Source organism: Vigna angularis, chromosome 8 (assembly GCF_016808095.1).
Source record: "Vigna angularis cultivar LongXiaoDou No.4 chromosome 8, ASM1680809v1, whole genome shotgun sequence".
Lineage (NCBI taxonomy): Eukaryota > Viridiplantae > Streptophyta > Magnoliopsida > Fabales > Fabaceae > Vigna > Vigna angularis.
In genome coordinates this window covers 12657625-12729713 of record NC_068977.1, presented here as the reverse complement: position 1 = coordinate 12729713, position 72089 = coordinate 12657625, and the positions used below count along the sequence as shown (strand labels likewise).

Below are 72089 nucleotides of genomic sequence, written 5' to 3'. Positions count from 1 at the left end.
TAGTAATTTTGTAAAGATGATTTAGTTTAAAATCACATCTTAAAATAATATTAAAATATATCTTAATAATGTTGGTTGGATTTATTATGTCATATTTTATCGGATCACTTTAAATAATTCTACATAAATAAATGTATGTTAAATATTTTACATTAGATAATTTGTGGTGTCATTTATGTAATGGGTAGGTGTGGCATAGAGAAGTTGAAGGCAATGTGTAAGTGTAAGTATAATTTACTTTGGGTAGTGTAATTAGAGGCATGTATTTTGGCTAAAGAATGGGCAGGGGAATGGGTAACATGGGTCAATTTAGGAAGGTTTCTTCATAATTTAGGAAGGCTAGTCATGCCGGGCATTTACGCAGATGCTATATATGCATTAAAGGCACTTTAAAGAAAGAATTTTTAAAGTCGATGGAAATTCAATTCTATTAAATGGGTTGCTACCCTTATATTTACATGCACACGATTTTGTTTTAAATTTAAGCTTAATTATTGGATGGTCTCTACTTTGGTCCCAAATGTGTTAATTTTGTTTTCGTTTTTTCATCTCCAAATTTATTAATGTGTAGTAATCAATCTTTTTTTGTTAACGTGGTTTAAATCATCAATGCTAACTTATTAGACATCTTTCGTGATAATATATACAAACGTCACACATAAGGATTTTTTGATGTGAAAATTTGAATAAGAAAAGTAAAAAACAAAGCGTTGAGAGGTCAACAAAACAGTCAGAGAGTTCAACTAAACGCATAGAAAACTCAAATAGTTAGAGCTCGACTAAGTGTATGAAGAACTAAAATAACTTAGTTAGACATACAGAAAACTCAATAAAGTGTATAGAGAAGTTAGATAGCTCAACAAGACATTCCTAGAGCTCAATAAGATGTATCAAGAAGTCAAATAGTTCGGTGAAAAGTCTAATTAATTTAGTAAAATACATGAAGAAATCTAGATGAAAAATCTAGATAGCTTGATCTGACTTGTTGAGCTCTCTCCGTATGTATGGTCGACGCATAATGAATTTAGAAACGGAATTAAAAATCTTTTAGAAATGGAAACCAAATTGACAGTGTCTCCAAAGTGAAAATTATCCATGTAATTAAGCCTAAATTTAATTAACTTACTTATATATTAGATTTTTGTTTTAATATTCAGATAAACTAAATTGCAATAAACACATTTTTCATTTTGTTAGCACTTTTTGGAAAAAAAAATTACTTTACCACCTGAGTGGTGGAGCTTATCTAGATCTTAAAGTTAAACTTGGAAGCCACTGTTGTGAGTGACAGAAACGCATGTTATGATAGATGCAGGAAATTTCCCACAAAAATACTCTATTAAAAATATACTTCCCGAGAAAGAAAAAATAGGTGTTTGATCTACAAGACATATTACATAATATATACCAAATTCTTCACTAGTTATGCCTTAAAATAAAAAAAGTTTTGAATATATATATTTGAACATATAAAAATGAGTAATTATAAAAGAGAAGAATATAAAAAATGTAAGTGAAAAGATGGTTACCATGATAGAGGAGAAACGAGGGTTGATGGGAAGGAAGAGATTGTGAAGAAGTGGGAGAGTTTGAGAGTCATCGATAATGGGAAGCTCAGTTTCCATGACAGCAAGAATGTAAATACTGAGTGAAGAGCTTGTCAAGTATTGCCCTGTTGGACTCACTGGCTCCATAATCTCTCCCTCGCTAATTGCTTCCATTCCTTCACCTTAAACCAACCAAGGAAAACTTTTGTTGTTGAGATTCATGGGAAGAGGCAACATATTTAAAACAAGAGAGAAATGTGTGAGGGAAATTAATAAAATATCTGACCAGTTTGTTTGGTCCTCTTTAATGGTCGCACAACTATCACTCCCACCCCTCGACGGTTCCATAATGTTTACGAAAATTATAGAATTTGTGGTAGCTTTAAGCATTCAATTCTTACTCTGTGAGACCATTCATTTTGGACACAGCAAAAATGAGGAAAGGGTGGCGTAACATATAGGAATAGAATAAAACTCGAAATTTTTTTTTTATATAAACTTCTATTGGACATTACCTTGAAATTTTAGTTAAAACTGACATAAAAATATATTAGTCATTTATTATTATATAAAAATTAATATTAAAGAAATACGAAAACAAATATGGAAACTAAACCAAACTCATACATAAAAAAAAAATCAACAACTCTAAATATAAAACGTTGAAACACATTATTAAAAAAATAAAAAACTCTCCATATACTACATTATCATTTATATTAAATTTTATTTTTTAATTCAAGAAAAGTCAAATTATCCGCATAATAATCATCTTCTCTGAAATTATGAAAATTAGGAGTGGGTAAAGGAATTGCACTAAATTAAATTGTTAAAAACTATTGTGAAAAAAAAAATTAATTCATCTAAATTGAAAATTAGTTTAGATCAACTAAATTAAATTATTTTTTATTTTATTAAATTACGTTGCACTGTAATATAAATTGAAGTACTATGTACTTTAAATTATTTATGAACTACACTATTGTCGAAATAAACTACACTATTTCTGTATCGAATTACAACTATAATATTTTTGAACTAGCCTGGTTGTGAACTGTTTTTGAATTCTCTTGATTTTTTATAAAAAAATTTGCAAAAGAGAAAAATTAACAATGGTCAAAGTTGGTTGACTTTACTGAGTTCGGTTGAATTTCCACCAGAGTCAGTTGGGTCAAATTCACACAAATTTTAATTGTGCTGTCTCAGTCAAATTCTGTCAAATTTCGATCATGGTCAACTTGACTGAATTTGACCAAATTTCGGCTGAGACTAACTCAGCCAAATTTGGTTTGAGTCGACTCAATCAAATTCTTGCCAAATTGCAGTTTGTGTCTACTCAGCTGAATTCAACCCAATTTAAGTTGGGACCAACTCGACCAAATTCGGCTAAATTTCAGTTTTGGTCAAATTTGGTCGAATTCAACCAAATTTTAGTCGTGATTGACTTAGTCAAATTTGGCCAAATTCCAATCGTGGTCGACTCGGCCATATTTAGCCAAATATCAATCGGGGCAAACTCGGTCAAAGTTGGCCAAATTTCACTCGAGGTCGACTCGGCCGAATTCGGTTGAGGTTACCTTCGTTGAATTTGATCGCGACGACTTAATGGAATTTGACAAATTTCTGGTGGTGGTCGACTTAGTCGAATTTGGCCAAATTTCAGTCAAGATCGACTCGACCAAATTCGATCAAATTTCAGCCAAGACCGATTAGGTCTGATGGCAATCTCCTTAGCTAAGTTGGGCCAAAGCTAAAAGAGAAAGCCATGTGTTGGGGTTCAAGGATGATGGATGTGGAAGCTTTGATAAACATAGGAGCTATGCTCACAGTTTTGTGTGGTTTATTGATGATGGAGGCAGTGTTTATTGGTGCTCTAAGAGAGGTTGGGTCAACTCTTGGAGGAAGGTGGCTAGAGGAGGCCACTTGGGTTACTCTAGCCTAGGTTGAACTTAAAAGAGCAGTATGGCACAAAAATGGCAGCATAACTTTATTCTAAATCAAAGGTATTACATGAAGGAGAAACACCTTTACTTATAGGCTAAGGTGTCTCAAAATTGACAGAAACTTAAACCTATGGAGAGCAAGGAGAAAATCCTCTCCATTAAGAGAATGGCAAGTGGCAAAAGTCTTCTCTAGTGAGAGGGGGACATGTGGCCACTACCTATGGAGAATCACCTTCATTCCTAGAGTGATATGTGGCTACTAACTAGGAGGAAAAACTATCCAAAGGTAGGGTGAGACATGGCATGGATGGCCTACCCCTCCTAGTCCACCAAGTTAGATGAAACATTGACCCCTTGGTCAACAAGCCCAAAATCATGTCCCACTTTGTTCAACATTGGGCCTCAGCCCTTTATTGACTTGAGTGATCAAAATCCTATTGTACTTGGCCCAAAACACAAGGCCCAAAATAAATCCTACACTACTAGTGGTATGCCATCATCTCATCCTTCTTGAAAAGGATTTGCCATCAAATCTTCAAGTTTGGTCAACTTGTGTATCATTCCTTTAGGATCAAAGATCTATATGCAGTTTGTTGAGATTGTTGATAGGGGAGCACTAATTTAGTTGAACCTACAATCTCAGAGCTTCTGGTTTTTGATGATGACAACACATAATTAATAACACATGTGTTTATGTGTTACATGTTCATTACTTTCATGATTATGATTATATGAGAACATGTTTGTGTTGTGTTGATCATTACAATTCACTATGTTATATATGTGACATTTAATCTGTGATTGCATGAAAATTGTTTTGGAAAAGAACAACCACATGCACTTTATTTGAACTTAAATTGTGTAACAAAACAACAGTTTTAAGTCGACTTCATTATGAAGCAAGTCAATTAAAACTCGTGGCTTTGCACAAACTTTTTCAAAGTATGCTGTGAGAATTTTTGAAGAGAAAGTTTTTCAAAACTATGTTTTTAACTGTTACAAAGTTGACTATGTGCGCAAGCCATTCGACTAAATTTGTTATGTTTTGAAATTCTGTTAATGCTTGTCTTAAAGTGTCTAACGACTATATTTTTAAATATGTTTGACCAAGCATTAATTGTGAAACAACTGCATTAATTGCGTAATCAATTAATTGCTATGAGTGCTACTAATTGTTATAACCGTCATGACTGTATTCGACTTCATTAGTGGAAAAATCGACTAAAGAGCGTCAGATTTGTAAAAAACTATATATTGACGCAAATTTGAATTCTGTAAGAAGTTTTGAGAATCTAACGAATTGTGTGATAATTTTCATATTAATGTTGTCTTACAGATTTGGAAAAGCTCCAAGAACTCTTAAAGAAGACCGTGGTGTTCATCTTTGGAGATAGCTTGAAGAGAAAGGATTGTGTACTTTTACTGTCTGATCAAATCTGCACTGAAGGTGTCTGTTTTTGTGATCAGGAATTCAATTGTGAAGATTGGTGTTGTTGCCCTGTTGTAACTACAGGAAGAGGACATGTTGCGTTCTAGACTTTGAGGGGATTCTCAAAGGGTTGAAGACGGCAGGAGCTTACTGTTGGTCTTTGTGTGTTGTATGTCTATATTTTGACTAGAGGGTTAGAGAGGTGTTTTATATTTTTGATGTTGAGGTCTCTATAAAAGCCTTGTTGTAAAAACCTTGATCATTATAGTGCATTTGCTTCCTGGTGAGGAAGGACATTGAATGTAGGCTTGGCCGAACCAGTATAAAAAGCAATGTTTTATTTTTCTATCCCTACCCTTTTACTTAATCGACTTTGTACTGCGTTTAATCAACTTTATTTTCGCTGCACTTAAAAATCTTTTTCTGTGTTTCAAGAAAGTTTTTAAAGTCATCTACTTTGCGAAAAAGATTTAAAGAAAACATTGTTTGTGTATTTCACCAATTCACCCCCTTTTGGTGTTGAAAATTAAGTCATTCTATTTTAACAATTGGCACCAGAGCTGGTTTTCATAAAATATTTGAAAAACTAGTCGATTACGTTTTCTCTTAAATCGACTGATCCTAGAAAATGGCTTCTATTTTTCAAACAGGAAGGGCTAATGAATCTGCTTTTGAATTGGTGCGTGTTACTTGCAATGCAAAATCAAAATCAATCACTAATGGTTTTTATGAATCATTTGAAACAGGTTCTTTGCAAAATGGAAAAAATTGCGTTGATGGTTTGGAATTCAAATTGGAAAGAGTAGATCTTCAAGCTGAAACATTTATGATATTCATCAAGAAGGATCACAAGAATCAGAATGATGATAGAGAAGGTGTCTGAAAATAATCTCATCATGATGGCAAAATCAGAAACAGCAAAAGACTGGTTGAAGCAAGGAATAAAAAGCTTCATGTGGTATTTGGACAGCGGATGCTCTAGACACATGAAGGAGATTCAACAAAATTCACAAGCATTTCTTACAAGACGTCTGGCCATGTTACATACGGGGACAACAACAAAGGAAGAATCATCGGCATTGGTAAAATCAAAACTCCCTCTTCTTATGAGATTAAAGATGTGCTTCTTGTTGAAGGACTAAAACACAATCTGCTTAGTATTAGTCAGTTGTGTGATAGAGGACTTAAAATTACGTTTGAACCTAAGTATTATTTGATCAGCAATGGTTCAACTGATGAGCTGCTACTTGTGGGAAAAAGATTCAATAATATCTACATGATCGATTTCAAAGAATCTTCATTCAAATCAGTTGTATGCCTGATGACACAAGAAGATGATGCATTAGAGTCTGTAAAGAAGAGTGATGTTGAGTCAAAACATGTTGAAAAAGAATGCCAGAACTGTCCTGTATTGGTTGGAAAGATTCATTACTTGACCTACGTTAGCAAAATTCACACAGGGCAGAGACAATTTAGATGTTGTACTAAAAGCCTTTGGAAGAGTTGTATTCAGACAAGGCATTGGCTACAAAGCTCAGAGTAACAAAACAGATACAAAGAAATTTGCAAATATCAGTAAACTTGTTACACATGCATGTTTTTACTATAATAACATAGGGCACACTGTTAGAAATTGTTACTACAGAAAGGTTGGAGTTCCAAAAGGGAAATATAAGTGGATTCCCAAGGAACATCTATCTACAACTAACCAGACCGAACCCAAGTTCAAATGGGTACCAACATCGAAAATTTTAAGTTGTTTTGCAGGAAAGTAGATGCTGTGAAAATGCAGAACTCAAGGATGAATTAACTGGATGATATCAAAGTTCTTGAGTATTTACAAGTGGTAAAAATTATTTTATCACTGCATCATGCATAACATTTGTTTGAATGATTGCTTATTGAATGTATGATTGATGATTGATTGAATGCGATTCCTTTTTGTGAAAATTCAATATCACGATTTTTAATCGAATTGATTAAGTGTATAGTCAACTATACTTTGTGATATAAGTGTTTCTCTGTTTTTTTTTTTAAAATGCTAAGTGGAACCATCTCATCGACTGTTACATTTATAAAATCGACTAATAATACTGTTATGAACTTCATCTGCCTTTTAATTTGAAATTTGTTAATGAATATTTTTGGTGTGAAAGTGAATGTTTTTGCTTTCCCTCCAAAATGAAAATTTATTGTTTTTAAGAACCTTAATACCTACTTGAAGAAGAATAAGAAAATTTAAAATTTGCTTGTTTTTAATTGTGTTGATTGACTGATGTTTTTAGTCTTTCGTGTGAATTTATAGTTGGCTTCTTATGCCATATTGTGTTTTGGTTATCTGATTGTAATTACATATCAATATTAATGAAATCAGATATTTTGTTTGTCATAAATCAGTACTATAATCGTGACTTAATCTGATTATAATCAATTATGTTATGTATGAAGTTGAATGTATTACTAATTATTGTTGCATTCATACATTTACACATGCATATTCATTTCTTACCTATAACAATTCATGTATTACAATGATTCTAAAATGCTTGATCTGGAAAGCATCTTGAAAGGTTTTTGCAGGAACATTGCTTCTGGATAAACAATACTCGAGATTCAACTCTAATAAAAAGCAATGAAGTTGATTATGAATTTGGGACAATCGACTGTGGTTAATAGGGGTTAAAAAAATCCATGAGTTGGAATATTGTTATCTCTTTATTGATTACATATTGTTGATTGTTTTATATTTGTTATATCTCTGTGTTATAACTGATTGAAATGTTTGAGAGATTATACTGAGATTGTTGTATTGATAATGCATTGATATGCTTACATGTTTCCCAACTGATACAAATATGTCAAATGTCAATAAATGCTCTGTTATATTCTATGAATACTGCATTGTGTATCTGGGTTTTGAATATGAAACATGTATAATGACAGGGGGAGCATTACATATTTTTTAGATATTTCACATGCCTATACTTAAGGGGAAGAGTACATTCTTTCTTATGTGATTATCTGTGACAGGGGGAGCATCTGTGTTTGTTTTATCATTTACTGATGCATCTCTGAAATAATTGATTATCTAAATATCAATACCTGTTTGCATACCTTTTTGCTAATGCCCAAAGGGGGAGAATTATACTGATATATGGATTGATAATTGTTTGATAATTTTTATTGTTGTGTACAACATGGTTGTTTATTAATCATGGTTGTGCATCATAAAAAAAAGGGGAGATTGTTGAGATTGTCGATAGGATAGCATTGGTTTAGCTGAACCTACAATCTCAGAGCTTCTGGTTTTTTATGATGATAACACATAATTAATAACACATGTTTTTATGTGTTACATGTTCATTACTTTCATGATTATGATTATATGAGAACATGTTTGTGCTGTGTTGATCATTGCAATTCACTATGTTATATATGTGAGATTTAATCTGTGATTGCATGAAAATTGTTTTGGAAAAGAACAACCACATGCACTTTAGTTGAACTTAAATTGTGTAGCAAAACAGCAGTTTTAAGTCGACTTCATTATGAAGTAAGTCGATTAAAACTCGTGGCAGGTGGTCTTTGTGTGTTGTATGCCTATAATTTGATTAGAGGGTTAGAGAGGTGTTTTATATTTTTGACGTGGAGGTCTCTATAAAAGCCTTGTTGTAAAAACCTTGATCATTATAGTGCATTTTCTTCCTCGTGAGGAAGGACACTAGATGTAGGCTTAGCCGAACCAGTATAAAAAGCAGTGTTTAATTTTTCTATCTCTACACTTTTACTTAATCGACTTTGTACTGCGTGTTTTATATTTTATATTTTATATTTTCTCTTCTCTCAATCTCTTGTTCTCTTCTCTCAATCTCTTCTTTTTCTCTTATTTCTTTATCATCCCTCTCTATTCTTTTTTTCTCCTCATACTCTCTTGTTTTCTCTCCACTTCCTCTCTTTGTTCTTCCTTCCTTATATTGTCTTCACTTCTTTTCTCTTTTATCCTCTTATCTTTTTGTTTTAAAATTGTAAGTTCCTCCTCTAAAATGGCAAGTTGGACCTCTCTTTTAAGTTTCTTTTTTTCTTTTTGTATAGCCTTTTTGTTTCTTTTTTTCCTTACTCCTCTTTCTCCCTTTCTTCTATTAATCTTCTCTTGGATTTTCTTTTCTTTTTCATTAAGAATTCTAAGTTATTCTAAGGAAGCAAGATATTTTTCCCTTTCAACTCTTTCTTTTTTCTTTTTGGAGGGTTTCTTACTTTTGGGAGATTTTAGTTCTTTGGCCATATGTTTTAAACTTGGTTGGGCCTCTTCTCTAGAATCACTACCAATTTGGTAAGAATGAGTCATAGACATTCTTAAAGTTAAAAAAAAAAGATGTTATGCACATATGTTAAAGATAAAATCGTCTATACAAACGAAGGATCTCATGTTTTGAAGTTTAATCAAATAACATTGAAACGAGTTAATAACCAGAAAACAACCTTAGGGTAAAAAACACAAGACTTAGAGCCTAAACCCTAAATAAACAAAAACTAGAACTTGAACTCCGAACATAGAAAAACACTTAGGTCCTAAGAATTAGAAAAAACATCCAGACAGGTATTTGGCTTCTCTCGAAAACAAAAACTGGTCGAGACAATGTCTTTGACAAAAATATTAAATGACTTAATTATTAAAAACATAAGAAAGCTTAAACAAGTTAAATGTTATATTTCTAAAAAAAAGACAAAAGTCAAAGAAGCGTTTACTTGACCAGATGATACCATGAGCTTAACAAATACCTCATCCTATGATGAAGTACTTAAATACGCTTCGTATCTTCATTTTAAAAGAAATTAATTGTAAAATGCTATCTAACGGTAGGAAATCAAAAAGCACATTGTTGTTCTGAGCAAACATTAAATGACATTAAATGCTCACATTTCAAAAAAAACAAAAGTGATAAGAAAAGTCATATTTGTTCCATGCATAGTTTACTCTAATTTTGCATATAAGCTATTTTACATGCATCCACACTGCTACAGATCAAATATCAAAATGTGGACGTTAGAGACAAAGAAGATAATCACGTATTAAATGACTTAATTATTAAAAACATAAGAAAGCTTAAACAAGTTAAATGTTATATTTCTAAAAAAAAAAAGACAAAAGTTAAAGAAGCGTTTACTTGACCAGATGATACCATGAGCTCAACAAATACCTCATCCTATGATGAAGTACTTAAATACGCTTCGTATCTTCATTTTAAAAGAAATTAATTGTAAAATGCTACCTAACGGTAGGAAATCAAAAAGCACATTGTTGTTCTGAGCAAACATTAAATGCTCACATTTCAAAAACAACAAAAGCGATAAGAAAAGTCATATTTGTTCCATGCATAGTTTACTCTAATTTTGCAGATAAGCTATTTTACATGCATCCACACTACTACAGATCAAATATCAAAATGTGGACGTTAGAGACAAAGAAGATAATCACGAAATGTTCCTTTCTTGAAGTAAAGTCTAAAAAGATCATACAACCTACTTCAAGTAAAGGACTGAAAAAGCATGTCTGCTCTGACAAAGTTGACTTACACAACGACTATTCTGAAAAGAAGAAAGAGAAAACACAAGTATCAAGGCTACAAACTTCAAACTCAGTCTAACGGACAACAAATCATGAAGCCTATAAGTAGAAGATCTCTCAAGAAGAAAATCAAGAGGATAGGATAGAGGATAGACAAAGTGAAAAAGAAAAGCTTACAACAACATATCCATCCTAAAGAGAAGAGAGAAAAAGAGCTCAAAGAAAAGAATACATCTTACTTGAAGAAAAGAAAAAAAAAAAAGAGGAGAAATAAATACTCTTGAGCTTAAGCGTCAAATTTCTTACAACTGTAAGAGAGAAGAGAGAAACACTTGCGAGTATTTAGACTACATTGTATTGTAATCAAATTCTCTCATAGAGAGATTTAGTCTGAACTACTTGTAAGCAATCATTGATTGCAATTCTAAAGAGAATTTAAATACTTACAATTGAACTCTTTTGAGTTGAGGAATCTAGGCGCAGTTGTCTAGTATCAAGAGTAGTTTGAATACTCAAAAAAAATCTCGGCAAGAAGCTGAGTACCAAGAATGGTGAGAATATTCAAAGGAAATCTCGACAGGGTATTGAGTTCCAAGGGTGGTGCTAATACTTAGAAGAATTCTCGGCGAGGTAGCTGATTACTAAGAGTATTGCTAATACTCATTTGTAATCGTGTGAAGATTATAGTGAAACCCTCTACGAAGGAGACTAGACATAACTCCGTTGGAGAGAACCAATATAAAATATCTTGTATTATTTTCTCTTCTCTTTACTAAATGATTCTCTTGAAAAACCTGCAGTTGATAATTATATTTAAAAATACAAGAACTTCCAAGCTAAATGATCCCTTCTTTTTAAAGGAATTTCTTACAAAACACTGCATTAGAAACATTTCGATTAGCACACAACCTTATCAAAGTATATCAAGATATTTAAAGTCGAGCGTCTAAGCTTTTAAAAGAATATTACATATGCTTAATAACATGTTATATCATAAGGGTTGCGAAAAACGTTTTCCAAAAACATTATTCAACCTCCTTCTAGTATTTTTCAGGTACTTCAACAAACACATTATTTAGTATTTCAAAAGAAATTCCTTAAGAGACTTAAGGAAGCAAAAGATACCAAAGTTCACTTCCAAGAAAGAGAGGTGAATCACAAAGGATTTCTTAAGAATCAAGTCTTTCCTAGTCAAAGCTTACCTTAGGTACTCTTACTCCAAACTTCTCAAAGGGAATTAAAATTGAAATAAAAGTAAACACACACTAAGCTAACATAGTTAAAGAAAGCACGATTTAATGACTAAGTTAGAAGAACTTTGGTTCCTCCAACCTAATCAACTAAAAATTGCAAATCACTAACGTTTAGATATCCTTGTTAGGAAATGGGATTGAGCACCAAAGACTCCTCCAAGACACATAACAAGGCTGAAACTTACAATGCAAAAAGGAACCAAATATAAAGCAAAGAAATATAAACAAATAGTTCTTCCTCCTAAGTGTTTCACTCTTTTCTTCTTGACTACCACTCTAGACTTCAAGCTCCCCTTCGGTCTCCACCGCCTAGGGTGCTACCTCAAAGATATTGGCTAACCACAAAAAAAAGAGTCTACACCACAAATAATGCACAAAACCGAGAAGATGGAGTCCAAAGAAAAAGCAAGAAAATGTCTAAAAGTAATAAAAGCTTTGCTAAAGGAATTTATGTGTTACAAAACCAAGAAAACCAAGAAGACAAGCAAGAAATTAAATGGTAAGAAAATAAGGTTAAGCACTTAAAAGAAGTCCTAAAGAAAGGTAATAAATTAGATGCACAAAAACAAAAACTACTATAATATAAAGGCGGTGCTTCTTGTCTTTGGAAATCTTTGAGAAAATGGGACACTAAGGCCACTCTTTTATCATCATTGGCCAAGACTTAAGTTGCTGGAAAGTGTAATAAAATGCAAAAAATAAAGAGAATGGTTGACTCTATCAAATTTCGATCATTGCCTAACCTTGTTTGTCTAGACCTTCAACCCGACTCAATCTGTCACATCCTTCATCCAGGCTAACTCATCACAACCTTTTAACTTTGTTGAATATGGTAAAAACTATGTACAAGATTAATCTCCCTTTTTTTTTAATATACACAAATATTTATAATATAAGAAATATAGGTTAAACCCCAAATACAAATAAAAAATAATAACAAACTAACTAAAAATAAAAGATAAAGATAAAATAAATATAATGTAATATATCTAATAATCTCCTCAATCTAATGCATATAAATCGTATATATCAAGCTTATTACTAATGTAATCCCTAAACACTTGGTGAAAATATATGTTTTTGCACTTAAGTGATCCCAAATTGTTAATGATTTGCAAAGACAACATAGAAAACGAAATACCAACCCAGAAGACTCCCCTTAGGCAACCAATCTAGGAGGTTGTTCCTTATAAATCCCTTCTTGTAAATCGTCATTAAAGAATGCATTATTGATATCTAGGGATAAAAAGATCATTGTTGAGGAGTCACCACGATTATAAATGAACTAATAAAAAGTCATCTTTGCCATGAGAGAAAATACATATATGGATAGTTCAAATGCAATGATGACAAAAAGTTGATCAAAAGAGACAACAACGGAAGAAGTCATGGATGAACAAGAGAGATAATCCTTAATAATCCAAGATTCTATAATCAAGGCACCTGAAAGAGGAAAAAACAACAACATTAATGCTTTGAATAGCTGCTTGAGAGGAGATGGGACGTGCGACCATGCATGACAAACTTGAAAGAGGAAAAAGAGCAATCTTGACACTCTGAATCATTGTTTAAGAGGAGACAAGACGTGTTACCATGCATGACAAAAAAAAGGAACAAATATACAACTTAAAAGAGAGCTAAGAACGTGTAAGAGCTCCGACTAAGGTGTCATTGATGACATGGTAGTCACCTAGCTGAGACAAACAAAATCATCTAATCGTCGATCAAAACTGGAACTCCAATAATGGCAACACTAGACGACGACAGTAAACGATAATGTCGTCAACAACAGTAGATGGCAATGTTGCCAACAACAATAAGTGTAGAGACAAAGCAACAATTATTTTTCCTCAATTTTTTTAACTCTAGATACCATATTAAATATAATGAAAGTTATGTATAAAATTAATCTTCCGTGTGTTGAATATACATGTCCTTAAATTATAATAAAAGAAATATGAACTAAACCCAAATTACAAATAAAAGTAGTAACAAACTAACAAAATATAAAAAATAGAGATAAAATAAATATAATATATCTAACAAACTCAAACCAACTGATATAGACTTTTTCAAGTCAATCTATCTCAATCTTCAATCTAAATCAATCCATCTCGATTTTCAACCTATTTGACTATGCATCTCATCAAGAAGTAATTTTAAATTAATAAGAAACTAACTCAATTCATCTCGATTTTCAACTACTTATGCATTTCATCAATGAAGTAATTTTAAATTAATAAAAAACTAACCGAACTAATTTTAGAAATTTAACTTTTTAAAACTGAATTATAAAAATAAGAAATAAGAAATTTTCAAATTCTTATTTTATTAAACAAGAGAAATTCAAATGAAAAATAAGAACCTATTAGCTAATCCTGGCTCATTGAACATGTTTGTAATCACCATCACAAAGAAAAGGCCCTGCAAAACATGCTTGGAGCTTGAAATATTAAATCTTAAAAGGTGGTCAGCATGCCACTTCTTGCGCCAGTGGAATTTTACAGGCAATGGGTTGTGCAAGCAGTGTAATTAGATTAACATAAAGATTACCATAGCGCAAGCATTAAGGTACAGGTCTATCTAGGTAGTTGCTACCATCTCTGACTAGTCTGTGATATTTGTCACCATACATACAGTGATGAAACATGCCACTACAATGATAAGCTTCCGAATTGCTTGTTCCATTGATCATACGTCCCAAGTTCATTTGGGGAAACAGAAGGCCTCACCTCTCTGAGGGAGCTCTCGAAGTCCTACACAATTTGAGTTTCCTGTAAATCGTTTTAAAATTAAGCTGAGAATTTTACAGGTTTAGGCACATGGTGCATTCTGCATACCTGAAGAGTTACTCCTCGCATATCCTCCTTTTTCAACTTTGTAATTTCTATGCCTTTTTTTAAAGCCTCTCTTAGGGGTCCCATAGAAGCATCCTTCACTAAGTTTTTCATGTCTGATCCTGAATAACCTAGAAAAGTTACCGAGTGAAAGCAAAGGAAATCAATCACTCGAAACCAAAGGATTTTGATTTCTTTTTAAAATAATTAAACCAACAATCAAACTGCTGTATATAGAAGATATTGCAAATAACTCGTGTAAACTCACACCTTCCGTTAAGATGCATATGATATCCATTTCCTCGTTTGAAAGATTGAATAGTCCATCTTTCTGTAGAAGGTTACGTACAATCCAAGCTCTTGCTTCTTTACGTCCAATACCAAAATGTTAGTCACCTGGGTGATGGAAGAGTTTATCTAAAAATATGCAGAATCATGATTAGCACCTGAGGATGGTAGGGGAATATAAAGCCTTTTAGTAAGTCTCCTTCGTGCTGCTTCATCAAGCTCCTGGGGACGATTCGTTGCCCCTGTATGAATTTTACCCAAAGTCCATAAGAAATAGTATGGCAGTTCATGTGAGAAAAACTTACTGCCATCAAATTGAAACGCTAGGAAAGAGAACCTTGTTACCTAAAAACCCAAGTTACTTACATCACAATTACCACAATTCCAAACACATAAAGAGAGAAATATTAAAGTAAATTAATCTAAAATCCCATAAAATTTGCTGAAATCACACTTATACCTCGTTTTTTCTCAATACAATTACATCTTTTAAAAAGGGTTATATATAATATAAAAAAGGGACTAATATGTAATTTGCTCAAAAGAGACGTCAAATATTTTTAAGAGTTGGGTAAACAAAAATATCGCTTAAAATTGAATCTGTTGTATTACTAAACTAATCTAAACTATTATACCTTCAAAATTACTTTTTAGTAATTTTGATAACCATTTTAAAACTAGTACTTTTTTTTAAAAAATTGATTGCAAATCTGTATGACAAGATGAAAAGTAACCTTTTATATTTTATATTTTCTTTTTCAACTATAAATAAATGTATAACATTTCTAAAAGCAATATGCACAAATGCTAGTGTAATCTGACTAAATATTCTTATAATTAGGTAACTTGACAACTTTATATTGATTTATAAGGTTTTACTGAAATAAACTTAATCCTCATATTTCAAGAAAAAAAAATTTAAGTTTGACATTTTCCTTCCTTTTCAACAAATACAAGGAAACAAAAAAGGGCTTGAGAAAGCATGAGAAATTACATCATAGGCTTATGTTTTCTGATTCATTGTCGCTGATAGCGGATATATAGTGTTAATGCTCAAATGCATCAAATGTATTAAGTCTACTAAAACACTTCAAATGCCAAAGATGAAATCATAAATATTGTGGAATTAAGGCCGTATCACGAAAGAAACAGGTTATAAGCTAAAATTTGATCGTATTTCAAAGCCAAATAAAAAAGGAATTTGAACCCAGTGAGTCAGCAATAACCTATAAGCAGAATTTGCTCGCTACCACTGTCAAAGCCTTCCATTTCAATGAGAAACTGTGTCTTTAGACGTCTACTGGATTCATGCTCACCGTCTGATTTACGCTGTAACAAGTTATTTGCATTAAATGAAGAGAGAAATTTTTCATGGCGTAGTTACAGTAAATTGGTTAATTTGCATGTTAGTAATTCCTCATAGACGATACTGCTATGGCTGATAATGTCAGAGAAACTACTACGGCAATAAATCCACGTCGCTTTTATTGGCTATAATATAACAAAGCATACCTGAGACAGGAGAGAATCTATTTCATCAACAAAAATTACAGCAGGCTGACGGCAACTGGCAACTCCAAAAAGGGCTCTCACTAGCTTTTCACCTTCACCAATCTAAAGTAATCATAAGGAGGAACCATTTGAGGGTATTAAGAAACATTTCAACAGTTTTTGAAATTATTGTTACACGACCTAACTAAAAGCACAGATGTCTAAGTTTTGCATGAGTCAACATGTGTCAAACCAACACAAGAAAACTGACTTGACCCTATCCATATTGTATGGATGAAGTAGGGTCAGGGAATGAGTAACTCAATCAAGTCGACCTGAGAACAGATCCTACTTTATCAGTTACAATATTAAAACGATTTTATAACTTTATTATGGTATATTAGAACCGAAACAGAGAAACTAAGTAGTCGATTCCTTTTTACTCATCACACTTGGTGCATGGATTGTGCACATTTTATTTCTTTCTTTTTCTCAATTTTTTGCATAGCTTTCCCCTATCTTCTAGTTTTTTCACTTCCTTTTAGCATGGTGAAGTTGTATTTTTCTAAAGTCCACTTTTTAAAATGACATCAAAGTATATTTATCAAAAGGGTGTTGATATATTGTCACATGCTATTAAAGTGTGTTGAATATATCGGCACATGCTATTAAGTCACTATGGAACCTGATAGGATATGGAAGGTTTATGGTAGAAGGAAAAATAAAAGGAAGCGGTGGAAAAGGTTATCTGAGAATATAAGAATAAAGAAAGCAGTGAATAAAGGAAGGGATGGAAAAATAAGTGGAGGCAGTGCTGTCAGTTGGGAGTTGGTCCATATACTTAGACGAATCAATTCCTTGGAAGGGAGGATGATAACTTATAGATTGAGCTTTAGCTCTTTGTGAAGGGGAAACCCTTGGAGGAGAGAGTGCTCTCTTATTTTGTATTATTTTCAGTCTTTTCTATAAAAAAAATATTACTCTTCTGTCTCTTTTCCATTTTGGGTTCCTAACAAATTGGTCCAACCTGCCAGCTCAAGAAGGAGGGAAAGCATGGAAGGAAGCGACAATACTTTGGAGAGGGGGACTAGTGAACTGGATAAGAGGATGGAAGCATCAAGAGGACTTAGGCAAGAGATGAGAAAAGGTTTCCAAGAATTGAAAGAAATGTTACGGGAATACCAGAATCAAGAAAGGGACTCAAAAGGAAGGGAGAAATTTGTTGACAGAGCAAGAAAGGGAGAGAGGAATTTCTTCATGACATCATGAAAGGAAAGTGATAGGAGGCTGAGAGTCTATGAGAGGAGAAGGAAGAGTTAGTAGAGTTAGTTACTCTAACTGTCTTAACAGTTAGGAAAGACGCGGGATAGACTTGTATATATAGGAAGTAGTTATATGTTGAGCGGACTTTTGATTGCTTGCATTCTTTGAACAGGAAACGTTATTCCTGTGGGGGAGGTTAGGCTCCCATACCTACTCTGTATATGACTTTCTTACTGTGAATACTAAGTGTGGAGGTTAATTCATCGTTAGGTGGAGTGTTAGTAAGATTCTTCCCTAGGTTTCCTAATTGGAACCCTAACAATTTGGTCCGACCTGCCGGATTCGAGAAATGGAGAGTGCAACGGAGGCGAGATTGGAAGCGATTGAGATAACGGTGGGAGGGATGAAGGCGGAATCGGTGGCGATACGGAGGGACTTACAACAAATCATGAAGATGTTGGGGAAGCAAGTCGTTCAGGCTGAAGGGAGTTCTGATGATAGTTCCGTAAATGACAATCGACAAAGAGTCGAGGGGGAGATCGGAGACGGAGGAACCGGCGACAGGAGGGATGAACAGAAACCGTGGAGAAGAAGGGTGGAATTGCCCTCTTTTGATGGAGCGGAACCACTGAGTTGGCTCAATAGAGCCGAGAGATTTTTCAATATACAGAAGGTGTCCAGCGACGAGGAGAAAGTCGAAATTGCGTACGTCAGCATGGAGGGGAGTGCGGCGTATTGGTTCACCTTTTGGAGGGAAAAGGCGAGAAATCGATCGTGGGAAGGACTAAAGGCAGCCATGATCAACCGTTTTGGAGGAGTATTTAGGGGAACGGTGTTCGAGAGGTTGGCGACTTTACGCCAGACGGGTACGATGGAGGAGTTCGTTCGTGATTTTGAGGTGTTGATGGGGCAGACGAGGGGCATACCTGATGAGCAGGTACTGGGTTATTTTCTGGCGGGATTGCGTGACGATGTAAAGGTCCAGGTGCGAATTCAAAACCCATCGGAATTGATGGAGGCGATGCGGATTGCTCGGGATGTCGAGGGGGCTATCATGCAAGAACAGGGAGGATACGGGAATGGGGTCAAAGTTAACCTGCTGGGAACACGATCAACGGGGACTGTGCTGCGATCGGAACCCAATCGAAACGCGACTCCACAAACGGCGAGAACAGAGAGTACAGGATCGGGGAGAAGAGATGGGGTGACGACGCATGCAAATGCGAGAGTGGGTGCAACAGCCGGGAACGAAAACAGAGGGAGGATGGTGAGAAATCTACCATATCCAGAATTTCTCAAAAGAAAGGAGGAAGGTCGGTGCTTCCGTTGCGGAGGACCGTTTGCACCAGGCCATAGGTGTACTGAGAAGAGCCTGCGCGTGTTGCTATTAGCCGAGGATGAGGAGGAAGATGAATGCGAAGAAGTGGGAAGCATAGAAGAGAAACCCATGGAGTTATCCGCCTGTTCCGTTGAGGGATTAACAACACCCAAGACCCTGAAGTTGAGAGGACGAATTGGAGAGAGGGAAGTGGTGGTACTCGTAGATAGTGGCGCAAGCCACAATTACATCAGCCGGAAGTTGGTGGAGGAGTTAGAACTGCCTACGATTGACACACGGCCATATTCGGTTAGTTTAGGGGATGGACACAGGAGGATGACGCGTGGTCGCTGCGAGAAAATAAGAGTGGAATTGGGAGACGCCACAGTCGAGGAGGAGTTCTTTGTCTTTGAACTAGGAGAAGTGGACGTCATTTTGGGTGTCGCATGGCTGGGAAATTTGGGAGAAGTGAGAGTTAATTGGGGGGAGATGACGATGATCTACAACGTGGACGGCAGGAAGATTAAGATACGGGGTGACCCAACATTGGCGCGACAGCTGGTAGAGCCCAGAACGTTGTCCAAGATAGTGGATGCTGTGTCATGGGCATTAGTGTGGAGTCTGAATGGGGTGGAGCAGGAGAGAGATGACGGGTGGAGCGATGATTTGACGGGAGATCAGAAAGCAGAGTTGGAAGCGCTGTTACAAGCGCACTATAGCGTTTTCCAAGAAACAAAAGGGTTACCCCCATCACGTGACAAAGAGCACAACATTACACTTAAGGAGGGAGTGGATCCTATAAATGTCCGCCCCTATAGGTATCCACACTTCATGAAAAGTGAGATCGAAAAGCAAGTGACAGACATGACAAAAGCGGGGCTCATCCGACCCAGTTCTAGCCCATTCTCCAGCCCCGTAATATTGGTGAAGAAGAAGGACGGTAGTTGGCGTTTCTGTGTAGACTACCGAGCCTTAAACAGGGCCACCGTCCCTGATAAATTTCCCATTCCAGTCATAGAAGAGCTGTTGGACGAGCTGAAGGGGGCGAAGTACTTCTCCAAAATTGATCTTAAAGCGGGGTACCATCAGATTAGAATGAATGAAGACGATGTACCCAAGACTGCCTTCCGCACTCACCAGGGGCATTTTGAATTCTTAGTGATGCCCTTCGGACTAATGAATGCGCCGGCCACCTTTCAAGGAGCGATGAACAAGCTGTTCCAGAACTATCTCAGGAAATTCGTGTTAGTTTTTTTTTTATGATATACTGGTGTACAGCCCCACATGGAGAGACCATTTAGAACAGCTGGGGTTGGTACTGAGAATATTGGAACAGCAACGGTGGGTAGCAAACACAGTAAGAAGTGTGAATTCGGGAAGCAGCGAATTCGCTATTTGGGCCACCAAATTTCTGCAATGGGGGTCGAAATGGATGTGGATAAGGTGAAAGCAGTGTTAGAGTGGGGCGAGCCGAGGAGTTTGAAGGAGTTGCGTGGGTTCCTAGGTCTGACAGGGTACTATCGGCGTTTTGTGTCGGGATATGGAAGGATAGCGAAACCACTGACCGATTTATTGAAGAAGGGTCAGTTTGCTTGGTCAGAAGCAGCAAGCACAGCCATGGCCAAGTTAAAAGCAGCTTTGACCACTGCTCCCGTGTTGGCATTGCCCGATTTCCAGCAAGCTTTCCATATAGAATGTGACGCCTCAGGTGGGGGCGTAGGAGCGGTGCTAACCCAGGAGGGCAGACCCATTGCTTTCTATAGCAAAGCCTTATCTGCAGGATCACTGAGCAAATCCATTTATGAAAAAGAATTGATGGCTTTAGTCATGGCCATTCAGCATTGGCGTCCCTACTTAGTTGGGAGATGGTTTATTGTTCATACGGATCAGCGAAGTCTGAAATACTTCCTAGAGCAGCGTATAGTCACCCAAAACCAACAGAATTGGTTGGCTAAATTGATGGGGTATGATTTCGAAATAATCTACAAGAAGGGAAGTACCAACAGAGCAGCGGATGCTCTATCGAGGAGAGAAGAGGGTAATACGGAGGTAGGGGAGTTGCACTTGCTATCCAGGCCATTCTGGCCAGATTTTAATGAAGTTTTGAAGGAAGTGGAGGAGGATGAAGTATTACAGAGGCTGATTGATGAGATTAAGAAGAACCCCGAGAGTCATCTGGCTTATACAATGGAGAATGATAGGTTGCACTACAAGGGTCGAATGGTAATATCGGCGAGTTCAGCATGGGTCCCTAAGCTGCTAGCTGAATTCCATGTAACTAAAACAGGGGGCCACTCTGGAATTTACCGCACGTATAGAAGAATCGCCCAGTCTCTATATTGGGTGGGTATGAAGAAGATGGTTACTGAGTACGTTGCTAGGTGTGAGGTGTGTCAGCAGCATAAATACTTGGCTGCTTCTCCTCAAGGGCTGCTACAACCCTTACCAATTCCACAGGGGTAGTATGGGAAGAGGTGAGCATGGATTTCATAGTAAAACTGCCAAAATCACACGGCCATGATGCGGTTCTTGTGGTCGTAGACAGATTGAGCAAATATGGCCATTTCATTGCTTTGAGACACCCTTACTCGGCCAAGACAGTAGCGGAAATATTTGCAAGGGAAGTCGTAAGATTGCATGGGATTCCTGTGTCGATTGTGAGTGATAGAGACCCCATCTTCTTAAGCATATTTTGGAAGGAGTTGTTTAAGTTGCAAGGAACGCAGCTCAAAATGAGCACTGCATACCACCCCAAAACGGATGGGCAGACGGAGGTGGTGAATAGGATTGTTGAGGGATATCTGCGTTGTTTCTGTTCGGAACAGCCAAAGGGGTGGTATGAAATGTTGTCTTGGGCAGAATACTGGTATAACACCAGTTACCAGGCATCAGCACGCTGCACCCCGTTTGAAACGGTGTATGGTAGGCCCCCTCCATCATTTAGCAGATTTATTCCGGGAGAAACAGCTGTGGAAGCGGTGGCACAAGACTTGATGACACGTGACGAGGCACTTACACAATTAAAATTCCATTTGAGCAGGGCCCAAGATCGAATGGCGCACCAGGCCAACAAGAAGAGGAAGGAGATTAGCTTCAGGGAAGGTGATATGGTCTATTTAAAAATTAGACCTCATCGTCAGACCTCCATGACGACTAGAATACATCCCAAGCTTTCGGCCAGATATTTTGGACCGTATCAAGTGTTGCAGAGGGTGGGAAAAGTGGCCTATAAACTCAAACTACCAAATTCAGCTCGTATACATCCAGTATTTCATGTGTCTCAACTAAAACAAGCAGTGGGTGACAGATGGGCAGAGAAGGAATTACCTGTAGAACTCCAGGCAGAGGGGCCAACCTTTTGGCCAATCCGGATTATAGAAGAAAGGCAACTACAGCAAGGAGGAGATGTAGTACATCAGGTCCTGGTCGAATGGCAGGAAGGTGGCAGAGAGGGCGCTACATGGGAAGACAGATTGGTCATCCAAGACCAATATCCGGAGCTCAATCTTGGGGCCAAGATTGTTGAAGAGGGAGGGGGTAATGATAGGAGGCTGAGAGTCTATGAGAGGAGAAGGAAGAGTTAGTAGAGTTAGTTACTCTAACTGTCTTAACAGTTAGGAAAGACGCGGGATAGACTTGTATATATAGGAAGTAGTTATATGTTGAGGGGACTTTTGATTGCTTGCATTCTTTGAACAGGAAACGTTATTCCTGTGGGGGAGGTTAGGCTCCCATACCTACTCTGTATATGACTTTCTTACTGTGAATACTAAGTGTGGAGGTTAATTCATCGTTAGGTGGAGTGTTAGTAAGATTCTTCCCTAGGTTTCCTAATTGGAACCCTAACAGAAAGAAAGAGGTAAAAAAGGTTGTTGGGAAAGATAGTCTGCAAGACATCAAGAAATCAAAGAAACCCTCAGATGGAGGAGATAATTTAATCAATTGGGAGAAGAAAAGAGAAGGATACCAGTGGAGACCAAGACCATGAGGGGAATGTTATCACCATTATTTCGGGGAGTAGAGTGTCACAAGCTGTTAATTTGAGTGTTGATTGTTTTGTAGGATTTGGAAGGCAAGACAGGAGACTAGAGAATATATGTAAAGAGGAAGGCAAAGACAAAAACTGTGATGGAGACATTGTTGTATTTGTTGCTGAGAAAGTTACAGAAGTTGTTGCTATAAGGGTGGATAATGTGACAAATGTTGGTGGGGAAAATGCATCAGGTGAAGATTGTGAAGGGAATGTTGTGACCCTTGCTTCTCTGAGTGAAGTTTAAAAAGTTGTAGTTTTTAGTAGAGATAGTGTGGCAGGTTGTGGTGCGTATGTCAAACGAAAATGTGGTGGGAACATTGTGTGATAGGATCTAAGGTAAGAGGATAGAAGGCAGGAAAATGAGAGAGCGGTTAAGAAAGGCGGGATGGGAGATCTTGTATAAATATAGTTCTATTCATTGTTAGAAGGCAACTAGCCATTTCTTACATTTTTGTAAACAGGTCTTGGACCTTGTTGAGGGGGATTAGGCTCCCGAGTTGTCATTGTTTTTGTTTTACAGTTACAATGAATACATACAATTACAAGAGATTATACACCTTTCCTTTATTTTCTCTTGTTTATTTGCGTTGGCGTGAGTGGGTGTTGCGAGAATAGTTAGGTCTCTTACTCAGAAACCTAACAAATTGGTCCAACTTGCCGGATCTTCATCGGAGGAGCGAACAGAGCGCGTGTGAAGAAGAAGAATGGAGGGAAGAAATGAGGGACGCCTGAACATGGTAGAAAGCCGGCTAGACGCGGTGGAGGTTGCAATAGAGGATTGAAGGTCGAAACTGCAATATTGAGACAAGATTCGGCGGCCATCCGCCAAGATCTTCAAGAAGTTATGCGATTATTGGGGGACGGCACCGCAATCAAGGGGAACAGTCCGACGACAGTCCCACGCCTGTGAACGCCAATAAGAGCACGAGACACGAGGACAAAATTGGGGGCAGAGAAGGTGAGTGGTTCAATTGAAGGAAGAGGGTGGAGTTGCTTGTGTTCGAAGGATTAGATCCATTGAACTGGATCAATTGGGCGAAGCGATTCTTCGAATTATATGGAGTAGCGGAAGAGGACAAGGTACGATTGGCGTATGTGAGCATGGAGGGGAGCGTTGGCTACTGGGTCAGAGCTTGGAAGGAGAAAGCCAAGAATCGTTCATGGGATGGTTTGAAGGAAGCCCTGGTGATAAGGTTTGGAACCATTGTTGAGCAGTTGACGGCATTGAGACAGACGGCGACAGTGGACGAGTATGTACAATACTTCAAGATATTGGCAGGTCAAACGAAGAGAGTGTCGGACGAGCAGCTGTTAGGATATTTTCTTGTGGGATTGAAAGAGGATATCCGGAATCAAGTCCGACAGCATGACCCACAAGAATGGATGGTGGCGATGCGGATCGCAGGGGATGTTGAGGAGTTCCAGAGAGTCGTCGAACAATCCGAGGACAAGTGCTATAGCCCATGCCGATCAGGAGTGGCCGAGTGGTCCGAGGCCAATCACCTAGGCCAATCGGGAGCCGCCAAGAGTGAAGAATTCCAGGGAAGCGAAAAGGAGAGGATGGCCGGAAACGAAGAGGAGAGGACTGCTGGACCCGAACGAGAGAGAACTGCCGAATCTAAACGAGAGATGACGACCGGAACCGAACGGTCTTACTGTTACAATTATATGTCGAACGGTCTTATAGTCAAAACGGTCTCCTAGTCATTGGTCAAGCAGTCCAAGGCCATAGAAAACCAGTCATCTAGGGGACGAACAAGCAGTGAGGTGACAAGGTCCGAGGCTAATCGCTATAACCCAGGCTGATCGATTGTTGCCGAGCGGTCTGAGGCCTTGCGCAACAGCCCAGGCCGATCGGGCGTTGCCGAGTGGTCTGAGGCTAATTACCCAGGCCGGTCGGGAGCCGCCAAGAGTGTGGGGTCAATATGGAAGATGCACGGTCTGATATGGGACCGAACGGCATTGGCCATTAAAGGATGAACGGTACCAAAACAAAGAGGAGAAGTAACTCTAGACTGGGAAGATCTGGCAGCAACTCTGTTTAAGGTTGTTAACGCGAGCCGAACGGTTGAATGTAGGGGGGAGGAGCCGAACGGCATAAAGATAGGGAGAAGAGATCCGAACGGCATAATGAAAGGGAGAAGAGAGCCGAACGGTATAAAGATAAGGAGAAGAGAGTCGAACGGTAGAGGAAGTTATTTTACAGGAAAAGATAAGAAGTTCCTCGCCTTCAAGGAAATAATACAGAGACAAAAATGGACCCCTAATTTTTATCTCTCAATTCGACCACCACCCAAGCCTCTAGACCGGAAGTTGCAAGTAGTAGCTAGCGGGTGTTCTTCCTGTGATAAGACCATATCAAAATGTCATGGGCTCAAACTTCATTGTTCCAACCTTGAGGACAAGGTTGTTTTGCAGCAGGGTGTAATGATAGGATCTAAGGTAAGAGGATAGAAGGCGGGAAAATGAGAGAGCGGTTAGGAAAGGCGAGATGGGAGATCTTTATATAAATATAGTTCTATTCATTGTTAGAAGGCAGCTAGCCATTTCTTACGTTTTTGTAAACAGGTCTTGGACCTTGTTGAGGGGGATTAGGCTCCTGAGTTGTTATTGTTTTCGTTTTACAGTTGCAGTGAATACATACAATTACAGAGATTATACACCTTTCCTTTATTTTCTCTTGTTTATTTGTGTTGGCGTGAGTGGGTGTTGCAAGAATAGTTAGGTCTCTTACTCAGAAACCTAACATTGTGACTATTACTTTTGGGAATAGAGGAGAAGATACCGCTATTTTGAGTGGGGGAAAATTCATCCAAGAGTTCAAGATATTGGTGTCACAAACAAATAAAACACTAGAAGACCAATGACAGGTATATTTCCTTGCAGGGCTGCAATCTAACGTTCAAAATCAGTTGCCACAACAGGATCCACAGGACTTGATTAGAGATATGCAAATTGCTTTAGAGGTGGGAGAAGGGTCAGCAATGAAGAATCACACCCTCTATAGTGAAGAAAAAACCAAAACAAAAGTGAGATATGTAACAGAAAAATATATTATGATGGAGGAAGGGGACGCAACAATAAAGAGAGTTGAAGGTGGAGATGCAACCAGGCAACAATTTCTCCCAAAATCAAGGTTATGTAATAAGAATAAGAATTCATGGTTGAACTTAGATGTGATAATGATTGGAACATCAAGAACATTGGAATTTTGGTATTGGCAGGGAGTAGCCAGTGGGTTTCCTTTTGATGATGAGACACTATCACAATGTCATGGGATCAAGCTTTCACTATTCCAACCTTGAGGACAAGGTTGTTTTGCAACAGCATGTAATGATAGGATATGGAAGGTTTATGGTAGAAGGAAAAATAAAAGAAAGCAGTGGAAAAGGTTATCTGAGAATATAAGAATAAAGTAAGCAGTGAATAAAGGAAGGGATGGAAAAATAAGTGGAGGCAGTGTTGTCAGTTGGGAGTTGGTCCATGTAATTAGACCAATCAGTTCCTTGGAGGGTAGGATGATAATTTTGTAGATTGAGCTTTAGCTCTTTGTGAAGGGGAAACCCTTGGGGAGGAGAGCATGCTCTCCTATTTTGTGTTCTTTTCAGTCTTTTCAAGAAAAAAATATTACTCTTATGTCTCTTTTCTATTCTGGGTTCCTAACAGAACCACCCATAAATATCTTTTCTCAAGCTCAAGATATTCAATCCTTAACATGAGGGAGTGTGTTGCAAATTGTTAGAATAAATAGTTTTAAATAGAATTTATTGTAAAGCAGTTGTGTGTTTTGGGTTGTACCTAGTTCCTAAATATATCATTTCAAATTCTCTTCTCTTCCCTCTTACACCGTTTCTCTAATGCATTCCAAATTATTATAAATATGACATCCAAAGATAGGGAAATTCACTCTCTCAAATGGATCATAATTCCTTTGTATTTTTCTCAAGTCATCTCACATCTACTAGATATTTGATTAAATTATAGTATATCTATTCTGTCAACTACGACTGAGTCATTATTAGACCACCTTTATTCTCACCCTAAAGATATTTGATCCTAACATGAAATAATATATTGGAGATCTCACATTAACTACATATAAATCAAATTATAGTATAAAAGTGAATGCAAACTTTATCTTAAAAATCAATTTTGTGAAGTTGAATTAAATTTAAGGTACATTATCTAAAATAATATCAAAATCTGTTCTAACAATATTTGTTATCAATATTATGTCATATGTTGTCCTATTGCTATCTCCATTAATCAATTCAGGTTCTAACAAAACAAAAAACACACCGGCCAAACCTGACTTGACCTGAGCCCCTTTACGGAATTCAACTTCAATTATTGATTAAACTTGGCACGAATATATCAGCAAACCTTCAAAATAGGACAGCTAAATCATAAGCACGACAAACTTACCCACTTGCTAGTCAACGAACTTGCAGATATGTAAAAGAAGGTTGCCTTCGCCTCCCCTGCTATGGCTTTTCCTATCATTGTTTTACCGGTTCCCTAGCATTCAAAACATAAGAGATATTAAAGACCACTCTTGGCAATTTATACCATCACAGGAGAGATATTTGTACTTACTGGTGGACCAAACAAAAGAAGACCCCTCCCAGGTGAACGGCAGCCCATGAATATGTCAGGACGTTGCAAAGGATATATTACCATCTCATCAATACATTTCTTGGCATGCTCCAATCCAGCTACATTATTATTAAACGACATATACTTATTTTCATAATTGTGCAAAATCCCATTTTGGTGAGCCGAGTATAAAGACAACAAGGTTTTGATATTTACCAATATCATCCCACCGGACATTGGGATCTTTATCCATGATCTCGTTACTAACATGTTCAATGAGGCGAGGTTCCAAATTCCTCAATTTCTCTGGAAGCTCACCATCAGGACCACACAGGATTTCCAAACTACAAGCATACGAAGTATATAAGGAAGTTGAATATATTATCCAACCGATCATTAAACATGATTGAGATCAACTATTTCCTGGGAACTAGTCTCATGTACCTATAATTAAAAATAAAGACAAGAAAAAGTCACTATGTTAATATTTGTGCAGGGATGAAGGAAATAGTCACAAATTAAATCCCGTACATAAAAGACCTAGAGACTAGAATAGCGATTTCAGGTAAGGGTAGATATGCCCTCTGATAGTTATATAGATGAGCAGATAGTGAAATCGATATTCTTTATGAGAAAATGTCCGGAAAAAGTTTGAAATAATATTGTCATTTGGACATTGGAATGTCCTGCGCAAAGAGAATGAATGGGTTAGGGAAGATAATAGCAAGATGAATTTGAGGAGTAATATGATGGTTGTACTTCTAACCATTTCCTTGTAGATTCATCTAAAGAATCATCACATTTTCCAGCATTTCGTGCACTCATATTTCCAGCATTATTCCCATTGGATTTTATAGGGGGAACAAAATTACTACGGAAACCACGTCGTGAAACACTATATGATCTCCCACCATGTAACCTGTTGGCAGGACTGTTATCACACTGCGGTGAGACAGAGTTACAGGGTGAACCGCCTGCTCCTCGCTTCTGCTTTTCTTCAATTTCCTGAACCAATAATTTAAGGGCTTCAACATTGTTATGTGCAAAGAAATTGGCGCAAGGAATAGAAGTCATGATAATGGGTATTCCATCTATTTTACTAGAAATCTTGTTTGAAAGCCACTCAATAATAGAGGGAATGTGATCACCCTTTTAAGGGTGTTTCCTTACAAAAAATAATGTTTAGGTTTCCATCTAGAATACATCATTAGGAGAATAACAAGAACATGAAAAATTCAGCACACTATTGATGTGAATACCACCGGTTTGTTTTTGTACATGAATTTTGTATCTTCCTACCTTGTCAAATATAGTATCTTTATTTTATCTTTATCTTTTATCTTTAGTTAGTTTGTTATTATTCTTTATTTGTATTTTGAACTTAGTTCATATTTTTTCTATTATAAATAGAGTACCCTATGTGTATATTCAACACATGGAAGATTAATCTCATACATAGTTTTTTCATTGTATTCAACATCATTGTATTCAACATGCATCATAGTCACGTTCTAATCCTGGGACCTGTGGTTGTAAAGAAGATATAGAAAAACCCAGTATTGAATTCTTTTTTTCTCTTACCTTAATATATCCGTGGAATCTGAAGTTGGATTCCCATTTTTGTATCTCTTCCTGTTGCTTTGAACACCTAGACTTCTTCTCCCTTCCCCTACCTGCTTTATCCTATCAATTGGGTTTGGTCAATTAGCAATCTCATGGCTGATCTACATGCAACGTTGTGATGATAAAATAAATGGAAGAACATCTTTTTGCTTGTTTGACAGAGCTAGTTGACTCCCACCAGCACACTATAACTGATTCTTTGAAAGAAACCGTTCAAGAATTAGTTAACCAATTCTGGTGACTTGACCTTTTAATAAACAAGACACTCCAAGAGCTCGTCCTTATTCTTGCGATACAATATCAGCACGAATTGATTTTCCGTGATTCAATGGAGACAATGTCAACCAATGATAGTATCAATGAAAACATTATACTAAATGATCATATACATGAGGATATTTAGGTTTAATTAGCTATAGTCCATCTGGAAGGCCACACATTACAATGGCACATGGTGTGGACAAAATTTCACAACTGATCAAAGAGACATTTGGAGATGTCTATATGGACCCCATGGCAGATTTGACGAAACTCCAGCAGAAAGCATTAGTGACTAAATATCATGAAGCCTTTTGACGCAATTATTAATCGCTTAAGCCTTTCTTGTAATTTTTTGTGCATCAAATTGTGTCCCACAGTATAGGGTTCATCACAAAAGTAACAAAGATCATTGGCACTTCTTTCATTCATAAAAGTTGCTGTCAATGTTCATGTTGAGCATAAGGCTTACGAGTTTCAAAATATTGAATCACAAAAGACTTCACCGGTGGTACTAGTTTAGGCCCTAATATGCCAATCTTGTTGAATTGCCAGAAAGATTCCAGTGACAGAGATGTATTAGCCACTTCGTACATCCCAACTAACACAAGCTTTTTGTACTGTCATGGGCTGAAACATACGCACCAACACTTTATCTTCCTTTAATCTCCAAGAAAACAATTAAACATATATTGTTCAAAAAGGTTTAAGCTATTAATAATTGCTTCAAAGGATTCATGATATTCAATCATAGATGTCATCTGGCGAAGCTTTACCAAATCCGTCATGGAGTCCACACAGGCATCTCCAAATCTCTCTTTCATCATGGCACTATAAGTCATCCAAGAAAGTAAAGAAGAAATGTCCACTGTGCCATCGTAACTACCAAATCCGTCATAGAGTCCACATAAGCATCTCCAAATCCCTCTTTCACATGGCACTATAAGTCATCCAAGAAAGTAAAGAAGAAATGTCTACTGTGTCATTGTAACGTGCGGGCTTTCAAATGGATTATAACTAATAGAACCTAAATATCCTCGTGTGTATGATCAATTAGGAAAAAATTCATATTGATACAGTCATTGATAAACATTGTCCCCATCAAATCACAGGAAATCAATGCTTGCTAATCTTGTACCACAAGAACAGGGATTACCTCTTGAAGTGCCTCAATTATTAAAAGAATTCAAGTTACCGAAAGAAGATTAGTTAACTAATTCTTGAACAATTTCAAAGAATAAGTGATACTGAGTTGGAGGAGTCAGCTAACTCTGCCAAACAACCAGATATACGTTCTTCCATTTCTTTTATCACCCCTTGCACATAGAATCAATTATGAGACTCCTAGTTGGATCAAACCCAACTAATACCCATTGATAGGAAAAAGAAGGTAAGGGAAGAGAGAAAAAGAAATCCAACTTTAGATTCCACAAATATATTTAGGTAAGAGAATCAATTCAATACTAGTTTTTTCTATCTAATTTTTGCAACCATAGTTCCTATATATCGGTAGGAACTAGCAAAATGCATGTACAGAAACAAACAAGCAGTATTTTCATATCAATCACTATAAAGACAAATTACAAATTCATGCACCCAATTTGATAAAATAGAAATAAAACGCTCATAATTGTCAGACGCATTGGGAGAAAAACGCATAAAGTAGATAAATAAGGTGAATTAATTATACCAGTTTTGCTCTAGCAGTAATAAACCCTTTGCCACAAACATCAGGGTGAATTTCGTCCTTATTTGAAGGTGACTTCAAATATCCAACTCTGAGATTATTAGTTTCCACGTGTACACGTTTGGTGGAGAATGTGTTTCCAAAAGCTCTTTCTTCTCCTTCAACTTGAAAGATAGAAGAGACACCAGGACCCTTTGTATGGCTGGCTTGAGATTGAGGCCTACCAAGAATCCTGCAATCCTCAGAACTGTAGTTTTTCATGTTCAAAGAACTCTGGGAACAGTTGCTAGTCCACAAACTGCTTTTCCCATACATGGATGATAACTTCGTTTGCACCATTTGCTTCGAGGCTTTGCTGCCCGTTTTGCCCTGTTTCCCCGGGTGATCAACCTGAAATAATAATTTTTTTAAGAAAAGAAATCTTGTATTCATAAATCATGATGTCAAGAATACCTAGAAACAGAAAACAATAAATAAATTGATTTTAATAACTGTGATTGTCAGAATGTCTTACCAATTTATACGCATCTTTTTCTTTAGATTGGTTGACAAGAGCACGGAAGTACTTTGAATTCCGAATCTTCTCAATGTCAATATCTCCTGTTGTGCCAAAAATGTATCCTGGAGATTTCTTTGCTTGCTCAAAAGCTTGCCTAGTTAAGTAAAAGGAACCAAAATATTCAGAAGCACAAAGACAACAACAGAAAAAGGATACCAGAACAGATGGGAAAGTTAACTAATATTCAAGGGTCTAAAATCTATTTGCAACCACAATTGCCGCTACGACATCAATAATTTTTAATTCTCCCCACCGGTATGGTAATCAGAATTGTGGTTACATCATTTTAGTGTGATTAAAGTACAAAAGATTAAAGTTGATAAAACTATAATATAATTCACTCCTCAATTTAGATCTGGTTGCGGATACTGCAAAATCAACTATATTACAGCTACACCTACAATTTAAGGAGTGGAAATTATTAAAATAAACTTGTATGATAAATATTTTTTTATGGCTTTAATATCTATGCAGAATGAAAAAAACTCCACCATAAAGTAATAAAAATTTGCATTTAATATGACTTCACATGTCATTCGAAAAATTCTACAAAACCTATACTTCTAGATAAAATTTTTTCCTTCAAAATTTTAAATGAGAAAAATTTTAAGAAATAAAAGAAAAGCAACTCACATAACTTCAACCGACTAAATTATTATGCATAAACTAATTTCAAGTTATGAAAAAGTCTGTTTCACATTTTTTTTTCCGAAGATGCGCATATGTAAAAGCGAATTAATCTTGTACAGCACACTTAATTAGGCCATTTGATTTTCACCGAATTCTTTAAGTTTTTCAGCATTGTCGGTTAAACCAAGAAGTTCAAGCAAAACATTCACTGTTCAAGAGTATGATCAAATCATTGCCAAAAGAACGCACCGATCAGATTGAGGGATGAGGGATCTGCGAGCGGTGTGGAGCTTGGAGAGTGCGTCGCGACGAGTCGGTTGAAGGAAGGCCTCATCGACAGCGTCAGAGTGGGACTTCACGTCGAGGAAGCCGAGAAGACGAAGCGCGAGGACGTAAGCGGAGGCGAAGTCCTTGTTTGCTAGAGCGTGTTCCGCACCCAACAGAAGAGATTGCAACCTCTGCAGATTCTCTTCCGCTTCCATTCTCCAATTTTTCTCCTTCACTTCCTCCATCACTTCTTTTTCCTTGGCAGACCAATGACAACCTTTCTGAAAAGAGTGTGTAATGTATATGCATGTGCTTTTGTATTTGATTTTGGGTGCTCGCTACTCCCACCATTTTGCCCTCATTCTCCCGCGCTGATGAAATATAGTAATTTATATATATATTAAAGAAAAATAAATATGTGATTGAATTTAAGTATAAATTTAATTCATACATTAAAAAAAATAAACAAAATCTAATAAAAATATCTAATAATTTATTATTTTAAACTTTTAAATTAAAATATTTTATTTAGTTTTGATTGAGTCAAATTTTTCGTAAAAAAATTAAATAATTATTTTATATTCTTTAAAAATATGTTTAGCTAGTTAAGAAAAATTAAATATGTTTAATTAGTTAATGATTTTAACATTCTATTGTACTATGTAATTTTGCTATATAAGCAAACAATTAAGTTTATTTAAACTTTTTACAAAGTTTATGTTAGTTTGATTAAAATGTTTGTCTATAGTTCTTTAACTAATTAAAAACTTTTAGATTTGTAACATATTAGAAGTTAATTGTATTTTTTTATATTCAAAATGAATATTTTTTCTAAAAGACAAGTTCATGAGTTAGTTCTGGTTCACATGACTTTTGTAGATATTTTGGTCATATGAACTTTTTCAATGGGACTTTTCGGCCTTATGATGTTTTTGGCCCTAATCCATGTGGATCAAGGCCAAACCTGTTAGAAATGCACGCCAAAATGTTTTGTCGGCAGGCAAAATGGGAGTGCATTGGTTTCTTTAATAAAAATTGTGCCTTTTAAAAAATTTTCTTTTTCGTAAACTGATTTTATAAGCAAAATAGTTTACTTCAAACAAGAATAGCAAAGTTAAAAAAAGCAGGGATAGAGAAGCTTACCCAAATGATTTTATATTGGTTCACATCAAAATATCATACGTCAGTAATTAATCTTTTTAAAACAATGATTAACTAATAACTAACAAATAACTATAACTTACAAATGAATGGGTAAAGTAAAGGTTAGAGTTCACCTACAACAAATGTGTACTCACTTAGACACACTAATGGAAGCACTTCGTTTTACTAATACAAGAGTTTACAAGCTCACACTTAAAGCACAGAAAGTTTCTTAGAACAGGCACTAAACTTTTCAGAAAGATTAAGTAACTTCGAAAGTGCTTAGAAGCAATGTATTTACAGGCCCAAGTTTGAAATTAGGTAAGAAATTGAAAAGTTCTTTTTGCGATTGCGACTAATAATCAATTATCTCATGTGATAATTTATTATTTCCGAACCTTTTCAAAAGTTATTTTTCTTGAGAGTGATAATTGATTATCTGCGAGTTGTTTCAGAAGTTTTTTTTTAAATGATCAATTATCTCGAATCTTGTCATTTTTGAGTTTGATTGATAATTGATCATCCTAAATGATAATCAATTATTTCAGTATGTTTTTAACATATACTTTTTTTTTAGATCTTTCAAACCTATTGTGCATTATTCTATGCTAAGTCTAGTAAACTACAACAATTAACTTATTACAAAATATTTAATTTGATCAACACATTGAATAACAAATTCTTCTAATCTTCACATACTTTATTATCAAAACTTCTTTAACTTTCATTCTTTCTTGTTGCTAACAAAATAATGTGATGTTGAATAAATTAACATGTCTAAAAATAGTATATGGAAACCAGAGTGAAAATACATAAAAATGACAAAGAAAGAAACATAAATGAAAAATAAGTTAAAATTTGTAAACGTATCATAAAAATAAATAAGGATAATAACATACATGTACACTCTGAAATGACAAAAGCTCAACATTTGAGATACCTATAAACAATATAAGTATGGATAATAAGATAAATTTATTAGTTTCTTGTTTTTTTTTTAAATTTATAATATATAACATGGTAAAACGGGGATTTTAAAAGTTACGGGGATACTGACAGCAATTGTAGGGGTGCAGGAAGTAGTCCATGTGAGATTTGAAAAGCGCTCACACCCAAACGATACCGTTCAACTTCTAAACCTAGCAGACACTCTATATTAAAGTCTCTGCCACCAAAAATTTAGGGTTTCTTCCTTGGGGCAAATTCAGACCATTATAACGTTCTTCAGAGAATTCCAAAGCCACCATGGTTGCTGCCAAGAAGACTGTAATATCTCACACTATGTCTTTTCTATCTCTCATCCATTATAATAATTGTTTTTTATTGTGTTATTGGTTTCTGATTTTCGTTGTTTTTTTTTTTCTGCAGAAGAAAACCCATGAGAGTATCAACAACAGGCTCGCTCTTGTGATGAAGAGTGGGAAATATACTTTGGGTTATAAAACGGTTCTCAAATCCCTCAGGAGCTCCAAAGGTGTTATTCTAGCTTTTCTTTTGAATTCCCATTTGATCTATATGATCTGATATGGTTGTTGTTCTTCTCTGAAGATTTATCAGTTGGATTGAATTAATAGTTCTGCTGAAAGTTTGATTTATTTTTATTTTTATTTTGCAATATTGAAGAAAAATTGAATTTTCTTTTGTCGTGCATTGTTGGGTTTTAGGGGGTTGAATTGTTTTCTTAGGGTTTATGAAATCTGGCCTTGTGCACGTTCGAATTTCAAATCATGGGTGTTGGAATTGGGGACTTATGTTGAAAATTTTGCTCTGTATGCTGGAGATCCATTTAGTTTATGACCTATTTTATCATCTGTTCCAGATTTCGGTAGTGCGTTGGATAATTTGTTAACAGTACAAAAAAAATTGTTTTAACATTTCATATACTTTAAAATGCAGGAAAACTGATTATCATTGCCAACAATTGCCCACCATTGAGGAAGTCTGAAATTGAGTACTATGCTATGTTGGCGAAGGTTGGAGTTCACCATTACAACGGGAGTAAGTTCTAACCTAAACAATTTGTGTGCCATCTTATGATAATCTATAAGCATTTAGACAAGGGAAATTTTGTATGTTGATGATTGAATGGAACTGAGAAACACTATACTGGTGTGCCTATTTGGGCTGAGATACTTCAAGCGATTACATGCCTAAGTACTCTTGCTAGCACTTTTCATTTAAATTATTTGGTTTGGCACAGTTGATACTCTATTTTCATCTAGTACTCAAGGGTATGTTTGATTATGAGGATTCCTCGTTCATTTTAGTTCACCTCACGCGTGTTCTCTCTCTCTACACACACACACACACATGAACCCTCAATTTGTATGCAAGTTTTTGTAACATGAACTTGACAATGTTTTTCTTAATCTGAAATTGGTGTGATAGGTTCAAAGCAGAGATAATTGCTTTCATATGGTGAAATGGACCCATCTGTATCTGTGAATCCTATTGTAATGGGTTGGTTTGACTAGATAATTTTTAAACTATGTTTGCTTTGTGGATGATTTGTTATGGTTTTTGCCATACAATAGTTCCATCCTACCTCATGGAATGTGTATCTGTCAAAAGGCCACCAAATTTTGTATATTTTTATTGCTTCGGTGTTGTCACCGTAGTGTCAGTAGGCATGCAGAAGCTAATCAATCATATTTCCGTCTATTAACCGCCCATAGCAAATTGTTTTTGTTTCTGTAGACAATGTGGATTTGGGCACCGCATGTGGCAAATATTACAGAGTTTGCTGCCTTAGCATTATTGATCCTGGTACTGTCTAGTTACTACTTAATTCATATTTGGAATTAATTGTATGCAGCATGTTTTCTAACTTTGTTATTATTTTCAGGTGATTCGGATATCATCAAGACAATGCCCACCGAGCAGTAGAGTTGTATTAACTCCTTTTTTTGTCCTTAAAACTTTTGATTGTTTGATATTTGTTCCCTGTTTTTTCAGACTTGTCTTGAAGAAATTTTAATATAGGCTGAACATTTTGGGTATTTGAGCTTTTAAGAAATTGTCTACATAATTTATTTTTCTCGTGATGGTTTCACAAGCCAAAATTCTAACCTTTGCCTTCGCATCAATTTTTGGTTCAGTATTTTCCTTTGAGTACCTAAACCATTCCCTGACCAGACTAACATAATGGTTCAATCTAGTCTTTTTTTTTCTTCTGGAGCATTTAGATCCATAATTATACTATATATATATATATATATATATAGTGTGTGTGTGTGTCTGATATATAATAATGTAAAACGGTAATAAACCATACTAAAATCGTGCAAAGTATAGTTGATTATTAGAGCGGAGCATTTTTGTATCTAAATTATAAATTTGATTTAAATAGAGATTTATTTCATAGTGGTTGTAGGATGCGTGGATACGGGGAAAGTTAATCTTTTCGGAGGTGAACATAAAATTTAATTATATAAAATATTTAATTATTATTAAATTAATCTAATGTGGTAACGAGAAAACAAATCTGTTTAGATTTATTTAATCTTTTATTTTCTAGAAGTTTTAAATGGTTACTAGAAGTCATAATTTTCGTTGTATGAAATTGTATTTTCTAATACAATGTCTCTAGGCGAAGAAAATTTACAATTTCATACAAAAGAAGCTAATGTTCGTCCGAAAATCACTAATATAAGAATGATGGCACAAAGTTTGTCTTAAGAATTTTTCTAAACTGAATGATTTGGGAATTATTTTGATTTAATTTATTTTGTATGATATCATATATTGAGTGCTTGGTTAAATTCTTATTTTTTTAAATATAGCTTCTTTAATTTAACTAATCAATAAACATTCTATTTTCCATTTAAATCATTTTATCCTTTTAAGATATGTTTTAAGTGTTCACCTCTTTAAATGTAAATGTACCGAGTTTTGTTTTTCTTTAATTAGATTTTAATATTTTCAAGAAATATAGATAATAGTTAAAAAAATTGGCAAGTTCGATGTGAATTATAATTGTAAAATATAATTTATGTTCAAACATTCAATAAACTTTAGTTATATTAAATAAACATTTATCTTTAACAATTTGCAGTAAGATGAAAAATATCATTACTTTTGTTCTTGACCAATTACACACTCTTTCCCGTAAAAATAAGTCAACTTTAGGAAGAATTACAGATGAGCAATAAATTCAAATTATCAATCCAATTTATTATAATTTAAATTTATATCACTATAAATTTATTTAAATAGTTTTTTTCTAAATTTAAATTTATGTTAATTTTTTTTCTATAATCCCAATTCACTTAATTGTATTTAAGTTTGATCATTCTTTTTAATTTGAAAAAAATAAAATCAAGGTCCATCTAGTTGTGCTAAAATAGTTAAGGTTTAATCAAGCCAGGTCGACAAGGTTCCAAGGTTAAGTAAAGTAAGTCCTGACTGAAGATTAAACTAAGTTGATCTTATAAGAAGATCGAGTCAAATTTGCCTAAATTAAGTCAAATTGTTGTCGTATTCTCATACCAATTGTTGTAGATTTTTTTCATTGTTGTTGAGGAGTGTCTCCATGTGAATTTTGATTGTGTTGATGGCATAGAGTTCCATCTTTGGTAGTGAGCATATTGTATCTTGAGTCGGTCATTGCACACACGTTGTAGAGATAAGATTATTTTATTTATTATTTTGTTTTTCCTAATAAGACATATTCTCTAAGAATAGTTATTTTGTGAAGTTAACAATGATACATGGGTTAGTTGTGTACTTTTCTATTTTGCTTTACTAGATATTTAATGTTATTTCAGGGTGTAGGGTTGAGGTCAAGTCCAATGCTTAAAAAGTAGTCCAAAGAGCCGTGACCTCTACTCCATGTCTTTTATAACTCTTTGTCCTCTACTTAATGTCAAAGTCAGTTCAACATTTAAATTTAAATATTAATGGTGCGATAAATGCAATCACCTACCTCCTTACCTCAAACCTATATTTATAGATTTTGGTGTGGACTTTTAATTAGTAACGACCTAATTACGACTCAATTGGTGGTAATCACACTTTGTTAGAGTGGTGCAATAGAATGGTTAGCGTGAACAACAAACCAATAGGTGGGGGGGGGGGGGGGGGGGGGGGGGGCGAGGTGAATTGGTTTCTTTTCACCAATCATGCCTTTAAATATTTGCTCTTGTAAATAAAATTCCTTAACAATAATTTAAAACAAATAAGAGAGTAGGAAAGAGTGAAAATTGTACAAGTGATTTTTATACTCGTTTAGATGACAAAGATCCTACATCCAGTTGTTAATCTCAAATGAGAATCGATTCACTATCACAAACCAACAAACTGTTACAATCACAAATAAAATAAACAAGTTTAAGGTTAAAATACTTCTCTTGTTATCTCAAGAGATGAAATTACCCTTGAATGTCACAAGGGATGAACACCTCCTTTTATTCTTCACATAAGATTATTTTATTTATTATTTTGTTTTTTCTAATAAGACATATTCTCTAAGGATAGCTATTTTGTGAAGTTAGCCATGATACATGGGTTATTGTGTACTTTTCTATTTTGCTTTACTAGCTATTTAATGTTGTTTCAGGGTGTATGGTTGAGGTCAAGTCCAATGCTTAAAAAGTAGTCCAAAGAGCTCTGACCTCTACTCCATGTCTCTTATAGCCGTTTGTCCTCTACTTCAATGCCAAAGTCAGTTCAACATTTAAAAATTTAAATATTAATGATGCAATAAATGCAATCACTTACCTCCTTACCTCAAACCTATATTTATAGATTTTGGTGTGGACTTTTGATCAACAACGACCTAATTACGACCCAATTGGTGGAGGGCGCAAGTGTGTTTTCAAAGATAGACTTGAGGTCGGGGTATCATAAAATCCTTGTCAAGCCTGATGATGTGAAAAAGACAGTGTTTTGTAGTTCTCGATACAGGCACTATGAGTATGTTGTGATGCCTTTTGAGGTGACGAATGCTCTAGCAATATTCATGGATTATATAAATCGCATTTTTGTTCTTGTTTGGATAAGTTTGTTGTTGTATTCATTGACGACATTCTAATCTACTCGAAGAGCCGAAAGAAGCATGCTAAACATCTAAGGATAACGTTGGAGATTCTGAGAGAACATCAATTATTTGGAAAGTTGTCAATGTGCAAGTTTTGTCTAGATGAAGTACAGTTCCTTGGCCATGTGATTTTTGCACAAGGAATCTCGATTGACCTAACCAAGGTTGAGATGGTGTTGAAGTGGGAGCGTCCTACGTCAGTAACCGAAGTGAGAAGTTTTGTTGGTTTGACAAGTTATTATCGGAGATTTGTTGAGGGATTATCCAAGATTGTGGGTCCTTCAATTAACTCGAAAGGATTAGTCATTTGTGTAGATAGAGTAATGCGATGCTAGTTTTGAAGAAATGAAAAAGAGGTTGACGATTACGCCAATGTCGATCATTCCTGACACAAATAAGGCTTTTGAAGTGTACTACGATGCTTTTTATCAAGGTTTAGGTTGTGTGTTGACGTAGAATCAGAGATTGGTGGCGTATGATATAGAGCTGACGGTAGTGGTGTTTGCTTTGAAAACTTGACAACATTACTTGTATGGAGCAAGAAAAGATATATATACACTACAAATATTCTTAAAATTATCAACACATATATATGTGTCGGTAAATTTGCGTTACTGATGGATTTTATCGACAGATTTTGGAATTTATTTTATCGATGGAAAAATCCGTTGATAAATCCATTGGTATTGCGTACCGACGAAAGAATTTATTGGTAAAATCCATTGATAATGCATATTTAACTTATCGACAGAAGAATTCATCGATAAATTCATCGGTAAAATGAGTGAGAATTTTCCCGCCCGTTTTTTCTCTTTGTCCGCGAAACACAAAGGTTATTTATTTTTTTCTCTCGCATGTCTCGCTAATATTTGTGCAAGGCAGCCTCGTTTTTCTCGTACTTCGCCATCTCACCATTGTTAGAAAAATGATGAAGATGAACTTTTGATGATGTCCAAATCAAGTCAAGAGAAATCAAGATTCAAGATGTTATGAAGACTTGTATTGCAATGGAAAACTTTTGTAATAATTATAGTTCACTGTCTAGGACTTAGATTTTTAGTGATTTTGATTCCATGTACTTTCATATTATAAAATTGATGTCCAGAGTCAAAATCGCACTGTTTTAATCGATTAAAACTAGTATTAATATATTAAACAGAGTAAAAGATGAAAACTCAAACTTTCTCTCATTTAATAGATTAAAATACCTTTTAATCGATTAGCTAATCGATTAAAATACCTTTTAATCGATTAGCTAATCGATTAAAATACCTTTTAATCGATTAAAGGTGATCGTTGAAGTTTTCTAGCCGTTAAAACTAGCCGTTGTACTCATTTTAATTGATTAACAATAATGTTAATCGATTAAAAGCGTTAAATGACTGAAAAAGAAGAACGAAAAAGTATTTGCTTGAGTCTATAAATAGACTCTCATTTTCCTTCAACAACAACTCTTCCCTTGTGCTCTAAAACTCAGAAATCATTGAGAATTGTGTGTTCTTGTTCGGCTTGAGAAACTCTCATCTGTGGAGCTAGTGAAGTACTGCTACGGTGATAGAGGAATAGTCGGTTCATCCTTCGTGAAGTATTCAGAGGAAGTGTTTCATCCTTTGTGAAGACTCAAAGGAGGTGTTCATCTTTCGTGAAGTATTCGAAGGAGGTTTTCTAAGGGAAGTGTGTCTCATCTCTTGTGGCTTCAAGAGAGGTATTTTCTAAACTTTTACAAATTGTTTCTTTGTGATTGTAATTTGTAATTGTTTTGTGACTAGTGAACTGTTTATCTTGATTTAACATAAGCGATTAGATGTAGGATTGGTAACATCTGAACCAGGATAAAATCATTTGTGCAAATTTCTCTCAACCTTACTCTCTTTATTTGTTATTGTCATTTGCTTAGTAAGTTTAATTGAGTAAAAATTTAAAAGGCACACGTTTGTATTAAAACCCCTCTTGGTTTGTTATCCCACGCTAACCATTCCGCTGCAGTCATTTTGACAACCACCGTAGCTACAAGCCCAGGCCGCCTCCATCTCTGTTAGCCAAGCAATCGTCTTCGTCTCCGCTGACGACATCACGTTTGAGGTTTTCCACTCCATCTTTTTCTTCTTTAACACGTGCAGGAAAGATGCAATGCCTCTGTTCTTCCTCTTTCACGGAACTATGCAAATAAACATTGTCTCCACCGTGCAACACCGCTGTTGTCCGCTCGAAGTCCGACCAAAGCCAATGTTTGTCACCCGTGCACCTTGCATCATTTGGAATGAGAATTATTAATTTTTTAAACGTGTTCTTTAGCTGGATGGAGAAATATAAAAGAAAGAAGAAGAAGGAGAGCTGGGGAAGAAAATGATCCAGATCGTGATATTTACTAATAGTTTTTTTCGTCGGTAATTACCGACGGATTTATCGACGAATTTTTTTGTTGATGTTTACCGATGGATCAAAGAATTTCGTCGATAAAATTTATCGACAACACTTTTATTGACAAATTTTTTACCGTTGGTAAGCTGTCAGTAATTTTATGCATTACTGACGTATTTTGGTCGCCTGTAATATTAATTTTTCTTTATAGATGAAAGGTCGAAGAGAAGTCAAGAATGATAACACAAAAATAATAAAGAATATAATAGTGAACTTTTTTGTTATTATTTGTTGTTTATTGTTTTGCTATTTAAAACTTCTTTTTCCAGTTACTCATTTCATAAAAATCAGCACCAAAATATCTTGCAAATTATATATTTTCCTTAAATCTATTATACATTGCTATGTGAAATGATTTCAAAAATACTATATATCCCTATAGTGTTTTTCTGTGTTTTTATTAATTACTTAACCGATCAAAATCAAACTTACTTAAGCATGTATATTTAGCATGCACACCATATCAATTAAAAACAACTGAAGAAAAAGTGACAGAAAAATTATTTTAAGTAAACATTTAACCATACTCCCAAATCACGTTCTAAACTCAAATGTTTATTTTACCCATTCCAAAAGATCTATTTTTACTTCTCAATTGAACAAACATTATCATCATTTTTATATTATATTATATATATATATATATATAACAAAATCAATAAATTTTTTAACAAATCTAACAATTAATATTTATCGATAAAAAAATATTTTTTAAATTGATATTGTCTATAAATTATTTATTGTATTTAATGACACATCTTCAATATATTATTTACTATATTAGTAAAAGGTGAAAATTTTAAAAAGGATCCATTTAATTGAAACTTATCTTAACACACTGTCACTGAGTGAATTCTAAATCTCTTAATAATCATACAGTAGTACAACTTTTGGTAACAATTATTTTATATCCATAATTTTATACTTATCTTTTAATCATAATAGAAATGCGAAATAAAGTCCAGATATTAACATAAAATGATTATCGATTTATTTTATAATTATGTTTTTACTAAAACATATTAAGTTTAATTAATATGAAAGCAATTACAATAAAAACATTTCTTATATAATAATCTAATTATAAACTGTAATAGAAAAATTACTAATTTGAGAATAATATATTAAAAACTATATTCAATATAAATATTAATCAGTCTATAACTTTTTACCACTAATCAAAACCAAGCCCAACTATTTAATATTAAACCTTATGAACTAATAAAGGAGAAATATTAAAATTTATGATGCATGATTTTTTTAACAAAAGCAGTAAATGCACCTTCTAATTTAATTTGATAAATGCAATTACATTTCTATTTTTACAATTCTTCAATAATGACTGAACTTTCGGTTTCGTTGAAATCTTCACCAATTTTAATATGCAATCACATTTACAATAACTTCCACTATTATTTATATTCTGATTGAAGTCCCCACCAGCCCCACCTTTATTATCAAATGAAAAAAAAAACCTTTTGGGTTATATTATTATATATATATATATATATATATATATATATATATATATATATATATATATATATATATATATATATATCAGTATAATTCATGAAACAAACTTGTGTCTGATTGATTCACAGCTGTTCTGCATCATCTTTTGTTGGTGTTTTGCATGAATGGTAATGGTGATTGTGACAACCCTTTTGGTTATATTTGTGAGTGTGGTGTTGAAGGTTGGCTATGACACCATTTCATGTTACTGGCTGACTCCAATGCGCATAAGGAAGATGATGAAGAAACAAGGTGTGCATGGTCCTAAACCCAGTTTTCTCATTGGCAACATCACAGAAATGACATCTCTTGTTTCAAGAGCAGTTTCTCAAGACATGAAAACTATCAGCCATGATATTGTTGCTCGTATTTTGCCACATTTTGTTGTCTGGTCCAACCAATATGGTATGTCTCTTTCACAAACACATGCACACAATTTATCCATGTCAAATTTTATTATGCACACTCTCATGCTTGTAATTTTTGTAATTGAATGAAAATGAAATTTCAAGTATTGTACACACTCAATTAGAGGTAATTCTGTAGAGAGTGTAAAATCTATATAAAATTGGATCTCACCTATTTTATATAGATCAAAATTATTGGAGTAAGGCTAAATTCAGATTCCTATTTTCTAAGAGAATTTAGCTCGGATTTTCAAACATTCAAATCCAAATAATTGAATGGAATCCAAATTTATATTTTCTGAAAAAAATAATATTTATAAATTCATTAAAATTTATTTTAAAAGTCATTTTTTTTTCAAATATGATTTTCATGTGTGAAATATTTTAAATAAAGGTTAACTGTGTTGGATTCACAATAATAACTAGAAAAAACACAGCAATTTCTATACTAAAATAGTTTCATAAGATAATATATATATATATATATATATATATATATATATATATATATATATATATATATAATTTAATAATGTTTCTAGGACATAAGATTTTTAATGTATATTAATAATTTAATAAAAGAATTATATAACATAAAGATTATATCCCGTGATTATATAATTTGATTTACGACGTAGTGTGCGTGGAGAGAATTTTGAGTTATTTTCTGGAAAGTTTAAGAGGCAAGAAATATCGCATCGAACGAAGACCCTGCAACAGGGAAGTTGTCGACGTTGATACTCGTAGGAAAACTCATCGACGGGTACCTATCGGAGATAGCTTCCAACGCAAATCTCAAGCAGGAGATGTTCTACAATTTTTTCATCTCGATGAGGCAGGACTCTTTCAACGTGTCAAGAGTTAGGAAGGAAAGTTGTAAACACACCTGAGTTAGACGTTAGTCATATCAGCTGGTTTTTAACGCTGTTAATTTTGGAGGACCACAAATTAAGGTTTTCTTATAAGATGGGGTCTAAAATGTACATTAGTTTGAAAGAGGGATTAAAAACAAATTCATTTGATAGTTTAAAGACTAAAAACATATTTAACCCTTTTTATGATATTCAATAAAATATAAATGTTTGGTTTTGTGGCCATGAAAAGAGTAGAAAGATGGAAATGGAAAGAAAATTTCTCAATATCACAACCATCAAAAGTTTTTGAATTACCACAAAATTTCTTCAAAATTAATTATTCTTGTTTCTCTCATATTGTAAGTTACGTATAATAGATTGTATGTATATACACACAATCTGTTCTTTATTTGTCCATGCTCTTATATATCGATCACATCAATTGGATTTATAAGGAACATATTAAACGAGAAATGAAGACAATTAATTTAAAATGAAACTTAAGCAAAGTCACCCTCACCATTGATGTGTTTTATATGATCAAGATTAAATATGTTTAATCAAATATGTTCTTATATATATCTCTATATACATGCATGTGCATAAGTGTGTTACACTTAGTTTTCTTATAATTTTCTTATTGGCTTTATCATGATCATGTAGGAAAGAGATTCTTGTATTGGAATGGAATAGAACCAAGGTTGTGTCTAACAGAAACTGCACTGATAAAGGAATTTCTGTCAAAGTACAACTCCATGTCTGGAAAATCATGGCAACAACAACAAGGTACCAAACATTTCATTGGGAAAGGGTTGTTGATGGCCAATGGTAAAGATTGGCAGTACCAACGTCACATGGTTGCCCCAGCGTTCATGGGAGAGAGACTTAAGGTATATGTTTGCTGTTTATACTAATTTTAATTTGAAGTCATCACTAGAAATTTTAGAAATACATTTTTTAATATATTCATTCAAAATATATTTTATGATCATTAATTGAAAGTGTTGGAAATATCAATTCTAAAATTTCAGCAATAGTTTCAATGAGTGATTTTGAGATTAAGTGGATTGTTGTGAATATTGGTATAAGTGTGTATTGATAATTTTCTTGAGTCTTTTGGAATGGTAAGAAACCATTGAGGTTGATTCTAGATATTACTTATAATCCTTATTGTAAATAGGTCATTGGGTAACCAAATAAAAGAGAAGTGAAAGAATATCTCAATTTGAAGTGTTTATCGGTTTTTATAACTTTTAAGATGGAGATTTGGATATGAGGTTTGGTAAAAAAACCAATATCAAGATCAAAGTAATAAAGTATATAATGAAAATCGTTTTTAATTTCAAATACACATCTTTTTTAGTTAAACAATTAAGTCTTTTAATCATTAATATGACCAAGTCTTTGATGTCACAAAGATATCTCCTTGTACATATCATTCACATTATCCTTAACAATCAAAGTTTTAGTAGCGGGTTTCATTCATTCCTAATTGCACAGTATTTTTCACCACTTTTAGTATTCTTAGACACTCTCGATATCTTCCTGATACATTATCTAGTTGAATTTCACTCACTCATCGTTTTCACTAGACAAACCTATCTAACTTATGTTTAACTCCACCAAGTTAAACATCAGAGTTTCACTCACTTCTAGTTTTCATTAGATATACACATCTAGCTACCATTTAACTCCGTAAACTTAAATGTAAAATGTTTTTATTCTCTTCACAATTTACAATCAAAATATTGATTACAAGTCCTTAGACGATAACTCTCTTCTCTCTTCTTACAATAGTAAGCTTATATATCAATAAAGCTTGAGAGTGTTTCTCTTCTTAAGCTTTTCTCTTTCAAATATTTTATTTTGAGTTTGTGTGCTATTGAGCTTTTTCTCAACATTGTTCGCTTGAGCCTTTTCTTTCTATATGTTATTCCCTTGATTCTCTTTTTGAATGATCTTTTATTTAAAGGCTTCTCAAAAAGATATATGTTAGACAAAGCTTTGCTTTGATCTTGAGTCTTTTTATTCTTGCCGTATGTAGTAGTCGTTTGGTGAAAGTCAACTTGTTAAAGCAAGCTTACTTTTTCAGTTGACAAAAGTAGGTAGCAAGATTTTTCTGGCATGACTTTTGATGAGGACAACATTCCGTGAATGTCTTCTTGTTTCTAGCATCCACTTCTGATTTGTATAGGATAAAGCATGTGGATACATGTAATGGACAATCTACACAAAATAGAGTATCACTTTTGTTATTTTTAAATGTTGACCATTTAATGAAATTTAATGCTTGTTCAGAATAACAAAGTACTTTTTACGATTTCTACCATTCAGGTAGAATTTGATCATTTAAGTTTTTCACTAAGATATCAATCAATTGATGAAGACTTCACCATATGATCATTTATGTAAACGCTTCTTAAAGTTTTTCTCTGTTCTATTCAAAAATGTGTTTAGCAAGGTGTCTTTCAACTCAAATTTTTGGAATATCATATGAGACTTTTAGCGTGCTTTCCAAAAACATCGTTTGACACTTTTAACTATCAAGATATATTGAGAGTTTGTTTGATCATCACCTAGCGATGTATAACGTTTGTTGCATTCAACAGGACTTTTATTGACGCATTAATTAGAGAAACCGTTTGGTGGTGCGTTTGTTCATACCTAGTTGTTTTTACTAAGGCTTCCTTAAGTTGTTTAGGTTTTTCAGAGCATTTTCACAAACCACTTATATTTTGGCTATATTGTTATTCTGATGACAAAATTGTCATATGGTAATTTCGTTTAATGTTGTTTGTTAAACTTCAAAATATATAAGAGCATTTACACAATTCGTTCTTATAGACGATCTTGTCTAAACATAACTTCTTCGTAGGTGTAACATACATTGTAGCACCACTATTAATTATCCATATACTCTCATCTAATACAAGATTGATAGATAAATAATCATGAAGAAGAATAAGATCACCACATGGAGTAGTAATAGTAATAAAATGTTCATCATCATGATCCTTTTCTTTCTACTTTCACTTGCTTTTGTTTTCCATTTTTTCGTAGAAAAAATTTCTTTAGATGTGTCTAGGTTTATTATAGTATTAACACCTCATGTTATTGTATCTTGACTTGGACATTATCTTATTATTCTCTTTACCATTCTTTGGTTCCTTTTCCTAACACCCTATTTTAGGTGACAAAAACCTCGTTCTTTATTAAGTGTTTCGCTCTTTGTCATTTGGAGATAAACATTGCCACTAGAAACATTGTTTGTAATTGAACCTCGAAAAAGATCCCAAGATTCAGGTAGAGTATTTAGTATCTATAGTCCCAAAATTTTATCATCAAAATTGATACTCACTTCTGATAGTTGATTTAAGAACACTTGAAACTCATGTGAATGATATGAAATAGTGGAAGAATTCTCCACATACCTCAAATTTAATAAGTAATTCAACAAATACAAATTATTATTTTCTAACATAGAAACATATAATTATTCAATCTTCTGCCACAAAGTTCTAGCATGTATCCTAATAATAATGTGATTATAAACATTGTTTTCTAGATATTGTTGAATAATAATAATATGATTATAAACATTGTTTCTACATGTTGAATAAAACCTTCTGCTCAAAAGTTTCATTAATCAAACATAGAATATGACTTTTGAGTAGTAAAGATTGGAAATGCACTTTCTTCACAACCAACAAGACTTTCATCTTACCCATCTACAAATGATAATTTGTAACCGATTAAAGTAACCATATTTATATTTGCCTCCATCATTAAAAACACTTATCTACTTGGATAAAGTGAGAAAAAATAACTTCACAAGAGTTTGAGCTTTTTTAGATATACAATTTGGTAGTCCAACTCAATAATATTGTTTTCTTTTCATATTTTTGTGCATACAACTTATAACTGACAGGGTCTTTTCAAAATTGTTTAAGATTTGTAATGAAGAGAACTATTGAAATTGCTAAAAATCTTTAAGGACTTTTTTTTTTTCAAGTTTGTTTAGAAATCTGACAATCGTTCGTACTAATATGTTGTAAATTGGAGGTTCAAAAAAGTGAAATTATCCAACTAGAACCTATTTAAATTTTAAATTTCCTCATAAATAATAATCAGAAAGTTAGGATTTTAGCTTTTAAAAATGTTTAGGATCGACCTTGTGAAAATGGTAAGTACGATAGATTAGTCTATTTATTTAAATATGAAAAAAATATAAATACTAGACTCACTTGATATCTTAATAAGTTAATAATCTCAAATTGTAACTATAAGTTAGGTAAGATTTAAGTATGTGATATACAATTTAGTCATTTGCGTATAAAAAACTACATTGTGATTGTATTTTACTACTTCAAATCGGGTCCAATAAGTGTTAACAGGTTCTTTCTTAAAGTTGTCATGTTACCTACTTAAAATTAAGGATGTTAACTTATTTGCAAACCTTATATAAAATAAGCATCTAAATAGAACAATAGACCAAATCACGTTTATAAAAAGGTTAGCTCTTGAGTAAAAGCAGAAGAAAAAAAGTCTTTTATAAATAATAGGGTAAATTAAACCTTAATTTTATAAAACAGATAAATTTGTGTATTTCACTTATTTTATTGTGTTCATGCTTGTGTTTGTTCTGTCATTTATCGTTTCAAGTGTGACATATTTAGAATAGAAATTTATTAAAAACTATAAAACTGTGATGGTGAGTGGCAGAAAATTTAAAGGTTTTTAATAAATTTTAACTCATAATGCACATGATGAGTTCTTAACAATAAATTAAGAAATGGTTGGAATTAAAATGATGAAGGACATTTAATGTATAGGGCTATGCTGGGCACATGGTGGAATGCACAAAGGATATGCTTCAATCATTGCAAAATTCATTAGAAAGTGGGCAAAGTGAGTTGGAGATTGGAGAGTATTTAACTGAACTCACTGCAGATATTATCTCAAGAACTGAGTTTGGCTCAAGCTATAAAAAGGGAAAGCAACTTTTCTTTCTCCTCACACAGCTTCAGACTCGTTGTGCTCAAGCAACTCGCCATCTTTTCCTTCCTGGAAGCAGGTATATGGAAGAGTGTTTAGAATTTTTAATATGCCAACCATACAAGGTGATAATGTCATTTGCTTTTTTACCAAACATACAGGAATAAGCTAAAGAATATATCATATAATTAATGTTAAAGAGAAAGATAGTTAACTAGTGAAAATATGATTGCACAAAAATGGTAAAGCTTATATTAGGGGTAAATTTTAAACATGATTAAAATTGATTTCTAATGTAAAATTTGCATTTACTTATATATTGTGATTTTACTTTATATGTAGTCAAGAAGTCTCTAACACAATTTTTTGTGTTGACGAATAATTATCTTTAAAATACACATGTAAACATTAGAGGAAGATGAATAATGTTTTTGAAAACCTTTCGTGATACACTCTTCCCATGGATAAATGTTGATGGAAACAGAAAGCACGAGCTGGAACGGTAGTGAAGGGATGATGAAGCAGCGAAAAAAAAATGATGGAAGCTAGATGGAATTAAGAGCTCTAGGTGTAAGGTATGGATGGTGTACGGTGTGAGCTATGATGCGTAGTAGGTAGTCTATCTAAGGAAGGTGGCTAAAGAAGGTTAAGCTCTCTCTCTAGTCGGGACTTTGTAGAGGGAAGAAATCTAGAGTGATCTCAAGAAATGTTCCTTACCATATATCACAAAGTGAACACAAAGGAGTGAAGAAGGTGGATTTATAGATTCATCCAAGCCCTCCCACGATGCTCACAACCAAGGCTAATCATCAGCCGCAAATGATGGATCACATGACACGTATTTCAACATGTTTTTAATATGAAACATATGAACAAGCTCGAGCTACACTCGCTTGATGCAAGGGACTTCATGCACGTGCTAGACTGATGAGGGTATGCACTAGGCGTTGACCAATCCAGAAATCATTTTAGGCTTTGCTCCAAATGAAATAGTTCTCCACTTCACCTTGCTTGGATGTGTCTTCAAGGTCCTCTTGGAGTCTTTTGGCCATACTTCTAGTTAGGGCCTTGATTGTAGTATCGACTTAAGCCCACGCTATCATTTCGTAATGTAGTGTCTAATGGTTTATATATGAGAGATATAAACTGTAAGATGTTTAGACGTTGATTTTAAAGAGATGAATAATTGGAAAACATTTTAAATATCAAAACAGTAAATTATATATTTTATATTGGTTCACTCGACCTGAGCTACATTCAATTCTCCCTTAAAAAATCTTAAAGTATTCCATTAATCTTTAGCAAGATTGCACGAGTTTAATCTCTCCAAATTTACAATGAGTATTCTCACCACTCTCGGTTCCCCTAGTCAACACGACTAGTCCAAGTTTAACTACTCCTAGCTTACATGTATTCTAACAAATTTTGGTCTCAAGTATTCTAATCACTTTTTGTCTTAACCCTAGACAACACGTCTAAACAAGTGTTTTAATTCTCTTCGGAATTTAAAATACAAAATGTGTTATGAGAAAAATTATATATGATAACTCTCAAGAAGAGGATATAAACAATACAAAGATTTTTGTGATTTGCTAAATTTCTTTTCTGAAAAGAAATATACAACGTCAGACAATGTATGAGCACAGGGAGCTTGTCTTAGCTTTCATGTCGCTATTTTTCTTTTTTTTCTTCTTGTTATCATTCTTGTCTTTTCTTCAAGCTTCCGTCTATATATAACTTCTCTTGAAAGATGGCCTTTAGATAAAAAAGTTGACTTTAGGAGAGCAGGTAACTTTAGGTAGGAAGTCAGATTTTAGTCTACTTTGTAGAAGTTCAACACTTTAACATAGCCTTTACCTAAACTAAGCTTGTACGATGTAACATAGTAGAAGGCTTTAAGGGAAACATTCCCAGAATGTTCTTAATATCTCATAAGTCTTTTTTTGGGGTGCATTGATTGTGATCATATCTTTCTACTTTAGTGATATGCACAAATATCAAGAGTAAAGTATACAAGTATCAAAGCACTTTATCATACCAGCATTAAATGTTTTGAACATTGATAAGTGTTAGATTGTATTACATGTTCAAGACATTTTATCATTTATCATGTCATTCATAAATGTATCGTTTGATAAAACATACATCATGTATAATTATCAGATGACATAAAACATTAGATGCTTCTTCAAAGGCTATATAACATTTGGCGGTCATTCATCAAACGATGCACTCTTAAGACGCTTAATTTGATATATCACTAGTATAAAAATTTCTTTTAGCCTTAGTATTATAAAAGAGATAGACTTTATTGTTCATAGACGCTAACTTGTTAACCGATTTAAAAGACAAACACTTCTTTTTCTTAGACGTTATTCATAACTTTAGTTCATTAGACAGTTTAGTCTAGAAAACGTTATTTAGACGATACATAATATTTCTTTCTTTAGATGCTATTTCATTAAAACAACTTTTCATGCACAACATTATTTTGTTTAATGTTTTTTTGTTAAACTTCAAAACCTCTATTACTTAGATGGTTTATTCTCTAGACGATCTTATGTTAACAATCTTGAATGTAAAACTAAATATTTATACATGGTCTAGTAATGATGTTAATAAGAAATGATAAGATAAGTTCAACAAACCCCACTAAAATAAGCTTAAAAATAAATTTTAGCTTTTAACTTAACCTTAAAAAGCAATCTACATGATAAAATTTACTCTTATTTATATAGTATAATTTAACACTATAATTAATCAATGTACTACTAACCTTGACTTTATTTTAATTAGTAAGTATTATGATAAATCACAAATAATTCTCTATATATGTCCTCATTTTATTGGATATCTTTGTCCATCATTTTCCTTGTATTATTACAGTAATAATCATAGTTAGAAACTTAAGGTGTGACCTCTTTTACTTTTACTTCTAGGTCTATTTTTGTCTTCCTTTTTGCTAAAATTATGATTCATAATAGTAGTAGTGAAATAGTGAATTGAAATAGTTCCCATATCTTAAAGTGAACTTACACCATCGATGATGAAATAGGTTTTTCCCCAGCAAGTACAATAGAGAGATAAAGAGTTTGAAGATGGAGGTGGAGAAACTGTTGATGGAGATGATAAAGGGTAGGGAAGATTGTGTGGAGAAAGGGAGAAGCAATTCATATGGGAATGATTTATTGTGTATACTCTTGGATGAGATGAAGAAAGAAAGTGGTAGCTTGAATATTCAACTAGTTATGGATGAATGCAAAACATTTTTCTTTGCTGGTCATGAAACCACTGCTCTCTTACTCACTTGGACAGTCATGTTGCTAGCAACAAATCCTCATTGGCAAGACAAAGTCAGAGCTGAAGTCAAACACATTTTCAAAGGGGAAACTCCATCACTTGATAAACTCTCCAAGCTCACTCTGGTTAGTTCCAACTATATCATTATTAATTATGTCTTTCATTTTTCATTACTTCATTTATCTTATACTTTATTTAAACAGTCTGCTTCTCATATATTCATACTTTTATCAACTAATTAAAACTATTTTATATGTCATTTTTAAAATACTGCTATTCTATTTATAGGAGTATATATAATGTACAAAAGTTTAAAACTTTGCAGTCTAAGTTGAAAAACATGATATTGAATGATTTTTTTCTGTAATTTATACTTTTTAAAATATTTTTGCATTCTTTTTTTTTTTTTCAAACAATGATGAAATATGGTCATCCTAATAAAAAGGAGTATATATTGAAGATGAAATAACATTGGCAGGAGGTAAGTTAGCTGCAACCCACTTTTTTTTCCTTTAATCTTATGGCATTTCTTCCTGCACCTCCATAAATTTTTTATTTCAAATGTATAATTAAAATGAATTTTTTTTATTTGAAATTTTACATTTCATAATATAAACTATAAAAGTTCATTTTGGATTGCATAAATTATAATATATTCTAAACTATATCTTGGAATACAATTTTTTGGATTCTGGACTGTGTAATAGAAAATAAAAAACACATTCCATGTTAAATATTTCATAATATAATATTGATATTTTGGATTGCATAGTTTAGAATACAAGAATTTATCAAAATGTAAGGGAGGTGCAGGAAGAAGTGGCTTACTTTAACAACAAAAGTTCTTTCCGATGCCAGTTACATTGTAAGCCCAGCCCAAATTCCCAATGGTATATGAAATTTAGGGACAACATTATACGTGTTCTTGTTGCTATTTTTCAATTAAAATTTAAGGTTTATTTTGATAACCATTGTGCTAGAGGATTTTATAAAATATTTTAGCTAAAGAAAAGTTTAAATTCAATTGAAGAATAGAACCAATAACACCTATTTCTAATTTTTTTTTTGCTTTAAAATAACTCAAGTTATTAACATGTAACTTTTTATCATGACGGTGATGGGATGTGATGGACTTTATCATTTACATGCTCATTAAATTTGTTCTCTATTAATTTAATATCAACAACCCGTATTAGAATATATATATATATATATATATATATATATATATATATATATATATATATATATATATATATATATATATATATATATAAAACTTTTTTTGTAAGGAATCCACTTTAAAGTAAAAAAAAGTAATTAACAGTTTTAAATAACTTGTCCTTTGAATATAAGTAAAACCAATATGATATGGTAGACTCAAATATAAATAAATCTAAGTAATTTAACTTTATTTAGTGGTCTATTTTTTTTTATTATGATATCAATACATTATATAATCTCTATATTTATAAAATCCATTTAAATAACTCTTTATAATTAATGAATTAGTTAACTTAGTTGGTAATATCAAGGTTGTCCCAAATTTACATCTTTCCTGAAATTATTTTGAACATTAAGGAAACATGTTATTTTCTTTTTTCTTAATATTGTCATTCATTATTGATTTAATTTTTTTCATTATCATTACTTTTTATTAGTTATGTGTATGAATAGTCTTCTAAACTACACTTTATACAATACAAAGCTACTTCCAAGGTAGTGAGACATAGTTTAATCCCTAGGAAAAAGAAATAACATACTAAGAAAAATCAATCCCATTAAAAAGATGTTGTACTAATTAAAGTACTTTCATTTTTATCTGATATAGAATTTAGCTTCAGACATGAATTTTGAACAAAATTTCACTCACAAATATCCAACTAAATTATGTGTAAAGAAAGATTATTGTAATAATAAACATAAGTTGTTTATCCGATATTGCAGTTACAGATGGTGATAAACGAGGCAATGAGATTGTATCCTCCTGCAACTGTGCTTCCGAGAATGGTTTTCGAAGATATTGAGTTGGGAGATCTCCACATTCCTAAGGGCTTATCAATTTGGATTCCAGTGTTGGCCATTCACCATAGTGAAGAACTGTGGGGTGAAGATGCAAACGAGTTCAACCCTGAGAGGTTTGCTTCAAAATCATTCATATCTGGTCGCTTCATACCCTTTGGTTCTGGCCCTAGAAACTGTGTTGGACAATCATTTGCCATGATGGAGGCCAAGATCATACTAGCCATGTTCATATCTCAGTTTAGCTTCACCATTTCTCAGAGTTATAAGCATGCACCAGTGCTTCTCCTCACAATTAAACCTAAATATGGTGTTCAAGTTTGTTTGAAGCATTTAGATCCATAATTCTACTAAAAACTTCTTGTTCTAGGCTCTTTACTTGTTGGATTTGTTATGGTGGATATTTATAAGTTGTTGTTCGTAGTCAATAATATAATGAATAAGATTATCTTTGGTTGATAATAGTTGATATGTGATTGTTATATGAAATTCTTTGGTGTGGGTATATATGTATACAAACCCTCAAGTTTGAAACAAAAAAGCTTTTGCTTTTGCATATAGACAATTTAATTAGTTCTTCAACTTTTCAGATGATCAAACTTATTAAAAAAAAATTGCCTTTCATTCAAGGTGCGCAAATCCCACTTATCAACGAAGAAATAAAAAAATTAGGCAAAAAACATGAAAATTCGGAATAGGAGTAGAGGGGTCTTACCAGAACGTGTTGTTTAACTACCTGTAGAGGAATTTGTAATCAGTAGTGAATAGTCAGTAGTGAGTAGAAGATATCATTTTGAATCCATTTCCCTTCTAATTCTTCTTCAACAGAGTGTTAGGATAATATACAGTGATTTTTTCTTTTCCAGTAGAGGTTGCACGAAGGAGTCTCATGAGCACAAAGTGGTCGTGAGCACTCTTTTGAGTAATTTCTTGCATTCTTTGTACTCTATGAACTTAATTATTTCTTTCATTTTAAATAAAGTTTTAGTTTATTGTTTCTGTGTTCAAGATATTGCATTTTTGTTCTTTATTTTTTCTCTTGAAAGATTTTACATTTCCAGCAATATGTTCTTATTGTTTCTGCATTATGAAATTGAATTCTGACTTCTATGTCCGTAACTGTTCTGTTTTAGAGTCCTGAGTCATTTTTGCATTACTAGTTGAAGATAGAGTTGGTAGATGATTTGATAAACTCTTTCCATGGCTGGACTAGAGCTTCTCACGGTTACCGATGCATAATAGAATGGATTGAAGGATGAGGCAGGGGAACTCGAGCAAGGATTGTAGCTGTTCGATGAAATGAAGATGAATGGCTCTCGGTGAAATGGTTAGGTGTGGGTTAAGGTGCGAGAATGGGCCTAGAAGGAATCCTATCTAGGCAAAGTGGCTAGAGGAGATAAAAATCTTTATCTGGCCGTGACTTCGAAAGGAAACGAATCTGGAGGGAAACGAATCTGGAGTGATCTCAATAGAGGTTCATTATCATAAGCATCAAGTGATTACAATGGAGTGGGGAAGATGGATTTATAAGATGATCTAAGCCTTTCCATGGTGCCTATGATGAATGGATTGAGTGTCACATAATAGAGCATGTTTACAATGAGCAAGACATGTGGAACATGAGCTACATGTGAAGGAGCTGAAACACTGGTGTTTAGCGGCTGGAAGGTGCACTGGGCGTTGCTTCGTTGATTAATTCAAACACCTTTTATTAGTGATTTCAAGATTCAAAATTTTTTAAAGATTTAAAAAGCTTTTGAAATCCAATTCACTCTCCCCCTCTTAACTTGAGATATAGAGATTACTTTTCTAACAACGTTGATTTTGATAATTTTGCTGTAGCTAGCTCGGTGATCTAAAAATTACGAGTTAGTAGTCAAAAGAAAGCTCTTTGAGTATATATTTCAACAAAACAAGAATCATCTCATTTGGAGTTATGTAAAGAAAATTATAAGTAAAACAATAAACAAATGTCAGAGTTGGCAAAGCATAATAAAACGTTAACTTTAAAAAATTAACTGCACATATTTAAATGTCCAAAATTACGAATTAGTAGTCAAAAGAAAAACCTTTGAGTTTACTTTCCAAGAAAAAAAGAATCATCTCAATTGGAGTTTTGTGGAAAAAGTTATGCATGAAACAATCGTAAAGGTCAGAGTTGATAACATGTTGTCTTAAACATGTTTTTGGACTTAACACAAATTGACATGTGTTGGGTTCCTTTAGATTAAATAGAATAGCATTTAATGATTTTCTAGTCTTATCGTGTATAAATAGAGGGTTTATGCTTTATCTTGGTAGTTAAAAGGATGATTCCTTTTGCCTGTGTAAGGCGAAAGGTGGATTTCGAGTCCTGCTCATTTTCCTTCTTTGAGGGGGTACAAATGTCTCGTCCATAGGTTTTTACTCGTGCTGTGTATTTACTCGTTAGTCCTTAAAGAACAGGGGAGATATGTCTGAAGCAACGTGTGGAGGACAACTCTTGTTCGTAGTTCATTAATTACATGTGAATGATTGGTATTGATATATCTTTATTAGTTGTGTGTGAAGGATGAGAATCGAGATAAGTCAAATAATTACATGTGAGAGATAGGAAGCGAGTCATGTCCGAAGTTAGGCATGGAGGAGGACTCGTCTTCATTTGTTCTGGTTATCTGGTTTTACACGATACAGTACAAGAGGATAAAACAAACTTAAATTCACTTAATAATAGAATGAATTTTCGGAATAGACTAACTAATTACAATTATATCTCAGGCTGTTTCAGTAAAGATAGTATGACCTTGTTGACACACTTATGATATTATTGAATGTTTGAAGTGTGTAAGTAAGTTTATCTATATTTGGGGCGTTTATAATGATCGTTTCATTATATGGGAGTAAATGATGTTTCAGGTCAAGCTAGAGTCGTTTAGTGCGAGAATGCATTGGAAAAACTCTCTAAGATTTTTAAATTGTGCAATGTTGTGGTTGTAATTATTGAACATTTTTTAATTACTCTTTAAACCTTGAAGTTATTATTTCGTAAAGATATAAAATATTATGTCTTTAAATCCAAGAAGAAGTGTTACAATATCCAAATGTGATCTAACTCGACCAATGTTCATCCCAAATTTTGAGGTTGTGGTTCCCTTTCCCATTGTAGCCAGAATATATATTTTGCACTATTACAAAAAGAAAAATATTAGTCTATTTTAAAGTTATAAAACGCTATTGTTGAGATTGTTAATAGGGGGAGCATTGTTAGCTGAACCCACAATCTTAATAATATCTGAGTTTTTGATGACGACAACGCATAATTAATAACACGTGTATTTTGTGTTACATGTTCTATGCTTACATGTTATATGCGTATATGAGAGCATGATTGTGTTGTTGTTGTGTTGTTCATTGCATTTCACTGTGTTATATATGTGATTTAATACATGAATGCATGACACATGTTTCTGGATGAGAAAAACCATAAGCACTAATGTTGAATTTTAATTGTGTGGCAAAACAACAGTTTTAAGTTGATTTCATTATGCGGTGAGTCGATTAAAACTTGTGTCTTTGCACAAACCTTTTTCAAAGTGTGTTGTGAGATTTTTCAAAGAGAAAGTTTTTCAAAACTATGATTTACACTATTACATAGTCGATTATATGCGTGTTGCATTCGACTAAGTCTGTTACTGTTTTAAAAGTCTGTTAATGCTTGATATAACTGTCTAACAATCATATTTTTAAATATGTTGACCAAACATTAAATGTCATTCAACTACATTAATTGCAAATTCAATTAATTGATTTGACTGCTGCTAACTACTATAACAAAATTGTTATATTCGACTAGATTAGTAGCTTAGTCGATTAAAATGCGTCAGAAATGTGTTATCCTATAAATTAACGCGAATTTGATTTCTGTAAGAATTTTTGTGAATCTAACAGTTTTTGTGATATTTTTCAGAAAGTGCTATCTTGCAGAAAGAGGAAAAGAGCTCCAAGAATCAAAAAGTGATTGTGGTGATCATCTCCTTGTGATTTCTTGAAGAGCAAGTTTGCTGTGTATTCAAAGGGCTGATCAATTCTACACATTTGGGTGTAACTGCGAGGTCAGAGTCTACAATCTTTTGAAGATTGGATTGAGGTTCCCTATTGTTACTACATGAAGAAGAGCGTGCGGCGTTCTTGACTTTGAGAGGTGTCTCAAAGGGTTTAGACAGTAGGAGAGGGGATTCTTGTTGCTGGTCTAGTTATTGTACTGCCTATACTTGATTAGAGGGTTAGAGAGGTTTTTATATTTTTGACGTGAGGTTTCTATAAAAAGCCTTGTTGTAAAAACCTTGATCATTATAGTGCATTTGCTTCCCGTGGTTGGAAGGACACTGGATGTAGGCAGGTTGGTCGAACCAGTATAAAAAGCAGTGTTTGCATTTTCTAATCCATACTCTTTTACTTTTAATTGACTTTACTCTATACTTATTCAATTAAGTTTTTGCTGCATTAGAAAGTCTTTTACCTTACGTTTCAAGAAAGCTTTAAAGGAATCACCTTTTGTTAAAAAGATTTTAAAAGACTTTGTTTTTACGTTTCACCAATTCACCATTCCTCTTTGTGTGAGAAATTGTGTCATTCTTATTTAACAGCTATTATAAGCATATATTTTAAATTTTAATTTTGTCAGGTTTTTAAACTTTTTTATTTTAAAAGGAGCACCATGAAAGTTACATATGTCACATCAAAATTTGTAACTTTTATAAAGAAATATATTTTTTAATTTATTTTTAACTAGTTCTTAGAGTCTATCTCTTTTTAGACAAAAAGTATTTAATGTAACATTCCATTTTAATAATACAATACTACTAAAATAGAACATTTAATATTTAATAATCCAAAATGGATAGTCCAAGGTATATATAATATATGAATATAGTCATAAAAAAAATAAAACATAATAATGATTATATAATTTAGAGTTATGGTCGATGTATGATTCTTGGTGATCTCGTACTTGTGGTGGCCTCTACTACTATATAGAGTTATTGTCGATGAGTTTTACTCTACCACACACAAGGTTAATCCTTTCATAGTCTTTGTGTAAGATAAATCTCCTAGACTATGATTGACATCTTATCACTCTCACCACATAACTCATTCTACTTTATATGAGTATGAATGTTATTAGAGTATTAGGGTAAACCTCTAATGTTGACTCCTTAAATAATGACACATTACTTAATTTCATCAAATATGATTTTCTTCTTTAGGAATCCCCACATCACCCTAAATCATATCATTTCAACCTTGTATCAAACCAATAATCACATGAAAAACATAAATAAGATCACAAAACCATAGATGATGAAAAACATGAAAGCATAACATAATGCAAGCCAGTGCTTAACGATACCGAGGCGCTATTAACATTTGTGTGCATAAGCTCAATGTTAAGGGAGCACTCAGTGGCACAAACTAGCACTCAACGTTGAAAACTCCTTAAGTTCTTTGAATTAAGAGCATTCAATGGTGAAAACCAACACTCAAAGTCAGGGCCATAGAGCTCACTGACTTGAGCGCGCTTAGTGGCAGAAACCACCACTCGACGTTCAATCATGAAATTTATCACTAGCTTTAGGTTTTTAAGTTGGCGCCCAACGCCAGAATGGTACAACTCAATGTCACATTATATGTTTCATGAAAATGAGATTTTAACTTGTTCAATTACTAATTTGGTATCGTTTCCTTGTTTGTTCCAAAAACTATTTTTAAAGTATTTTCTACTTGATACCAATGAGACCAATTGCACGAGTTATGAATCACATACTCAATCTGTAACATCCAAATATTTTAAAGGGTATTACTGATAGTAGAGACTAAATTAATTTGATATCTCATATAAACAATCAAACTTTATTTCAATTACTCCAAAGTACAATACCAAACTTACAAACTTTAAACAATATAGTCTTCATCATTGAAATTTCAACTTATAAGTTTTACACAACATAATCTTCCCAATACAAATTTATTCTTTTTACAAAAATCCCTGAAAGTTTTTCCCCGCATCTCTCTCATCCCTAAGCTTTTTCAACCGCATCTGCAACATTATCTAATCACATATAACATGAGTTATATGATCATAGAACAAACAAATAAGGGTAAGCCAACCATATCATATCAATCATTAAACTTGTAATAAGAATAGTTCAAACATGTATTTCAACAATTACTAAAATATCATTACCCCGATGTCATTAATTCATCATTATCAAAATCAACTTCCTCAATTTCATAAACCTTACAATTTTACCATGCTTACTCACGAAGCCTTATGGTCAGACCGCTCTCTGCCTGCTTCCTTAAGCCTCACCTGTATACTATGTATTACTCTCTGAAGCCTTATGGTCAGACCTCTCTCTGCCTGCTTCTATAAAACTTATGAACCACATATTTATGTCAAAGCCTTATGGTCAGACCACTTGTTGCCTGTTTTCATAAACTTCAGGTGTTACTTTGCTCATATCAAGCTCCCATGGTATAAACCGAACATACTACTTCCCGTAGGAAACATCATTTCATAAGCAATGATTTCTTATATCTACTCCAACATTTCATCAAATCAACATTTCATATCCTCTTATCCACTCCAACATTTCATCAAATCAACAATTCATAACTTCTTCTCCGCATAACTCAATCATGTTCATTCTCTAATCATAATTTGACAATAACCTATTTTGGTGTCAATAAATTAAACATATTGCCAGATATCATACTTCATATTATAAACTCATTTTGACCATACCGAGTATAACTCAACATATTTTCACCAAACAAAGATCATGGATCAACCAAAATATATCAACATATCTTAGGAACTACATATTAAAGTCTGGGCTCAATGTAATGATAAATAAAATGAAATGAAATTTTTACCATGATAATATTATGCATCTACAATCAACTTGTTTTATTTTATTTTCATCCTAGTAGAGATTTTTCTTTACCCCAATTGGTCACCGGAGAGGACCCAGATGTTTGAACGCATCAAACTCACCTTCGACGCCAGCACATATGACTAGTCACAACTGACTGGACCAGGCCAGGGCTGCTCTATGATCAGGGATGTGCCAACTCAGGTTTTTAAGGTTCCTCTATCCTACCAACAAAGGGAGGCCTTCAATAATTAACAATTTATTTATTTAATTTATCTGCCTTGTTTTCTTATGCTCTAAATCTTAAAATGCCTAATTTTACTTCCTCTCACAACAACCTCAAACACTGTTTATATATTTAATACCCATATACAAGCTATTATAGAACCCTTATTCCAAACCTTCCAACAAGATTAATTTCAGCCAACAAACTCATTCAATAAATTCATCACAATAAACATCCATAATAGAATTCATACAAGATAATTATAAACAATTAACAATAATAAAACATTATTATAAATGGTCATAGAAGAATACAATATTTGACAATCATAAAAGTAATCTTAATATAAAAATTCACGGGGAAACAAGAAGTTGAATCTGGCAGAGCCGGTTAGACAACTTCTAATCCATCCATCAAAACAATATAATTAAATAACAAGAACAATACATGTCTGGGGAAATAAGAAGTTGAATCTGGCAGAGCCGGTTAGACAACTTCTAATCCTTCCAAAAATGCAATAAAATAAATAAGCAAAGAAATAAATAGTTTGGGGAAACAAGAAGTTGAATCTGGCAGAGCCGGTTAGACAACTTCTAATCCTTCCAAAAATGTAATAAAATAAATACGGAAGGAAATAAAATGTTTGGGGAATCAAGAAATTGAATCTGGCAGAGCCGGTTAGACAATTTCTAATCCTTCCAAAAAAACAATAAAAATAAATAAGGAAAACAATAAAATGTTTGGGGAAATAAGAAATTGAATCTGGCAGAGCCGGTTAGACAATTTCTAATCCTTCCAAAATACAAAAATAAACCATTAATAACATACAATTGGCATAACATAATCAATATCATATTTTACAACTATCACACTTGGATATTAACACAAAACATACTCTTATTTAAAATTCAAAATCATACAGAAACAAAATACTCCATATTCAAGATTTAAAATCAGACAAAAGAAAAATTATAGCATATTCAAGACTCAAGATAATACAAAAAGAAATACTCAAAGTTAGCTTCCCTTACCTCTATTCGAGACTTAGTTTCCTCTTCTCAAACCGTTCTCCGGAAACTTCCAGAATTTCCCCTCTTTAACTATAATTTCCTCCAACTCTCTTCTCTCACAATTTCTCTAGAATTTTTGTGCAAATTTTCAGTCTCCCCCCCTTGGCTATTTATAGCCAAAAAATTTTACTATTCATTTTTTACTATTCATTTTTACTATTCACTTTTACTATTCATTTTTACTATTCAAAAATTATTTTTTATTCATCATTCTTATCTCTGAATGATTAATTCTACGTGGAGTGTTCTCTTCCACAATTTATTTTAATACATTTTTTTTTAACTATTCACTATTCACTATTCACTATTTACTATTTACTATTTATTATTCACTATTCACTTTTCTTAAAAAAAATCCTAAATAAGTTATCAAAAATTTGAAGCTCTCCCTCTAGAATTACTATAACTTTATATCCAAAAATTTACATTTTTCTATCCATTAAAATTATTATTACTAATAAAATGTTAAAATTTACAATTATAAATATTTTTTTTTATGGACCTTACATTTTAACTTACAAATATTTTAAAGGATCTTACACAATCTCATGCCAATACACATTAAACAATAAAATCATTAACCAATATTTGAATATCTAACATAACACTTAGAATAACATGCTAATGAACAAAATCATTTTAATTACCACTCTGTACACTCAAATAAACTCAATTTTCAGTCAAACCAACTCGTTTCATATTTCACAATTCCACCACCAAATCCACAACTTTTACCATCAATCATGGCATATTGTATTTCAATAGACTAAGCAGACTTGTAGCCTTAGGCTTGCGGCTTAGACTTGCAGCCTTGAACATCAAATTGATCAAGATTCTACGTTACCAACTTATATTACTTAATACCAATCCATTTCAGCTCAAAAGAAAAATAAAAATTTACCAATCATCCCCGAATTATTACCAAATCAAACATGCAATACCTATTTCAATTCAGAATTTGAACAAGAAAAGAGAATTATTAGCTTTCTTACCTTTGAACCAAATAGTTTTTACACTCCTTTCTAACTGTTTCTAAATGCTCCAAGCTCTCTAAAACTTAAAACTTTAGAATCACAAAAAAACACATATTAATGATCCAATTGCCTCATTAGAATCACAATAAAGAGAATGATTCCAAGGAGGAATCGAAAGACAGATGCAAAGGGGAAAAAGTGTTTGCATGTAATTTTAGAATAGTTCACGAGAAAAAAAAAACAGAGTGGGTACTTACCACTGAATATAACTTGTGATGCAATCTTATTTCCCTAACTGTGTCGTCACTCTTGATCAGAGAGAAGGATGAGAACGAGATATTCTCTAATATTTGTTTTTTATTTCAATTTTTTTCATGTATTAGAATATACTAAAATATATATTCAGAAAAAGAAAATCATAAAGTATTCTTTATAACTCTGTTCATTTCATTGTTCTCATACCAAACAAAAGAAATTGTTGTTCCTTTAAAATTGTGTCCTTTACCAGGGTTGAATATGTTTGAATAAACGTATCAACACAAAACAAAGAATTAAGTTGAATTGTGCCAGATTTCTGCATACTTTATTGCATTTATTCAATTTAATCAAGTTAGATTAATTGAGTGATAGATTTCGAAACAAATAACACTAAAATCAAGCCTTTTTAAAAATGGATCATATTATTTAATATTTATATATTTCAAAAATAAATATTTAATTAGAAAATTAGTGAAAAAAAGTTAAATAAGAATTGTATTATTATGTAATCATTTAATAATTTTGTACACCTATATCCAATATGTTGGATGAGATTCAATAAATTGAATCAAACCCAATAAAAAAAATTCAATCTGGTGGTCTATTTAATTAAACTATCAAATCCTCTTAAGTAATTACCTGCCCTAATTTCCCAACATTATTGTTTCGAAACATGTTTACACCAACTTATACTTTGATCTATCTTATCAATACTAGTGATTATATCACTTTTTTAAGGTAATAAAAAATAATAAAATTATTATTATTACTATTATTATTATTACAACTATGAAACTAAATATAAATAATTTTTCTAATTTTATTATAAATAGTTTTTATTTATTTTATAAATAGTTTTATAATTAAAAAATAGTTAAGTTTAAAACACAGTGAAATTAAAACAAAAAAATTTAAAGAAATAAAAAATAAAAAATAATTATTTAATTTTATAAAAAATTAATTCAAAAAATAAATATAGACACATGGAGAATTTATACAGAAAATGAAATTATAATTAATAACAAAAGAATTAGCATTATCTTAAACATAATAAAAATTAACAAAAGAAAAAAATATTTGCCAATAATAAAAAAAGAAACACAACCTTAAACACATATTTTAAATAAGACTATGATATCTTGGAATTTAACAAATTTTTACACCTATCTTTATATATTCTATTTTATACATCCTTTAAAGTTTTTTACCCCTTACAAATAAAAAATACATGTTTTTAATGATGATATTAAAGTATCAATCCATCATTTTCCTTTTAAACAAGATATCAAATCACGTGACTTTGTGCCAAAAGTGTTTGTTAAAAAGGCCACATGACACACGTTATTATTAGATTTCCGTCTAAAAACCCACGTTTTTCTTAAACACTAACAATTATTTGGTCCTTCAAAGCAAATACACGCACGTAGCTACAAAAAGCAAACCCAAACACGCTTTTACTTACAATGAAATCCAAACGCGCTTAGTTTCAAGGAACCAGCACTTGACCATTCACTCCACTCGTTGACCTTCTTCTTCTTCACAACATTCTTCACGTTTTACTTAGGGTGTGTTTAGTTGGAGGTAATTGGGGGAGAGTGATTGGGGGAGAGTGATGGAGTGGATTTGAGTGGATTTGAGGGTGATTTTTTTGTGTGTTTATTTGAGTGGATTTGAAGGTAATTGAGAGTGAATTTTGGATTGAAGTTTGTGAGAATTAGTGTAGGATTTGATTGATGTGACGATTTGATAAAATTAGTTTAATTGGTAGAAATTGAAGATTACCAAAATGTCCCTAGGTATTAAAGTAATATAAAATTATATTTGTTAATGTTATATTTAATTGTAAAAATGTTTATTAAAAGTTAAAAATTTGGAATAATTATTAAAAATAATTTTAAAAATATAATTAAATTATACTTTATTGAAATGAATTTTTTTTAAATATAGTACTTGATTGTGATATAATTTAGTTTTAAGAAGTATAAATTTAATTGTTATGGAAGTAAAATTTATTCATTTTGTAGACCGCATAAAATTAACATAAGTTATAATTATCCATTACATCAAATAAAAACTCATTGCATACAGTGACGTCATAATGAAAAACTTAATCATCTAAATGGTGAATAATTAAGTTAACATTTTGATTCAGCTGAGCAAACTGTCGGTTCATGTCGAGAGAAAGGTTTGCCAAGTTATCTTCAATACGCTGAACCCGCCCCTGCATTTGTTCCATACCCTGCATTCTGTGTTGCAAGTCTTGTACCCCCTCCCATATTGCAAGTCTTGTACAACCAACGTGAAATAATTAGATCATAAGCATAAACATTACTAACACAAGTAGTGATAATTAGATCATGAGTCATAATTACATTAGAAATAGAAGTCATAATATAATATTAATACAAGTACTGATCTAACACATCCTATCAATTTCCCCCCGAATACATTTTACATAATTTATTCCACCGCTTATGCGGTGGAAGTCCCATCAACCTCTTCACACATGTGGGATTTGAACATAAGAAGTCATAGCATTGCTCCAACAAAGTCTCATCAGATATCTGCATCCCACTCAGCATATCGTAAATGTCAGCTTCTGTATATGTGTAGTTCGGGGTCCGACGAAGAATTTCTGTTTGAGAACGTAATATTTCATTCCTATCTTTCATCGTCGAAACTTGTTCTACGGCTGCATTAGAAATGACCCCGAGATGCACATTTGAAGAGGTAAGGGCATCAGTGAAACCGTCCAGACTGGTCCTCAATCCACTAAAGTGAGCATCCACGACATCGACCAGCGGTGCCTTCCTTTTGGAGCCTCTTGAGGATGAAGTTCCACCAGATGGAACGGAAGGCACAGATTCAGTATTCCTTGGACTATATTCATCTACAGATGGAGGCGGTGATGCTGGAGTTGGGTCTCTGTATGTCGTCCAGTCAGGTTGTTCTGGAATGTACTTAATGTTCTGATTCAAATCAACACTAACACGAGGCGTAATCCGACGACGTGTTTGACGAGCGGTCCGAACACCACTCCCAGTAGCTCTATCAGAAGCCCACAACTCCACCATTAAATCATAATGTCTTATGCTGGAAACTCTCCACTTTGATGCAGCTGGCCTCGACTGAAACAACGTAAATGAAAAATGTAGTGGTTGAAGTTATATATTTTAAGAATGTACCAAAAGTCAAAGTTTAACAAATACCTGAATTAGGTCAGCCCAAACCTCGTCTTCAGCTTCAAACCTCATAGTGACACTATTCCAAGCAAAGCCACTCAATCCACTAAAGAGGTCATGAGCCTCCCGCCATCTATCTTTCAATACCTTTTGACGATTTTTTACATTAGCTTTAGTAACATAAACATAACCAGCGTTATGAAGGAATTGAACCATGTTATTGTATGCTTGGGTTGTCCAACTACCATCAATCCTATTCCCCAAACGATTCTCCTCAATCATAGAATGCAAAAGTTTTGCATCCATGTCCTCAGTCCATTTGCAAAACTCTCTGATACCACCAGAGGTATCAGTCGTAGCACCCTTACCCCTGTCCATATTAAACCTATTTGATAGAGAAACCAGTAAGAAGTGAAGTTCAATTAAACATAAAAGTAACAACATGACATATTCAAATCATAGAGTCATAACAATATATTAATTACAATAACTAAGAATTTTGATAATCTCGCCACATTTGATCCGCTGTGGCATCCCTAATAGTACTACCAACCCTATAATCATCTTCACGAACTTGAGAGGATGACACATTCTGCTCTTCCCTTTCATTTAACTCGTTATCAACCTCATTAAGCAATGGGTCATCCGTATCAACTCCACGGATAAAGTTGTGTAGGATACAACAAGCCAAAATAATATCCGTCATCGTCTCCAATTCATAATGTGGTTCAGTGCCACTTGCAATGATAGAGAACCGTTTCTTCAATACACCAAATGTTCTTTCAATAACATTTCTTAGTGATGAATGTCGATGGTTAAACAGCTCTCGTGCATTTTGTGGTCCTCTGCGAGAAAATTCTTTAAGGTGATATCTGACGCCCCTATATGGTGTCATAACCGTACTTTTCAGCATAAATCCAGCGTCGCCGAGATAGTATTTTCCTACAGGTATGTTCACATCAGTACTGATGAATTACAATAAATTCCCAATCATTATATTCCAATGAAGAGACTTACCTTGGGGGATGACCAACGGATCATCTCGATCAAGAGCATTTTTTAAGATTCTAGAATCAGATGCTGTGCCTTCCCACCCAGCTAGAACGTAAGTGAATTTCATATCAAAGTCACATGCGGCAAACACATTTTGAGTTGGCCAATCTTTTCTACCACGAAATCTTAGAGCATCTTCTCTTGGCACCCTAACACGAACGTGAGTACCATCTATGGCCCCTAAGCAATCCTAAACATTGAATTAACAAGTCATCATACAACTGCATAACATTAACATCCTTTGATAAAATAACAGTCTGACTAACACATTGAAATCATTACCTTGAAGTAAGGATAAAACCGACTGTTGTTCAACACATATGGATGAACCTCATCTCCTGATGGCTGAGTTAAAAATTCTGATTCTAGAGTTATAATAGCATCCAGCACATTGTGAAAGAATTTGCTTACCGTCGTCCCAGATCGATGAAAGAAAAATGCGACACTTCGATTCTTGACATTATGCCCAACTATATAAAGAAATTGAGCTACTTGTTCCTCCACTGTAGACCAAATGGCGTCTTTAACTAACCCAGTTGATCTTATTCTCTCACAAAGATTAATAAATGCCTCTGGACCCATCCGAATAATGTCACGACACTGAGTAGTATGCACCAGGTACGACATTAACTCCTGTCTGCGACGGTCTTTGTCGGGAAGGAAATTGCTAACACTACTTGGATCACTCGAGAACATATTCAATATATTCAAGGCATGACAAACAATGCATAACATTGTTAGTGCAGCCAGTGAGGTGGTTATTTGTAAGTGTTGATGTAGTATTGCGACTATATTAAAGTCAACACCAACCACATCATCATTTATATCTTCACGGTCCAAGTACGACATGTCAAATTCTTCTTCCATCTATATTTACTTAAACAAATAATCATACTATAATTAACATCATGCATTCATATATTAATTAAAGATAATCCTATATTCATACATTCATATATCATATATCATATATTCATACATGAACAATATACATTAATACATTCATATATCATATATCATATATTCATGCATGAACAATATACATTAATACAATCATATATTACTTCAAAACAAAACAAAAATATTTAAATAACACATTAAAAAACATTAGGCTATTTATTATAAATAAACGAGCAATAACATTCCTCTCTTCAATCTTCATTTACAAACAACAAATTAAAGAAATTATTAAAACATTATTTTCATATATTCAAAAATTATATTCACACATTTCACACTGACTTATAATAAAAGAAAATATAATCTAACACACATTTCATATATTTACATATTTAATATAAACAATTACTTAAAATATACATTAAAAAATACCTCTTGAAGACTTATCAAAATGAAGATTCACTCTGCAATGGACGTCCACTTGAAACCTTCACCCTGATACAACAAACATGGCAACGAGATTAGAACCCTAATACAACAAAAATGGCAACAAGATTAGAAACTTATGAATATAGTATACAATACTATTATAAAAACTTTCTTAACCATCATATACCTTCAATAAACCTTGCTAATACTGGAACTTCAGCTAACTCCTTCAACTTTAGTAGCTAACTCCTTCAACCTTCACCACACTCCACGAATACACCAAGTGGATGAAGTTGTCCAACATTCACCTTCACAAGCTTAACCTCCACAACTTAAACAACAAGTACCTTCACTTTCTTCAGAAGTCCTTCACCTACAACACAAACAAAACAGAGCTTAGGTTAGGGTGGTTGTGCATCGTCAGCTTCGTCACCATCCACAGACTCCCAGCCAGTGTCCATCCTCCCCTCCACATCCTCCACCCTGGTCACCTTCATGCCATTTCAGCCACAACAACAACAATGGCCCAACTGCAGCAGTAGACCGGCAATAGCAGCAGTAGCGGACCGGGAAGAAGCACCACAACACCGGACCGGGAAGAAGCAGCAACACCACCAGCACCAGCAGCGGACCGGGAAGAAGCACCACAGCACTGGACCGGGAAGAAGCAGCAACACCACCAGCACCAGCAGCAGACCGGGAAGAAGCACCACAGCACCGGACCGCGAAGAAGCAGCAACACCACCAGCACCAGCAGCGGACCGGGAAGAAGCACCACCAGCAACGGACCAAGAAGAAGCAGCACCAGTAGCGAAAGAAGAAGCAGCAGGAGCGAAACAAGAAGAAGCAGCAGGAGCGAAACAAGAAGAAGAAGAAGAAGAAGAAGAAGATGGCTGTAACGAAAGAAGAAGAAGAAGATGGCTGCGAAGAAGAAGGAGAAGAAGATGGTTGTAACCGGATACAAATGCAATCCGGATACACCAAATACGGAAATTGAAGAAAGGGCTGTAACCGGATACGAGCTTCAGTGATCCGGATACATGCACCTGCGAATCCAAAAAACCATATTCGGATATGGCTTCTCACTTTTGTGAAATGGTAACCGGATACACCATGCACCAACCTGTAACCCAGCTTCTTCTTCGTCTACACCCGATGGTAGTAACCCGTAACCCAGTTTCTTCTTCGTCTACACCCCCTGGCAGCCATTTCCTTCCCTTCAAAAACACCACTACTCCTGCAAATTTTGTTACACAGTGCTATAGAAACCTCACCTCCTTTTTCTTCTTCACACCCAACCACCTTTCCCTTGCGCAGCAGTAGACAATTCTTCTTCTCCTTCAAACAGATACAACATACATACACCATATTAATACATGGTCAAAAAGCTATATCAGCAGTGTAGCGTTGTGTATTATCAAGAGGAGGAATCTTTCCTGTGCAACGTGACCAGGCTGTAGCTTCTCAGGAATCTTCACTGTGTGACCATGGCTGTAGCTTCAGGAATCTTCACTGTTCTTCTGGCATGCAGGCACTCGTGAATAGTTTTAGGAAAATGTTATTTCGACAACGTATTTTTAACACTATTTTGACAACGCCACGTGTCAGCGTTTCATTGGCTCAGTAATTTGAAATTAAAACAGAGAAAGGGTTACGGGGCGAGGGGTATTTTGGGATTTCCAGGTTAAAATTTTAAGAATTGGGTTTGGCGGTTTAGGGTGGGAAAGACGTTCGTTCAACCCTTCCAGTGTCTCGCTCTCTCGCTCTCTCGCTCTCTCGCTCTCTCGTTCTCTCGCTCTCT

At 33.8% G+C, this 72089-nt stretch overlaps 5 protein-coding genes across 8 annotated transcripts in view; 2 read left to right on the top strand and 3 right to left on the bottom strand.

The window, feature by feature from the left end:
• The window catches only part of LOC108345096 (wax ester synthase/diacylglycerol acyltransferase 4), a 6361-nt gene extending 4392 nt beyond the window's left edge, over positions 1 to 1969 (bottom strand). The window contains exons 1-2 of one of the 3 annotated variants that reach the window (XM_017583668.2): positions 1834 to 1969; positions 1530 to 1729 (exon numbers count right to left, since the gene is read on the bottom strand). In XM_017583668.2, coding sequence (XP_017439157.1) covers positions 1530 to 1721 — 192 coding nt within the window. In that variant the 5' untranslated portion in view covers positions 1722 to 1729; positions 1834 to 1969. Of the gene's footprint in view, positions 1 to 1529; positions 1812 to 1833 lie in introns of those variants that run through there. The other 2 variants (XM_052867652.1, XM_017583666.2) reach the window with 2 other exon arrangements.
• A 12179-nt stretch (positions 1970 to 14148) lies between these two features.
• On the bottom strand, positions 14149 to 32950 carry LOC108345541 (ATPase family AAA domain-containing protein FIGL1). 2 transcript variants are annotated; one of them, XM_052867651.1, is made up of 13 exons: positions 32571 to 32950; positions 31647 to 31785; positions 31136 to 31522; positions 28331 to 28569; positions 27781 to 27908; positions 27565 to 27683; positions 27394 to 27486; positions 16376 to 16477; positions 16090 to 16192; positions 15022 to 15105; positions 14846 to 14941; positions 14579 to 14706; positions 14149 to 14512 (listed from the first exon to the last, which is right to left on the bottom strand). In XM_052867651.1, exons 1-13 carry the CDS (start codon positions 32831 to 32833, stop codon positions 14495 to 14497), a joined length of 1899 nt encoding a protein of 632 aa, XP_052723611.1. In that variant the 5' UTR covers positions 32834 to 32950; the 3' UTR covers positions 14149 to 14494. The 2 variants fall into 2 exon arrangements, with proteins under 2 accessions (XP_052723611.1, XP_017439620.1); XM_017584131.2 differs by having other exon boundaries at positions 14149 to 14494.
• A 1901-nt stretch (positions 32951 to 34851) lies between these two features.
• Positions 34852 to 36730, top strand: LOC108345542 (60S ribosomal protein L30). Its single transcript, XM_017584132.2, has 5 exons — positions 34852 to 34997; positions 35100 to 35205; positions 35628 to 35729; positions 36429 to 36497; positions 36577 to 36730. Exons 1-5 carry the CDS (start codon positions 34977 to 34979, stop codon positions 36615 to 36617), a joined length of 339 nt encoding a protein of 112 aa, XP_017439621.1. The 5' UTR covers positions 34852 to 34976; the 3' UTR covers positions 36618 to 36730.
• A 7099-nt stretch (positions 36731 to 43829) lies between these two features.
• On the top strand, positions 43830 to 55746 carry LOC108345397 (cytokinin hydroxylase). Its single transcript, XM_017583995.2, has 5 exons — positions 43830 to 44109; positions 45629 to 45855; positions 49798 to 50039; positions 53016 to 53385; positions 55208 to 55746. Exons 1-5 carry the CDS (start codon positions 43830 to 43832, stop codon positions 55625 to 55627), a joined length of 1539 nt encoding a protein of 512 aa, XP_017439484.1. The 3' UTR covers positions 55628 to 55746.
• A 12650-nt stretch (positions 55747 to 68396) lies between these two features.
• On the bottom strand, positions 68397 to 69826 carry LOC128193719 (uncharacterized). The gene is made up of 3 exons (XM_052867805.1): positions 69242 to 69826; positions 68924 to 69149; positions 68397 to 68848 (listed from the first exon to the last, which is right to left on the bottom strand). The coding sequence occupies exons 1-3, from the start codon at positions 69824 to 69826 to the stop codon at positions 68397 to 68399; spliced, it is 1263 nt and encodes a 420-aa protein (XP_052723765.1).
• Between the last annotated feature and the right edge of the window lie 2263 nt (positions 69827 to 72089).

What these genes read in the sequence shown, in the direction of transcription:
- LOC128193719 (XM_052867805.1), bottom strand. Translation starts at nt 69,826, where the DNA reads ATGGAAGAAGAATTTGACATGTCGTACTTGGACCGTGAAGATATAAAT. An exon ending in GGTTTTATCCTTACTTCAAG is followed by an intron (nt 69,150 to 69,241) that starts GTAATGATTTCA and finishes TTCAATGTTTAG; the next exon opens with GATTGCTTAGGGGCCATAGA. An exon ending in TCCGTTGGTCATCCCCCAAG is followed by an intron (nt 68,849 to 68,923) that starts GTAAGTCTCTTC and finishes ACATACCTGTAG; the next exon opens with GAAAATACTATCTCGGCGAC.
- LOC108345397 (XM_017583995.2), top strand. Translation starts at nt 43,830, where the DNA reads ATGGTAATGGTGATTGTGACAACCCTTTTGGTTATATTTGTGAGTGTG. An exon ending in TGTCTGGTCCAACCAATATG is followed by an intron (nt 44,110 to 45,628) that starts GTATGTCTCTTT and finishes ATGATCATGTAG; the next exon opens with GAAAGAGATTCTTGTATTGG. An exon ending in CTTTTCCTTCCTGGAAGCAG is followed by an intron (nt 50,040 to 53,015) that starts GTATATGGAAGA and finishes ATGATGAAATAG; the next exon opens with GTTTTTCCCCAGCAAGTACA.
- LOC108345542 (XM_017584132.2), top strand. Translation starts at nt 34,977, where the DNA reads ATGGTTGCTGCCAAGAAGACT. An exon ending in ATCCCTCAGGAGCTCCAAAG is followed by an intron (nt 35,206 to 35,627) that starts GTGTTATTCTAG and finishes TTTAAAATGCAG; the next exon opens with GAAAACTGATTATCATTGCC. An exon ending in AGTTCACCATTACAACGGGA is followed by an intron (nt 35,730 to 36,428) that starts GTAAGTTCTAAC and finishes TTGTTTCTGTAG; the next exon opens with ACAATGTGGATTTGGGCACC.
- LOC108345541 (XM_017584131.2), bottom strand. Translation starts at nt 32,833, where the DNA reads ATGGAGGAAGTGAAGGAGAAAAATTGGAGAATGGAAGCGGAAGAGAAT. An exon ending in TAGATTCTCTCCTGTCTCAG is followed by an intron (nt 16,193 to 16,375) that starts GTATGCTTTGTT and finishes AACTTGTTACAG; the next exon opens with CGTAAATCAGACGGTGAGCA. An exon ending in CGAGCAAATTCTGCTTATAG is followed by an intron (nt 15,106 to 16,089) that starts GTTATTGCTGAC and finishes AAATTCATACAG; the next exon opens with GGGCAACGAATCGTCCCCAG.